A 72,089-nucleotide genomic window follows, 5' to 3' on the forward strand; every position below is an offset into this window, starting at 1 on the left:
CACAACCAAAGCAGTTATTGTAAATGAAATGATCACAGATAATAGTTTTGATGTACTCTGCTTGACTGAAACCTGGCTAAAACCAAATGATTATTTTGGTCTAAATGAGTCTACTCCACCAAACTACTGTTATAAGCATGAGCCCCATCAGACTGGTCATGGCGGAGGTGTTGCAACAATATATAGTGATATTCTCAATGTTACCCAGAAAACGGGATACAGGTTTAACTCATTCGAAATACTTCTGCTTAATGTTACACTGTCAGACATGCAAAAGAAATCTAATGTGTCTCTTGCTCTGGCTACTGTGTATAGACCACCAGGGCCGTATACAGAATTCCTAAAAGAATTTGCAGATTTCCTCTCAGACCTTCTGGTTACAGTTGATAAGGCGCTAATCATGGGAGATTTTAATATTCATGTTGATAATACAAATGATGCATGAGGACTTGCGTTTACTGACCTAATAAACTATTTTGGAGTCAAGCAAAAGTCACCAAAGACAGATTCGCAAATAACCTGCCTGATCTATCTCAACTGCTATTTGTACCCAAAAATACACATGAATTAGACGAAATGACTGACAACATGGGCACTATTTTCTATAATACATTAGAAGCTGTTGTCCACTATAGTGATTAGAGCTTTTTCACATTTGGCTCCCAAACTCTGGAATAGCCTTCCTGATAATGTTCGGGGTTCAGACACATTCTCTCTGTTTAAATCTAGATTAAAAACGCATCTCTTTCGCCAAGCATTTGAATAATGTATCTTAAATTGTGAGTATAGTTGTATCTGATCAAATGTGCATTCTTATTCTTTAGCTTGGTTACAAACTAGCTAATAGTTACTAAGCCTCTGGTGTGGACTTGCGTTCCAATTCAAGAAATAACTTATGAACATCTTGTGCAAACTGACCCTGAACAAAATGCTTCTTAAGTACATTTACAAATAGACTTTAACATGGTAAAGTGTAATCCAATCATGATCCAGTAACTGAAAATGCATTTTAATTCCAGGTGTTATACGTATAATGTCTTTCTGTCAAGTATTATCTGGCAAGATATGTCAAATAGTAAGGACATTTTATGCATGCATTTTGGGTGGAAATTGTCTGTGAACAACAATTAAGCAAATCAAATCCTTGAAAATATAATGATTATTTCCCAAAACATTAGGGATGAAAATATAAATCTATAAAAGTATTACAATGGATGACATGGCCTGCTTGTGTCATTCCATGATCCCACCCCAGACTTTACCAATGAAATGGCAGAAACCTAAAAATCAGATAAAATTTTGAGTGCTCATATGGTATGTATGATTTCCAGGATATGATCTCCTTCCCTGAATGCATCGCTGGGAAATAAGCAATTGCACGAAACATGAGTTTCACCGTTCCAGCAGAGGACAAATGCTTTCATTTCAGCTGTGGCAGGGAAAGACGATGATGTAAGTTTGCTGTTTCTGTCGGCGGACACATGTCAGAGTCAGCCAGCCATTCAAAAACAATACCTGCTGCTAATTATACAATTACCTGTTAACCATCTCCGCCTGTGCTTTTCCTGAGAGTCAAAGAGAATGAGTTCCAGGATCTGTGCCCTGCAGCCCCCAGTGTACTGAACCCAAAATCCCTCCAACAAACACCAACAAGCGCTGCGTTCCTGGGCCGCAGTGCCTTACCTGTTAGTAATTATTGGCAGCGCTCGCAGTGTTCTCCTCCATTTAGACAAGTTCATTTGGCTTGTCACTCCATTTTCTGAAGCCAACGGCAAACATTAGAACTCTTGTGTTTGCTGGGGAATGTTGGGTCTCTGAGCCAGGAACTTCATGAATAAATTTACTCCAGTTGCTGGTATTCGCGGCAAAAAGACGTTTGCACTTGCTAACAAAGCTTTGTGAATTAAACTCATAGCTGACATTCATTGGGCCTGGCAGCAAAAGTAAGCCACTACCTCTGACGAGGACACAATGCTCCAGTCAGATTCGCACCACCGTCCAAAGGCTTTGCTGATTGGGTCGTTAGTCGATTTGAACCAGTTGATCTGCATTTGCCTCCTTCAAACTAACACACACTTTACTGTGCATGTATACAGTGGTGATATCCCAAAGGAAGGTGCTATAGCTCAAAAGTTGCTCTTTCATAGCACGGGAGACTTCAAGTATGATGTAAGATCTTTAGGGGTGTAACGATTCACCCGTTTTCTCGATGCAACGATTACAAACCCTGACGATTCATATGCATCGATCTTGAAACATGATTTTTGTATCGTGAATCGCAGATCTTGTACAGTAATCGATTTAAAAAGCTAAGAATCAAATGAATCGCGATTTCTATAGCGATTCAATGCTTTAAAAATATATACACATTAAATTACTACAAGAATGAATTAATGGAGAGCTTGAACAGTGTTTGTGAATCATGTCTCTTATCTCTCATTCACACGCTCCTCTATTACCGCCCGAGACTGTCACAGAATTGCGCTCGTGCTCCGTTCGTCTCTGATGCAGCTGATGTGTGATCTATGGCTCTCTGCATCTTACCGACGGAGTTAACAGAGAAGTCGAAAGCTGCGTATTTATTGCATGGATGGAGCAGAAAGTGTCTAAATCATATGCACAGTTCGATTGAATGATAAATGTGTTTTAATTGACATCATTTATTACAGTAAGGAAACTATAAAGTATATTTTCTATCTTATTCAGTGCAGAAAATTTTTATAATAGCTAATTAAATGTAGTATATAAAACAATCATAAAATTGCCATTAGGAAAAAAAATATTGATTACAAATGATTGATTATTGTCCAGCAGTGTATTTGATTTCTTATAGCAAATGAAAAGTAATGAAAAGAAGAGAATTCCTTGTAAAAAAATAAAATTAAATAATAATAATAATAATAATAATAATGATAATGCATAGGCTACATACATAAAATTATTGTATTTGACATTTCTGTCACTTCTGAAATGATGGCTATGCCCCTGGTGTGAATGTTAGCTTATACATAATACTTTTAAAGCGCTTTTTTTAAATCTTGGCTTATATATATTTTTACGTATGCCATGTCATGACACAGCATCATCATCAACTAGCATCTAACAATGGACAAAATTTTTATTTTTTTTTCTTCCTTCTCTAACCTCTGGTTCTCTAACCATAAAGGCTGGTGTAATTTGCCCAATGACTAAGCATTTGAAAAATATAGGGGAAGCATTAAATAATCCTGTGAATGCAGTTAAAGAATGCAGAATCAAATCGTTATAATCGAATTCAATCTAATTTAATTATGAATCGATTGAATCGAATCGTTCTAAATTTGCAAAAATCGTTCTTGAATCGAATTGAAAACCTAGTGTGGCAAGATGCTAGAGGGCAAAGATATACAATTGACAGTTCGCACCAGGGAGGGAACTGCCTATACCAGCAGCTCATCCCCAGAGGACATTTTTTAAACTCTACCCCTCTAAAATAACCAACTATGCCACCCCAGAGGCAAATTTACTGGGGAATCGCCTTATAAGATTCTATTCAAGGCACACAGATTCGATTACAGCTGAGGTTGAGACCAGAGACAAAAGGTGGAATGTAAGTAAAAATAAAAATTTTATTTGTAATCCCTGATACACATAAATCTACAGATAAGAAAAATACATTCACGCACACACTCACTCTTCGGTCTCCACCCCAGGGCTGAGACTATTCACCCATTCTTTTGTAAATGACACAACAAACACTCGTGCACTGCATCCATACCTCAAACCACACACGTGGAACACAGCACTCAGAAGGGACCACCACCAGGCAGAGAGAGAGGCTCGCCACACAGACACGAGTCCTGGTCACCCCAACCGCTGGAGAGGAAGCAGAATTACAATTTTAGACAAATCATCATCTATATCCACACACACGCAGACACATCATTATAAAACTAGGCATTCAATAGAATGGCAGAGACATAGATCTGCTAGTCACAGTATACCAATCCACAGAAACAATGGATGGCACGACAACTACCACGTCACACCCCTGATCAAATGAAAAATATAACGGTCGGTCAACAAGTTCAAAGAAACAACGTTGACAAAAAAAAAACGATGATAATAATAAATTCAACACTGATCTGCAACAAAAGAAAAATACATTGTTTTTAAAGTAATAGGTTCACATCAACAAAGAAACCAAAAATAAACAAACAAATAAACTAGTTAAATGTACACAGGGATTCGATCAAAAAGAGAGACCAGATAACGATGGTGACTGCTGGATGGTCAAGACACTGGATGCATCGGAGAGAGAGCAGGGCACCGTAATAGACCAGGCAGCTAATGTTATAAGTGCCCAGTGTTGAAATAAAACCGCAGCGTAAAGCAAGCAACACCCCAGCAGTACGCCAATATAGTTCGCAGATATTACACCTCCGCTCTTGCGGTCAAGCCAGCGCCACCCCGCATAATGAAACCGTGTGCAGCACAACACTAATCCGAAGTTAGTAGTGAACGTCAGCATACGAGAATACGGCCACGAACATCACCGACGAGAAACCCACTGCAACGTCTCTCACTCTGTCCGTGAACTAGAAAAATAAAACTCTTAGAATGAATGATTGATCCCAACCCTTAGGGCAACAAACAATGAATTAAAACAACCTACCGGTTTAACTTTGCTTGCCGTACACAGGGAATTAAACTCCAGGATATAAACTGACAATCTGGTACGACACGCGTTGTACCGCAGGATTTATGTACCGCACGCCTTATGATGATGATTACCATTGGCTACACTATGAAATGTGAATCGAATCAAATCGCTACCTACCCAAAGATTCACAGCCCTAAAGATCTTAGGTGTCCTAAGATTTCTTTGGGAGAAATAAAAACAGACACAAATGGGACACTAGTTGTCATCCAGTAAGAGTTTAGAGCTGTACAATGAATTTGGAGAAGCATGGATAATTTTATGAAAAATATTGGGGATCTCTGACTTTTGATTGCAGATTTTGGTATCTTGACAGAACAGACTGCAGAATACCTGACAATGTTGAGAATCTTTTATACTCACAAAGTGAAACAAGCAACATGAAATGTTTTATATAGGCTTCCTTAAAGTGATCTATATATTCTTCAATGCATATTTTGGTCATGGCTTGACTTCATAAAAAGTGTCTCTATGTGACGGGTGACTGTCAGATTCACACCGACGTCCAAGCATGCTGTAGATTGGGCCTTTGGTTGCACTGAACCAGTTGATCTGCATTTGCCCCATTTAATAGAGCTATTAAATTAATGTAGATTGAGGTCTATGGCTCTTGATTCCAGACATTGGTATCATGGCAAATGTGAGCACCAAAAAATAACTGCAAAAAATGATGGTATTCAAACAGATTTCCCAAATACTTTCCACCATTTTCCATTGTTTGTCAAACAATAATCATGCCATAAACACCACTGGTTGAGTCAGTTTTGCTGCATCAGACATCTCAACGAACAGAGCAACATTGTGAAATCAGTGATACTCTTCTGTGAAATCATCCACCAAATGCCTTACAGCTGTTTCTGCAAATGAGGTTGAGAACAAACTTCAGATGCATGTTATTTTTTTGGCACATTATCAAATAAATATCCTTATATCTATAAATATGCAGTATTGACCATAACAGTCAGTGAAAGAGCTTTGGTGAGTGTTGCTCTCCAATGCTTTCACAGCACTTGAGAGGAGCGTACTCTGCTCCAGATCACCGGTGTCACGTTGAAGTGATCACATTCAACATTTTTCACAAGAACTGCACCGCAGCGAGAAAAGTAAAGTTATCCCTCATCACCAAAACAGCCTTGATGGATTCCTAACACGAAGCGAAGCATGGATTGATCTCCGAGCGCAAGAGCAGGCACCCCGCCACCTACATCGTCGCTAATAAAAACAACATTTAATCTCTTATTCTTGCTCACTCGCCTCAATCTCCTTCATCTCCTCGCAGTGATTTCACACACACGTCTTGCAGTAATTAATTCCTGACCCGTTCCCCTCACAGCTGTACTCGCTTGCGGTACAAGTGGCTAACAGGTTCTTATTTCAAAGCGCCATGCAAATTCCGCAGCTCTGCGGCACTTGACGGTTTCACCAGGGTCCATCATCAAAGACACTCAATAATGTGTCTTATACATTTACACATTGGGGAACGGTTTAGGTTTATTGAGTGACTAATAAAAGGTGTTTCATTGCAGATAACGACTTTATAATGAGATGTGATGCGCTAGTTCAACAGCCTTTCTATCAAGTGCGGACCTAATGAGAAACATGAAACTGTGAACTACAATCACCGCACTGCAGATGGAAACAATACTACAACTCCACAAAAACCACAACTGTGTTGCTGCAGATCTTAATCCAGTTAAGGTCAGGTCAGACAGGTTAACCGAGAGACCAGAAGGTTTGTTACCTTTTTGCATCTATGGAAGCCAAATTTGTCCATTCTGGTTTCATATCTGTCAACCACAGATCCTTAAAAAGACATGTGCGGTTTCCTTGTGCGAATTAAAAAGCTCTTTACTGGTAACCTGCGGACAAACCTCACCACAGAGGGACTGTTATTTCCAGGCCAGACCCACGATGATCATCATCCTGGCCTCTGAAAATCTTACGACCCTGACCGTGAAGGTGCAATAACATAAGATAAGTTTTACAACATATGGATGTTTTTAATCAGTCAGACAGATTCACCCCTTTTTTCACCTGTGAGACTTTGTCCACTAAAAACCATCAGAACAAAAAACATACAGTACAGTACAATAAAAACAACATAATAGCCATTTCAAAAACATAACACGAGGGAACCATTGTCCAGAAAGACGATGTGGATCTTAAAAAGTGAGATTAATCAGTCTAAATGTAATCAATATAATTGTGAAATAAAAGCTTTTTTCCATTCTTCACCATTTCCACAGTATAACAGTTTACTTTTCATTTCCTAAGTCACAAAAACAAAAATCAAACTTAAGAACTATTGTTTTGACCATTTCAATGATGGTTTAGTACCAGACCTCTTCCTTTTTGTTGCAATTCAAAACATTATTGGTTACTCACACATGCAATATAATGTATAAAATTTCCTAAAGTCATGTTATACAGCAAACGTATTCAAAATATACACATAATAATAATATACATATCTTAATATACAGACAAATATTTCATTTATCGCTCTGACAATGAGTAAAAATGGACTAGACAAAATGTCCAAATAAACAATCTTAGCTTGAGGGTCAAATACAGTGTTGACTTGCAACTTCCAAATGGAAAGCACAAACACAAATAGGCAACATAATGTTATGAGTCCTCTATCTGATCTGTAAGTAATCCTGCTGACCTGTCAGATTGATGCAACCTATGGTGGATATTTGGGGCGGGACTATTGTTTTGCTGACTAATGGCAGATGGAGGGAGTGTTCTGGAAATCAGATTGAAAACAACTATTATTTTTGCAATTCTCTGTGGTGACATTAGGCCTAAATTTCCAATATAAATCTGCAATATGCTTGACATGTTAATATTAGTGTGCATTTTGTATTGCAGTGACTCTGTGAGCAGGTAGAGAAGCCAAGAGCCCACATGTGCGCACACATACAGCTGGTCTCGAGTCTTTGTCTGACTCAGAATATATTGAGCTGAAGTGATTGATGTTAATTGTCGAAAAGAAAGGAGGCATTAAACACAGAGAAACTCACAGCCAAACACATCGCCAAGACAGACTCATTAACCCACAGCTCTTCCTCTCGTACCATCTCAGAGCAAGTCATATCAAACAGAGACAACACGACTGTGTGTGTGTGTGTGGTGTGTGTGTGTGTGTGTATGTGTGTAGAGCCTCAGCCAAAGAACAATAGCCCAAAGCTGCAAAAGCAAAGACATGGCCAATCAATACTGCCGCTACAAGCAGCGAGCGGGGACTGAAGGAAGGAGAGGGGGAAAGACAAGTGAACGAATTAAAGGAACAGGACAAAAAGAAAAACAATCTTTACAAATCAGCCTTAACATTCATAGTAACAAAGCCAAAAATAAAAATAAAATAAATAAATAATAATCCAAGAGTTATACACTTAACACAGGGTTTTCATACTTTTTGACCAGTGAATTTCTGTGGCTTTTCCATGACCTTTCCAGTCATTTGTGATTACCAGATGAGGATTCACTAATTAATCATTCAGAGTGATTTTAATCCGTTTCATTGAAAAGAAGCAACTCGAAAAGAACTATTTGCACACAAATCAGACAATCACTATGGTTCATGGGCAAGATTCACTTGATACAAGAACATCTACCCGATGAAATATTTTAGAGCATATTTAGTGCACACTGTGTGAAATTTCCATGACTTTCAAGATTAATTTCCATGGCCTGGAAAGCATGATTTTAAAATTCCATTATATTTCCATGATTGTAGGAACCCTGTTAATATATAATTATTATTTTGAAATAGCATGCAAAAAATATATAGCAATTATAATGCAGCTGATATTACATCTGGTTCACTTGATGTGAAGGCATATAAGATGCTCAGTTTTTCATACTGTGCCGAGCATGCATACCATGGACAATAATTTTATATAATGCAAAAATAATAATAGTATGCTATTGAGAACGCAACTTAGTTGTTGCACTTGAATACCTGGGCCCGTATTCATAAAGATTCTAAGAATCCTCTCAGAAAACTCTTAATTTAGCTTAAAAACTTTTACGTAGGAGTCTTAGCTTAAGAGCGATTCGGGACCGATCTGAGAGCAACTCTGAGTAAGGAAAAGACAAAAACTTTCATCTTAGTGAGGAGGCGAGGTTGACCCTGTTGCTATGTATGACACAATCTTTTGAAGACTGTGATTGGTTGGTTGTCCAATAAGGAAAAAAGAGTGATTTTAAGTATAGGGTCTATTCTAATTCTCACTTTGAATTTACATGCGTAATTTTTCCTATTTGACCGTTCTCTCTCTCTCTCTCTCACACACACACACACACACACACACACACACACACACACACACACACACACATTATATGTGTGTATATCAATCCTTTTTTTATTTACCATGTTTGTAATTTCCTATAAGGTATTTGATTGGCTTAGAATGATAAAAATTGTTCCACTCTTTCCAATTACAGTGACTGCTGTCCTATTTAAGTGGCAGTTTGAATGTTGGTTTTAATGTATCAAACATGGAATCAAAACCAAGAAGGGCGAGAAGCCAAACTGGACAGAGGAACAGTGTTTACTGTTAGCCCAGTTAGTGGATGAACACAAGGCCATTCTTAAAGGAAAATTCGGGCCGGGTGTCACAGCAAGGGACAAGAAGCAGACATGGGAGCGTGTACCACAAACTATTAATGGTTCATTCCCCCTGCTTGTGCGCACCTATAAGCCTGCTATATTCATAAATGCAGTTTTTGAGCCTGCAAGGTGGGAATGTCCAGTGGAAATTAAATGAACTGCGACACAATAAGATGTTCTGAAAGTGCTGTAATTGTTTGTGTGATCACTCTGCTTACAGAAGGTTGTGACGGACCCAAATCATCACTATTGCATTGTTGCATTTTCCCAGTTGCCAAATATCGTAATGTAGTGATTACTTTAATTTCTGGCGCTATGGCATTTCTGCGCTGTGTCGGAGATGTTAGCACGTCTCGAATAAGATCAGTCACAAACATGATCCCTGCATGATCTAATCTATAGCGTCTTATTTACTCACTGTCATCCATTGTCTGCAACACATTTCTTCTGCCTCTTCGTCTTTCTGCCATTTTCTCCTCTGCCAAAGAAACTCTTAACCCTCTTAAAAGTCCTCGTCTGTGCTCCTAACAAGTTTGACCTTAAGACATCTTTTAAGGGTCAAGATGCTTTCTGAATTACTTTTTTCTTTACTAGGATTTTTTCTGTAATTTTAAGAGTAAACGCCCACATTTCTAAGAATTTTCTTAGAATTTTGTCACTAGGAGCTACTTTTTGCATTAAGATTCTTTATGAATACGGGCCCTGATGTTGTCAGAGATCATAGATCAAGGGCAGAGATCCTACAGACGCCCTCTAGTGGAAGCACAGCATCTGGATGTTGGAGGTGACGGACGTTGGAAGACCGGAGGGAAACGGTCTCTAAATGTCATGTGGATTAATAATGGTTCTTATCTGCCTCTTCTTTCCTCCTCTCCGTCCCTCCTTTCCTCTCTTTTCCTCTGAAAAACAACTTTCCTTCCAATGGCACATACTTCACGAGGTGGGAGAGGTTGAACAAGAAGCAAACATGAATGCATATAGAGCAGAAAGTCGATATGTGTGTGTGTGTGTGTGTGTGTGTGTGTGTGTGTGTGTGTGTGTGTGTGTGTGTGTGTGTTACACCTCCAAGCTCTCACACACATGCACCAAAGTTGTGTTTGAGTGTGTGCGAGGGTTATACTTAGTCATACTTTGAGCTCAAATAAGTTAAGTAGACAAAATACATCCTGAATTAATCAAACGAGTCCCAAATATAGTTTTAATTGGGTAGCCTACCTGCTTATAAAAACAGTCTATGCATGATCAGGCGAATCCGTTTCCAGAGGTTTCCAGCCAGCCAGTCAGATGTCCATGGTATGTCATCATTTAGATAGCTAAGTAAAAAGTGTGTGTGTGTGTGTGTGCGTGTGTGCGTGTGTGTGTGTGTGAGAGAGAGAGAGAGAGAGAGAGAGAGAGAGAGAGAGAGAGAGAGAGAGAGAGAGAGAGAGAGAGATGTGGACGGGGTTCGGAGAGGGTGGGTGAGTGTTGGCTTGGCTGACCGTCTGCGGTTCTGTCGCGGTGCTGAGAAATGTTCCTTTTGGATCGGACCGTGAGCTTTCATACCTCCCTCTCGCTTTGAAACGAACCCTCTCTTCACTCTGCCCTCTTGAGTTTTACAGTTTTTACAGTCATGAATCGAAGACTCAAAATGCATCAAAAGCACTGAACTTCTGGAAGCACCGTAAAGCGCTCTGGCAGACGCTGTGGTTGTCCCGGTTTACGCGAGGTGGGGGTTTTGGGCTTGAACCAGTGGCAGATTTTCACCCTCTTAAAGTGTGGGACCAGGCCTGGGCTTGAGTCAGGAGCGCGATGCGTCCCGGTGGGACCGCTGGCCCGTGCGCGCGCGCTCCTTTGTTGCGAACGGTAACATTGGCGAGTCTTTTAGCTGTATTCGGGCGGCATCAGAGACTGAGTAATCTCGTTTGGATCCAGTAAGTGTGTGTGTGTGTGTGTGTGTGTGTGTGTGTGTAAGTAAGAGAGAGAGAGAGAGAGAGGGGGGGGGGGGGGGGGGGGAGCAAAGGGAGAGGGAGCGAGGGAGAGAGAAGGGGGGTTGGGGGAAGGAGGGTGGATTGATCTGAAATCTTGTTCTGCTTCAGAAGACAAACGAGCGGAGAGGAAACAAGCCGCGCAAACGCTTTCCAGCTTTGTTAGTTTTCTATCCAACGTTTCTATCCAACGTGAATTTGTGAATGAAAGCGGCTGAGGAAGAGGAGGAGGCGCAGGTTAAGTGGACGCTGGTTCCAGTGCACGGATCGCCTGCTTTAATGCGCAAAAAGAAGACGCGATTTCCCTCACAGATCGAAGCGCTTTCTTCGGGCAGCCTTTAGCGTTGTTGTGGGGGGAGCCGCAAACTTTCTTCATTTTAAAAAAATAAAGAAAAAGCTCAGATTCCATTCTTTCCCACTTTAAACATTTTGGAGGTGATGTCATCGGTCCGTGTTTTGGCTGCTGTTGCGCTGGAGCTCTAGAATTGAGTCCGAGAAATCAGGTGCAGGGAGCTGCGAGCGCTTTCCTTCTGCTTTCACTCCCCACAACAACCCCCCCCCCCCCCCCCCCATCCATCATCTGACCTGGACCTCGCCGCCGTCTCTCCGGCGCAGCAGCCATGACCGAGCACGCTCCACGGTACCCGGAGTCCAGCTCGCCGCCGCTGCGTCTTCATCGCTCCATCCCCGTCCAGGTGCTCTGCCTCCCGCGGCGCGTCATTTCGCCCGCAGCTGATCAGCATTGACACGAACTCTCATGCGTGCGGATGCACTCTACGGAGTTTTAATCGTTATCTGTGGAAGGACATTACCGGCAGGAAAAGTTACGCTCGGACTGCTTGGAAAACACTGGGCACAAACCGTTTGCTGGCTGTCGAAAAGTTTTTATGAGCGGAAACGACGAATAGGTGTGGGTCGCGTTTGAACTTCGTTTCACCTGTTCCTCAGACTCCGGAGGTTTACGCTTCGCCCCGCCTCCTGCCCGTTACCGACCGTGCACCACGACCATCCGTGTCGGCGTCGGCGGCGCGCTCACACCCCGTTGACCCCTTGCCGCCCATTGAAGGAAAAAAGATGCAGTCCACCCGCGCCAGCGGGAACATCCGCGGACCCTCCATTCATACGGATTAAACAAACCGGACGGACGTGAAGCTGTGACCCCGAGAGCCGTTTCGCAATCGCGCACGGAGCCACACGGACGCGAAGGAAGCGATGTGGGCCTTTCTCTCCACGGTGGCTGTCTTGTAAGTCATTTGTGAATGAACTCATACAGAATGACTATTAAATGAATCGTTACCTAAGTTGTAATACATAAATTTTTAATCAAAAGCAGTCTGTGTTCACACTCTTCACTGACGTGACAAACTCCAAGTCTTGCATATATAATGCCCTCATGACATCACCCCTCTGGGTTGCCATGGACACAGATGTCAATCACACCCAGCTCAGGTAAGGCCATGTCCAATGAAAACAGGTCACTCCAAAGGTGTGTCTGCCACTCTCCATATTTTCTTTTATTTTTTGTTGTGCACACATGGCAGTCATCTTGAGATGGTTATCATTCCTTTCCCAAATTGCGGATGGGACCAAAGGGCCTCTGATAATCCACTCTGGCCAGAATCCCGACGCTCCCCCGGGCAGACAGAGAGGCTGTCTGGTCCTGTCCCACCAAATTACTAATAATAACACCCAAGGCTGGTTGTTGTAGCAGGCATGGAGCTGGCACCTTATCTGCTGTCTGGATAGAGCGGAGCGCATGTGACCTTCTCAGACAGGAAACTGTAGTTTAGAGACAGAAAAACATCAAAAGGAGTTTTAAAATTCTCAGACAGTTGTGCAGAATTAGCCAGGAATTGTGCAAGTGAGACTAGATCATGTTTGCCGACTTGTTCTCAAGGCTGGTATCATTACAGGCAGATTCACTTCATCTGATAATAATCTAAATTAGTGGTTCAGGGTCTGGTGAAACAGAAGATGACAGTGGACGCAGATGTCTTGAAGTCTTATTTTCCTGTGTCAGGTACGCTAGAGGTTATTTATTTGTGATGAGGTGAAGATACATTGGTTGACATTTATCAGACATGTTTCATTCAAAAATTTTCTCAGAGGTGCACATGTGGTTTAGTCACTTGCTCAAGGCCAAAGTGAAAAGCAGTAGACATTAGTGCACTCATGCAATCAGGAAAGAGATTTCCAAACCATATGCTCTACAAGAAGAAAGATGAAATGCATTGAATTGACACCATATACAAATCAATCAACTTCTAATGGCTAAAATCAAGTTATGCCCTAAAATCTGAAGTTGTGAATAGTGATTATTACAATGTAATTAATGTGAAATTTACTAGCAATTACGACAGTCAATTATTATAGTTTTATATTATAGTTAGTTTATCTCACAATTATGACTTTTCTTGTCAGAATTGCAGGTTTTTCTGAGTTTGTCTCACAATGTTGAGTTTATATCTCACACTTCTAAGAAAAAAAGTCAGAATTGTGAGATTTTAAACAAACTTGTGAGGAAAAAGTCGGAATTGTGAGATAAAAACACAAACTGCTCAACCACCATGGTTTTTCTGATACATCTGGTGTCAAAGGAAGTCCTACTGGTTTTTACCGATAGGAGATGCATAGATGCAAAACAGGTTTGAAATTATTAATGTGAACTTTAACAGGAGTGAAAATCTAGGAAAAGATATTCCCATATCAAGACATACAGTCACCTTGAATGAGTGCAGTAGAAACGAGGCTTTTACTGTCACGTGTAACATGAGTGAAGCACACAGACGGGATTTTCTGTTCCTGTAGATCTTTCAGAGAACATTAATTTTGAGCGTCGACCCGACTCGCAGCACCTTCAGTCCTGACTGCATTTCTCTTCCCTTCCCTGCACTGCTATATTGTTGGCCAGCGGTGTAAATTGTGCTTGAAGGGTGTGCGGGGTGATTTGGGATATGACTCCACCTCGCTGCGCTCAACTCTACACATGAACGCCTTCAGGAATCGTTCGGTCTCAGGTTTGATGATGTCATCACCCTGCTTGTTTTGGCCGCTGACAATAGTGCTCAGTAGAGTAAAGCTTGCAGCTACTTTCTTTCTCTCTTTCTCTCTCTCTTTCCCCTTTCCCCCACCTTTCTCTCTCTCTCCGGCAGACCGCAGGCTCGTTGCGGTTTGGGAGGGATACGGAGAATCCGAGGTTGCAGCTGAAGTAGTTTTTTTGGGGGGATTTTCTTTCCCTTTTCCCCTCACTCGCTCTCTCTCTCTCTCTGTGAAACACTACTGTTTTAACAGCTGAGAGTTCTTACGGGACCCAGAGCCAGTCTCACCTGTGCAGCCAGGGTTTGGCAGCTACACCAACCATACATGCACAGATCCGCAGCCAACTTGTGCTGATCTGCGGCCAGCATGCACAGATTTGCAGTTTGCATGTGCAAATTTGCAGCCTGCATACAGTGTGTGCAGAGCCACTGTGCATGCATGACCTCAGAGAAACACATGCACACTAATGCACATCAGTCAAAATTACAACACGTGTCTATAGTACACACAAAGATGCCATCAAAGCTCATAAAGCACTAAATATACTCAACAACATTCATAAGGCCTTATTAATGGTCACATAAATTGCTTGACAAGCACTGAAACTGGAAGCATTTTTAATGACTATTAGCCATTGTATAGATAAATGTTTCAGTTTGGATACAATTCCATTCAAAAGTTTGGGTTCAGTAAGATTTGTTTTGTTTATTTTGATTAAAGAAATTAATACTTTTATTTCACAAGGATGCATTAAATTAATCAAAAGTGACAGTAAATTACATTTTAACACAGATTCACATAAAAACTGTTATTTTAAATAGCATTTCACATTATTACTGTTTTTCTGATCCAAAAAAAAAAAAAATACAGACTTGTTTCAAAAACATTGCAAAATATCTCCTGACCCCAAACTTTTGTACTGTATTGTATCTTCATTTGTATAAACAGCTTCATATATATTCACATCAGAAATGCAGACAGCGTAAATCAGAGCACAACGGGTATGCATGGATTAAAAAAACAAGACACACAGGTGTTTATGTGAGCACATGCACACACACATAAATACAGATGAGAATCTGGTCAGCACATGCACATCTGCTCAGTTATGGCACGAGGTGTGTGGCCGTTCGGGGACTCAGGTACAAAGGGTCAAAGCACAGGTGTGTGTCAGCCAGACGGGGGAAGTCTATGCCTTTTAGCAACAGGATACACAGCGTCTCTGTTCCATTTACACTGTAAACGTGATACCAAGAACACAGACAAACATGCATGCTTGTGAACATATTGGGCCAGTATGAGTGGGGAAAAAAGGACCTCGATCTGTTATGAAGAAAGATGCCCATTTTACATTTTCCTACATCTTGTTTCTCTTGATGTGGAGGAGTTTAGTAATGGAGGAAAATGTTTTGAGAGTGCGGTGACACCTGCATTTAATGACTTGTTTTATGTGCTGCATGAATGCCAGGAAATGATAGAACAGAATGGCAGATCATCTCCAAGAAACTGATTGATTGGAATAGTTTATAGATTATTCAGCATCAAGGGTTTTTTCTAGTTAATATGACTAACTAAACCATCTGGTTGTGAAACCCATCCAAAGTAGTAACTTTTTCCCCTAATCACTCTGGAACTGCAGGGATATGATATAAATAACTTGTATGGCATAAAAACAACAAATAAATATCATATAGGCCTACACTGTAAGGTCATATCCTATAAAATGAAATAACTTATTCATCACAGCTCAGGGTTTGGGATTATGGCTGTATCCAACATCAGACACTTTCCTATTATATAGTTGGCAAAACAAAGTAGTATGTTCGAATTCACAGTATTCATAAAACAGTAGGCAAAAGTCTTTTTTGCTGAAATTGTGAAGTGCACATCTAATGGACACATTACGGTCCCATGAGGCCATGGGAGAGGATTTGTGAACAGCAGTAAAGCAATGCAACTCACGCTGGCAGGTCACATGACAGTGACATGACGAATGTTGTAAGTCCAAATTACATTACTACACATATTTGCTCCAAATAGATTTTTTTAACAGTTGCAAAGTAATTGCTTATTCAGAAGAAGTACCCGTTTAGAGAGTATATGATTTCAGACGCAGCCCATATGCGCATCTTGTTGTCATCAATCAATCAGTGTTGTCATTTTGCAGTTCCACACTCATTAGTCACATGGCATGAATGGCTCAGCGGATTAGCTCACACAACCTGTATGCAAAATTAACCTGGATGCTTTATTCAATCTCTGAGTGGTCAAAGGTTAAAATGGTCATATCATGGAAAACATAACTTAATGGGAACATTCAAAAAAACATTCTTCTTACTACAGTAGAAATACAGCAGTACTCAGAGGTTAGTCCATCATGACAGATGTAATTTACACACAATCTCTAAAGACTGGCACATTTATCTTACAGTCTTCCTCCAAGGGGTTTATTCTTTTGTGGTAGTTTATCAGAATACAGACAAGTATCATCAGACAGACTATGACTGTAAATCACGTTTTTGTAGTTAAAGGGGTCATATGATGCGATTTCTAGTTGTCTTTTCTCTTTGGAGTGTTACAAGCTCTTGGTGCAGAAGATCTCTCGAGTTGCAAAGACTAAAAGACTCAAACCCAAAGAGATATTCTTTATCAAAGTTAAGTCAACCACGACCCCCTAAAATGGCTCCTTGTAACACGCTTCCACAAGTCTATGTCACGATATGGGAAGATTTGCATAGCGCTGCCCAAATGTTCACACAAAGAAATAAGGCGTAACGTTACTGCTGGTGCCATGTTGTGGAGAAATTGTGTTTTTCATTGTGAAAGCGAAAATTCTTTGTTTGGCCTTCCAAAAGAGGACACAACTAGAAATCAGTGGATAAGCTGTATTTACAACACCCTTCTGGAACAGTTCAATCCAAATATGTGTGCAACGCATTTTACGGAGAATGAGGACAGTTTCCTGTGAGAGTAGCTTGCAACATGGTGTTTTATTAACAAATTTCAGGCAGGACGACACGCAGATAATCAATGTGGCCAATTCACTCTCAATAACCACACCATCCATCCAACCACCTCAAGAGACAACCACGCACAGATAATCAATGCAGCCAATTCACCATCAGTAATCACATCACCTATCCAACCCAGCACGAGACAGAACCACTATAAATAATCATAGCAGCCTTACCTTCATTCTCTCTAGTCCTTCAGCATCTCTCCACCAGCGACTCCTCACCGTCGACCAATTCTGGATGGGAGCATTCAGTGTTCGGGCTGATGCAGAGCTCGGAGCCCTTACCCTGGGCAGCACACCAAATACACATATTATTGTTCTCGCTTTATTATCTGCAAGACAAACTCATGAATCCGGTGTCTGTTTCTATAATGTGAGCCATTTCCATATTTGCAAGGACAGTCTGTTACTTCTGACTCACAGTCTGTAAGCATGTATACATATGTAAAGGATCTGCCACTGATTTAGTTTTAAGCAGTGTAGAGCAGAGCTTGTTGTTTGTCATTTGTCTGATCACAAATGCACACATGGTATTATGTTTACACAGTGCGAGACTCAATCCAACGCCTAACAAGACTGTGTAAGTCATTATAATTAGTATTTATGTCATCACTGGATACTCGTTTAAAATGGGTTTTATTGTTTTTGTCTTGTTGTGCTGGGACACACGTCATCCACGAGTATGGTCACACGCTTGAGGCATTCGGCCAATCACAATGCACTGGATAGCTGGCCAATCAGAGCACACCTCGCTTTTCAGACAGATGAGCTTTGTAAAAAACGTGTTTCTGAAAGGTCGAGCATAGAGGAGAAGCAATAATGTGCATTATATGGAAAATAAGATTTTTTAAACCTTAAACCACATAAACACATTTCATTACACCAAATACACCAAATAATATTATTTTTAGCAACATCATATGACCCCTTTTAGTGTACAGCAGTGGTGAACATGGGAACATGGGAAATGTGTTTTTTGTACATTGTGCAGCTATTATAGGGTGTGTGTGTGTGTTCCTGTGGTTTGTTGTTTAATGTAGGGAGAGTTATATATATATATATATATATATATATATATATATATATATATATATATATATATATATATATATATATATATATTAAATGAGCTTTTTTGTATTTAACATTTTTTATTTTACAGTTGTATAAATGTTTTAATTTCAGTTTTATTTAGTACATTACCTTAAAGTATATAAAATGGAGATTTTTTAATATTAGTTTTTTAAATATTTCATTTCTGTAAACATTTGTTTTATTTCAAGTATAAAAAAAAATTGTTCATGGTTTTAGTTTTAGTTAACTAAAATAATCCTGTCCACTAGCTTGTATTGTACCTGGAGCATTCCTGTAATTGTGATGCAGTACGATTGAACGCGAAGCATTATGAGTGCATGTGTATGTTAAGTGTGTGTTGACAGACATGATGAAGAGTGTGTGTGTGTGTGTGTGTGTGTGTGTGTGTGTTTGGTTGCAGCTGTCAGCTGGTTAGATGCTTCCTTCTCTCTCTCTCTCTCTCTCTCTCTCTCTCTCTCTCTCTCTCTCTTCATAGCTGAGGCAGTGTGGGGGAGTCATTCATTCTCTATTTCCAGACAGGGAAACAAGAGAGAGGAAGGGAGAGAAAGAGCAAGGGATTAAAAATGACAAGATGAGAAACACTCTCAATTCCTTTCATATCTCCTCCATTCCTGTCTTTTTTCCCCTCTGGCATGTTTTCCTCTGTTTTCGGCGTCTCCACTGACCTCGACGGTGATTTCATTTGCGAGGTGAATTTTTGGGATGTAAACAAGTGATGGTCCGCAGCTGAATCATCCGGAATAAATCAAAAACTACCGTCTTATCGCGACTGGCGGAATATTAATGTCGAAAAGAGCCGCAATTCTCACCCATCCTAAATGTCAACCGGAGGAAACCTCATTGACTGGGAATCTCACAGAATGAGCTCAGTGATTCGCTGTTACATCAGGTGTCGGAGAACATTTCTGCAATAGATCATGTCAGAGTCACTGGAATCGTCTTCTGAAATCATAAGACATTCTTTCCGGGTGTCTCTGAATAATCATATACACACAAGACTAATGCGGTAAAAGATGAAGCGTTTCATTTCTGCATCACCAAACTGAATCACAAACTTATTAATAAAAAATAAAGGTTTCCAAACACTCCATTGGTCTTCCATTGATTGGACAAACTCAGGCCAATGGCTTACTAATAATTTACTTACATCAAAAATCATGTTTTTTATTTGCATCGATATTTCAATGAAGAACCCTAAACATCCATGGAATCTTTCCATTGCAGGTTCTTTTTAGTGTAAAAAAAAAAAGGTTATTGACATTATAGTATTATACTGTTTTTGTAAGAATCAAATTGGTTCTTTTAAGAACTGTTAACAAGGCACTTTTGGAACCAAAAATAGTTTTTCAATCACACTGCTATGCAAACTCCCTTAAGGAAACTTTAAGAATTTACAGCCAATTTATAATCATACTAGTAGTTTGCTTAAAAATCAACTATAATCGAGGACATTTCTGACAAGTGTCAAAAAGCATTTAGGCCTCACTAGTATAACAAACTTGTCCACACACCCACATGCTCATGATTTCAGACATTCGGTCATAGGGAGGTCGCGGGGTCACTGGCGAGACGATAAGGAGAAAGTGATGTGTTCCGCTGTTTTTACACCCACACTCTCGCCTTCTCAATGAGTGTCATCACACTGAACACACCCACACCACCCAGAAAGAGAGAAAGAGATTTCCCTGAAACATTTGCCAAGAGTGCGGAAAGGAAACAGGAAGGGAAAGATAAGTTGTAAGTTGGTTTAATTAAAAGTGTCTGCTACATGACTAAATGTAAATGTAAATGCAAATGTAATGACTGAGAGATTAACAAATAAATGTTCCTCAGCCTGATGATCATATTTCTTCAATCAGATGACAAAAGGCATGTAGTAGATGCCTTCTCAACTTTCCCTTCTCAGGTTCTCAACTCTGGCCCTCGAGATCCACTTTCCTACAGAGTTTAGCTCCAAACTTGATCAAACTCACCTGTCTGTAACTTTGCAGAAATCCTGAAGACCTTGGTGAGCTTGGTGTGTTTGATAGGGTTGGAGCTAAACTCTGCAGAAAAGTGGACCTTGCAGGCCAGGGTTGAGAACCCCTGTGTGCAACTGCAAAGTTTTGATCTCATTGATCATAAAGAGTGCTTAAAAATTTGAATATCAGCAGGTTTATAAGGGGTAATATCTCCCAGACAGCAGTGAAATTAATGAAAGAAACAGGACATCTTTGCTGGAGACTGCAATAGTCAAAGATCTCAATACAAACCCACTATGAATCAAATGTGTCCAAGATTAAATGATCTGAGATGATTTTATAGTTCCATACACGGACTGTATGAATCATTTCTGTCTAGTTTTATTTCTCATAAGGAGGAAATTTAAGAAACTGCATTGTGTACAAAAGACAATAGTGTCATTATTCAGCTCAATTTAGTTCAATGTTGATACAATTTATTTTAATGATGCACCAAACTCATGCCAAATGATTGATCAGACGTCGCTTTTTGGGGGAGCTCAGAGTGTCTCACAGTGTTGAATCAGCTGACAAATGTTTTACTTTTTGTTGTCTCTGCATATTAGCCTGGGATAGGAGGAAGTGTTTTTACATCAGAAAAATTGCACACCTCATCTTCAAGCGTCTCTGAGCAGAAATGAAATCTGTTCCTCTACTGGTTTCTAATGTTTAAATCTGCAGCAGGCGTTAGTCCCATAGGGGCCTGTGGTCTCCTCATTGGCTGTCATAACATCGGACTTTTCACACTGACTTATGTTGAGCAGACGCACTGATCCGTCCTGCAGGCCTGTTCGATTTCAAAGTCACAGTCCCCTGCCAGAGCAGGGCCTGTGGTGATGGAGAAGTTTACCGTGGGCCTTTCAGCTGCAGCGCTGCCCTCATCTACTTGCTCTTACACGCTTAAAATCTTACTCACACCCACGGCCTTCAAAGTTTCCATGAAAATGTGAGTTATGCTTCAAATGTCAGGTTTTTCCCTTTTCCAACAACATGTGGCAATTAAAACAAGGGGAAGTAGTTAAGAATCATCATTCAATTAAAATTTGTATAATCTATTTTCTAAATACATTACCAATTTATCTGTGCATGTTTCTTTCTTCTTTTTTTATGTTTTAACCTTGAAATGTTCGAGTTTGAGCCAGTTAACAAAAATATATTCTAAGTCAAGGCAAGTCACCTTTATTTATATAGCGCTTTAAACAAAAAAGATTGCGTCAAAGAAACTGTGTCAATAATGCAAAATGACAGTTAAAGGCAGTTCATCATTGAAATCAGTATGAGTCTAAGGACATTTTGTTAACGTTGTTATTAATGGGATAGCTCACGGAAAAATGAAAATTACCCCATGATTTACTCACCCTCAAGCCATCCTAGGTTTATAATACTTTCTTCTTTCAGATGAGTGCAATGAAATTATATATATATATATATATATATATATATATATATATATATATATATATATATATATATATATATAAAATGTTCTGGTTCTTCCAAGCTTTATCAAGGCAGTGAAGGGGGGTCAAGATTTTGAAGCCCAAAAAAGTGTATCCATTCATCATAAAAGTACTCCATATGGCTCCGAGGGGTTAAGAAAGGCCTTTTTTTTAAGTGCATCAATGCATTTTTGTAAGAAAAATATCCATATTAAAAATGTTATAAAACAATCTCTAGCTTATGCTATCTGTTGTACGCGCATTCAAGAGAGTGTTGTTCCTGCGGATGATGTTGGACATAGGTGTATAGTGTAAGCTCTGGTGAGAAGTGTTGAATGTGACTTGAGCTATGTTGAAGCATCCCAGATATACACACAAACGCACCATTTAAAGACTAATAAAATATATGGCTTAAACAATTCACTTCTTCACATAGTTTTCCTTTGCTGTAAACAAAACTTGGTCCTAGTGAGACTAGCATATTCTCACCGGAGCTTACACTACGCCTACATCCAACATCACGCTGGAACATCACTCTCTCGTGAACACACGTACGACAGCTAATGGACGCTATTATGGTTTACAGTTTTAAATATCTATATTCTTATTACAAAAACACATCGTTTCACTCCAGAAGGACTTTATTAACCCCCTGGAGCTGTGTGGAGCACTTTTTCATGATGGATGGATGCACTTTTTTGGGCATTAAAATCTCAAAAGCTTGGAAGATTCAAGATATTGCATTCTAATGTGAGGCAATTCATGTGAAAGAAGAAAATCATATATACCTAGGATGGCTTGAGGATATAGGAGTAAATCATGGGGGCATTTTCATTTTTGGGTGAACTATGCCTTTAAATTATTAAAACGCTATTTCCGAATGTTGTCTTAACATCCAGTTTTTTAAATGTTTTAGAACTGTTTGAATTTTTTGGTTATGAAAATGTTAGAGAAAACATTAAGGAGATGTTAAATTTATTTTTTTTCACTTAGCAATTATTATGCAAACATTACTTTTGAACTCTCTGAACATTTTGAAAAAGTAGTAAGTAGTAGCCTATGAAAAATATACAGATGAACAGTCAACTAAAATATAAAATATATATATATATATGTTCCACAAACAATTAATAAATAACTTTTTTTGTGATACTGTTGAGAATGTTATTAAAGACCAGGTAACTTTTAATGAACATTTTATCAACACTACTGGAAGAATGATTGTTCATAACTTGTCATAACTGGATCTTCCAGCAAAAATGACACATGGTGACTCATGCAGGACTCCAATCATTTAATCTGCTGAAACCCCGCCCTTATCTGAATGCCACACCCACATCTTAACGTTCAATCAACAAATGATGCTAAGAAGTTTTTGCTTTTTCCAAAATGGATGTTTTTCAGAAAGCGGACTGTTATGATGTGTTTCTAGTTATTAAAATTCTAGCTTTTTCATATTTTAATTTTTAAAAAAATGTATGTACATTAATTACACTATATTTTGTGTTATATAACATTAGTATTAAATCATATAAAACACTTGCCGCTGTCACTGTGCAAATGTTTTTAACACAGTAGCTGAGGGAGTGATGGCACACCACAATACGGAGAAAAAAAAAGAGCTGTTACTTCATCCGCTTCGTTGCGACTTATTTTAAAGGGCACCAATTATGCAAAAACCACTTTTATATGGTGTATAGACATAAATGTGTGTTGGCAGTGTGTGAATGCAACTTTCAATGATAAATGCTGTTTGTCTTCACTATAGAGCTTTTAAAGGGGTCATATGAAGCGATTTCAAGTTTTCCTTACTTCTCGGAGTGTTACAAGCTGTTTGCGCATAGATAAGATCTTAAAAGTCACAAAGACTAAAGTCTCAAACCCAAAGAGATATTCTTTATAAAAGGTTAAGACTCATTCAAGCCCTCCTAAAAACGGCTCATTTAAACACGCCCCCAAATGTCTATGTCACTGTTTGCGAAGATTTGCATAACACTGCCCAAATGTTCACTCAAAGAAAGAAGGCGTAACTTTGATTCTGGCTGTAGTATTTTTGCTATCGCCGCCATGTCGTGAAAACGCTATAGGTTTCGTTGCGAAAGCGAAACTACTTTGGCTTTCCTAAAGAGGACACAACTAGAAATCAGAGGTTAAGTTGTATTTACAACACTGCTCCAGAACAGTCCAACCCAAATATTATATGTGTGCAGTGCATTTTACGGAGGACTGCTTCCTGAACCAGTAGCCTACAATGTGTCTGTGCACAAAGGCTGTTTCTATAAAGTTGGGCAATTCCAAGTTTGCAAGGACTGTCTGGCGCTTCTGACTCAGCCTGTAAGTATGTTTACAAATGTAAAAAATTTGCCACTGCAACCCTCTACATTGCGAGTAAAACACTCGCATATGCGACCTAATCTTCCTTCTGGCTACTAAATGATGTCTAATATTAGCCAATGGCTAATAAATTCTCAGATTTTACACGCCAGTGTGTTAGTTGGAGGCTAAGTATAAGTTTACCACAGATATATTTTCCCTCGCGAACACTCAGCTCTCTGTCAGGCGATCTGTGCTTTTTTTCTCAATGGATGCGCAACACACCTGCATTTAAATGTACCGTAAATTTTATTTTCCTGTCAAAATAACGGCATTCCTATGGAAGTCTTCAGCTTTCAAGAACTACCGGGATTTACGGTGGTGGGTGGAATTAATGCGGGAGCAGCAGCTCATTTGCATTTAAAAATACAGATACGCAAAACAGTGTGTTTCTGCTTCAAATCAAAATAGGCTTTTTCAAAATTATATAATAAATGATCTCTGGGGTAGTTTGAGCTGAAACTTCACAGACACATTCTGGGGACACCTAGTCTTATTTTGTATCTTGTGAAAAGGGGCATAATCGGTGCTGTTTAAGTTACCTACACAGCAGCCAATTCTGATTGGTCGATGACATTTCTGTTGTTTTTTGTAATATCCCTGTTGACTTTTTTTCTTTTTCTTTTTTTATGGCACTATATTAGTTTAATATCTGTTAAATTCCTTTTGAACAATTTTTCTTCTCACATTGTAAAATAATTTAACTCAAATAATTATTTATATTCCTGTAATTTTACAGTTAAAAATTGTACATTTAAATTTATATTTTTTGGAAGTAAAAAAGAACAAGTCATTTTATAATTTATAGTGAAAACGTTGCAACGTGATCTCATGAGAATCCGTGTGTATTTTTACGTTAAATGTGGTTCTACCACACGTACATTTACTTATGTTTTCATGCACATAAAAACGTACAACTTAGACGTATTTATAGCAGTAAAACGTACAAATACTTACGTGTTAGCAGCTAAAAAAACGTAAATAATCTAACGTAAAGTGTGAATTTATATGAATTCCCATGTATTAATATAAAAATCGTGGCTTTAATGATTCAGCTAAATCAGTTGTATTTAATTGTCATATCAATAAATGTTTTTATTGAATTTATTGAAAGCAGTTTACTCATCTACTTAATAGGAAATAACATTTCTGTGCATGCTGCAAACCATAGATACACAAAAGCACAGCATAAAATTACATATCACATCCATTTTATTTGTTTGCTGTACTCCATATCTTTAGAATCCAGATGTTTGCAAGGAACATATCCATATCAATCGATCTTCATCTTCATTCTCAGCAACAGCGTCCGTCACAGTCAAAGCCCGCGCTCGTTATGATTCGAATTTGAAAATAGCGCCAGTGCGCCACAGGAACGTTACGACATGGTTTACGGCACTAATATCGAACTCTCATTGGTTCTCACATAATTCGTCACAGATTGCGACATGTCGTGTTTCAGTTGATAGACATTAGTGATGGGAAGTTCGATTCTTTTCCGCGAACCGGTTCTTTCGGACGGTTCGATTCAATAAACCGGTTGAAAAAAACGGTTCACCGGTTCTTTTACGCTCGACGTAATGACGTCATTAGCGATGACGTAATGGCATCACGTCTATCAAACATTCAAATATATAAAGTCAGTAATCATAACTTTAGTCATTTAAAAACCTCATAATCATGAAAAGTTTACAATTAAGTTTTGCAACAACACACCCAAATACAGTAACAGCAATAATGTGCATATGAGGATTTAAGTCTTGAAGATATAAAGTAAATAAATTAGGTGTCATCAGTGCAGAAACCACTACATAAACCATTGCGATGTATTTGTTATTAAATGAACTTACGTTTCCCCAGAATGCCCCTTCATTCAAGCCCTCGGTTTACCCGCGCTCATAACATTAGCACAGAATCAGTTTAGAATCAAATACCAAAAGAATCAGTTCGGTTCAGACGCGCTGTGAGTCAGTCGGCTTCACTCTGAATCACACATGCGCAGTATCATCAGCTCCTCTGTTCTCAAAACGGACACGTCCGAAAGAAACGGTCCCCTTACATAGGTCACTTCGATGCTGCGGTGACGTCACCATGTATGGGAACACCTTCGGTGTGACGAATGTCTGAAGCCCTATACCATCCCGCCAATCTTATTGGCCAAATAGCGCGTGGCACCGCCCAGCATGCGTAAGCATATATATACCTGTAAATGCCGCGCGCCATTTACCTCAGATTTCATTCCTTCAGTACGAAGCGAATCTTCTGTGCCCTATTATCTCGCGTTCTCAGCGATCATCTACGAGCAGTATACTCCTCTCCGCGGACGCGATGAGTCAACGAAAGGTAGGAGCCGTATGATGGGTTATGACGAGGAGGCACTTATGAGAGGTTCGTTGCAGCCTCTCTACAGGTTCTCTCCTTGATAGCCTATGGCTACAGTAAAATATGCATACACTTCCCCTGTGCACTAACGCCAATAGGAAGTATCCGCGCTTTGGAGTGTATTTCTTAAGTCGCCTCGCGTCTAACCCCCACCGTTTTGCTTCTGCGGTCGCCGAGGCCCCGCACGAGGTGTTGGTTAGGGGCGATATGTGCGGCTTGACTATGAATACAGTGATGCACTGGAGTTCCATGTGCTCGCTCTCCCCCACTCGAGTGCGTTAATCAACAGTTTTGCTCTTCAAATGGTGGATTACGGCTCACACAGCCGCCGCGTTTTCGCTAGCGGCTTGGCCCGATGTTATCTAGTTGGATTGAATCCTGCCGTGGATACGCTTTAGGATTATATACAACGAAACGCAGCGAGTTTGACGCACACGCTTTTCTTCATGTTAATATGCCAGGGACTATGCCCTTCACTGAGAGTGCTGTTAGACTGCTAATGCACATCTACCCTCTCACTGCAGTCCCCATACTCTAACTTTGACTGTCTCGCAGCAAGGGCACCTCGAGCGTCATTGAACTGAGCTATCATTCGCGCGCCCCCTCAGACACTCTGTACAATCCAGTCTTCAGAGTTTGAGGGACGGCGCGGAGGCTGGCAAAGATGGCCAGCGTATGACGGTTCACACAGCCGCCGCGTTCTCGCTAGCGGCGTGGCCCGATGTTTATCTTGTTGGATTAAATCCTGCCGTGGATACGCTTCAGGATTATACACAACGAAACGCAGCGAGTTTGATGCATGCGTTTTTCCTTCATGTTCTCTAACTTTGACTGTCTCGCAGCAAAGGCACCTCGAGCGTCATTGAACGGAGCTATCATTCGCGCGCCCCCTCAGACACTCTGCACAATCCAGCCTTCAGAGTTTGAGGGACGGCGCGGAGGCTGGCAAATATGGCCAGCGTATGGCGGTTCACACAGCCGTCGCGTTCTCGCTAGCGGCGTGGCCCGATGTTTATCTTGTTGGATTAAATCCTGCCGTGGATACGCTTCAGGATTATACACAACGAAACGCAGCGAGTTTGACGCATGCGTTTTCCTTAATGTTTGCCAGGGACTGTGCCCTCCACCAGAGAGTGCTGTTGGATTGCTATGCACATCTAACCCTCTCACTGCAGTCCCGACACTCTACATTGTCTGCCTCGCAGCAAACGGTGCTTCGAGCAGCATTGGATTGAGCTGTAATGCCAAACGTTCCCTCAGACACTCTGCGCAATCCAGCTTTCAGAATTCGAGGGGCGATTCAAGGGTCCTGCACAGACGACCCATTTATGACGGCTCGCACAGCCGCCGTTTTTCGCTAGCGGCAAAGCCCGATGGTCAATCTGTTGGCCTAATTCCTGCCGTGGACACGTTTCAGGATTATACACAACGAGACGCAACGGCTCTTATACATACACTTCCCCTGTGCACGAACGCCACGAGCTTTTCGTGCCCGGACATTTTAACATGTATGACAGCGTTGCAGGAAGCGGAAATTTTGAGACCGCTAGTATGGTCTCGGGCCGTGTGTGAACGCTTGCCCGACATTTCTCTATGGGTGTTACGCACGATTTGTCACGGATACACCATTCAGTTTCAATAAGGCCCGCCTCCTTTCCGCAGAATTCTTTCCACGGTGGCAAAGCCGATGGAAATAGCGGTGCTGCGACAGGAGATGTCAACTCTGCTGAGCAAAGGGGCTATAGAGGAAGTACACCCCTCTCAGATGGAGGCGGGGTTTTTTACAGCCGTCATTTTGTGGTAAAAAAAAAAAAAAAAAACACGGCGGATTACGACCCATTCTGGATTTACACCATCTGAATCTTGCACTCAGGCTGAGGAAATTCAAGATTTTAATGATCATCAGGAGACTCAGGAAGTTCCTCAGATTCGCTTTAGAGAGCAAAGCGTATCAGTACTTCTCAAAGTGCATGGATGGATCTCTGGCCCCGTTGCGGCCCCAGGGCGTTCGTGTTTGAACTATTTTAGGCGATTGGCTGGTGTTTAGCGCAATCGCAGACTCAAGCACACTCTCATGGGGATCTTGTGCTGAATCATTTAACAGCCTGGGCTTACGCATGGAATGTTTCACCCCGTTGTCTCCGCATCGGACGATTCCGGTGACACGGCGATGTGTGATGTCGCTAAAACTATGTATGTCAACCGAATTCTCCTGACCGGAGTCCGGCTGGGGATTTGCGCTTCCCGAGAGACTGTCACGACGGATGCGTCTTTGACCGACTGGGGAGCTGTTTGTCAAGGGAGTTGGCACATAAACAGGTTGGAATGACTGGCTGTTTTTCTGGCTCTCCAGTATTTCTCGAATCTGCTGATCGGCCGTCATGTGCTGCTCAGATCAGACAAAACAGCGGTTGTGTCATACCTGAATCATCAGAGAGGATTATGCTCTCGCCCCCTGTGCAGGCTGGCAAAACATGTTCTTTGTTTTCAGAACTAAATTCTATCGATCCGAGCTGTTCATGTCCCCGGACGTTGGACTTTGGAGCGAATTTGCTATCCAGGCAGACTCTGGAGCAAGCGGAGTGGGGATTGCACCCCCAAACGGTGAGTCTCCTATGGCAGATTTTCGGGGAAGCGAAGTGGAATTGTTTGCGTCAAACACGACTACGCATTACCCGATTTGGTTCTCCCTATGCCCTCCAGCACCCCTGGGCTTGGATGCATTAGCCCACAACTGGCCCAGGACCAGTTTGTATGCGTTTCCCCCCAATCTGTCTGATTTTGGCGGTATTATGCAGAATACGGGTGGACAGGGTGGAACAGCTGCTGCTGGTGGCTCTGCGGTGGCACACACACAGCCGTGGTTTGTGGATCTGATCAATCTGTTAGCGGGCTCTCCATGGGAGATTCCCCTCAGACAGGATTTATTATCACAAGCACAGGGACTGATTTGGCACCCGAGGCCAGATCTATGGAATCTGTGGGCGTGGCCTCTGAGCGGAGTGAGTTCATATGTCCCGGTCTTTCTGCTGAAACTACCGAGACTATACTGAATTCTAGAGCAGCTTCTACGAGACACTTATATGCTTTCAAGTGGAGACTGTTTACGGCCTGGTGTGAAACTCATAATATGGATCCAGTTTACTGCCCAGTGGCGTCAGTACTGGATTTCCTTCAGGAACGTTTTTCGGATGGAGTGACACCAGCTACCCTAAGGTTCACGTGGCAGCCATTCAGCTTACCACGAATATATAAATGGTGCCTCAGTGGGCCGTCATCCACTGTTTCTCATTCATACAGGGTGCACGACGGCTGAGGCCTTTCCGCCCCGTTCGGGTTCCTTCATGGATTTTCCATTGTGTTGCATGGTTTATCAGGGCATCTGTTTGAGCCCTTGGAATTTGTTCCGGATAAATCCTGACTTTTATAGCACAGACCCTATGGAAGTGTTGTTGTGCTCTGTGGAAGTGTTGTCCCTAGGTCGCATCTATCCCTTTCGCTTTCAGCAGGTGGTCCTGGAGGCTTTTTCTCCTGCTGCGGCGGAGTCTGGGGATCTAAGTCTTTGCCCTGTGAGAGCGTTAAAGACTTATGTGGATCGTACTGCCCCATGGCGTGAGTCTGACCAGCTGTTTGTCTGTTTTGGACATAAGAATAAGGCCATGCAGTTACGAAACAGCGCATGTCCCATTGACTGGTGGAGGCTATTTCCTTGGCCTATGAGGCGCGCGGGCTCGCTTCGCCCTTAGGAGTAAAAGGTCATTCCACGAGAGCAGTGGCTTCTTCTCAAGCCTTTCTCAGTGGATCTTCTATGGATGATATCTGTGCTGCGGCAGGCTGGTCCTCACCGAGCACTTTTATCAGGTCTTACAGTCTGGATGTGAGGATGGCTCCTGGCTCCCGGGTTCTCTCCGCTTGAGCAGATGCTTCCTTGGATCCAAGCTATCAGGTACGTCAGGCGTGATGGTATAGCGTTCCCATACGTGGTGACATCACCGCAGCATCGAAGTGACCTATGAAAGGGAACATCTCGGTTACGTATGTAACCTTGGTTCCCTGAATAGGGAACGAGATGCTGCGGTTCTGGCCGTGCCATACCTTGATAGCTTTCTTCTTCTTCTTCGTCATGAAATCTGAGGTAAATGGCGCGGCACCAGGTATATATATGCTTACGCATGCTGGGCGGTGCCACGCGCTATTTGGCCAATAAGATTGGCGGGATGGTATAGGGCTTCAGACATTCGTCACACCGAAGGTGTTCCCATACGTGGTGACGTCACCGCAGCATCTCGTTCCCTATTCAGGGAACCAAGGTTACATACGTAACCGAGATGTTTTGGTTCAGTGTACTGATGATCCGAAAACCGATGCAACCGGTTCTTGACTCTAGAACGAGAATCACTCTAACCGGCACGTGCTGCAGTTCAGTATAATCAGCTGCTCTACTCGTGTTCATGTTCTGTTTACTACAAACTCAATTTGTGAATGTGTCATCATTAACTATAAATACAGTACACATATTTCATAAATTATCCCTTATTCCTATTAAACATAGAGTCTTTAGAGTTCTTAATTATTGTCCAACTTCCCTGAAACCCCCTCTGGCCTATACATAATCTACAATATACAGATTAGAAACATTCATCTTAAAAAAAAATAATAATAATAAAAATGTATATAGATCTTTTATCACACTTTCCGAAATACTTTACATGCATGCGCAGTAGCATCAGTTCATCGGTTCTCAAATCGGACCCGTCCGAAAGAAACGGTTTTCGTTCAGTGTACTGGTGATCCGAAAACCGATGCAACCGGTTCTTGACTCGAGAACGAGAATCAGCTCATCGGTTCTAGAATCGGACGTTTCCGACAGAAACGATTCTCAGTTCAGTGTACTGGTGATCCGAAAACCGATGCAACCGGTTCTTGACTCGAGAAGGAGAACTGCTCCAGCAGTGGGCGTGTTCGTTCGTTATCTGGCTCGGCTCGGTGTTCATCTTCAGTTCGGTCTTCACAGCAGTTCAGTCAGTGTACTGTTTGAGTAAATGAATTACTCTGGGATATTTGTTTATTCTGACTCAGAGGGAGTGTCAGTCACGTTAAAAAGTTAACATCTTAAGTAATTTGTGGATTAATGCTTATTGGAGACGTGAACCGTTTCAAACGATTCAGTTCGATTTGGTGAACTGGTTCAACCGGTTCACTAAGAAGAGCCGGTTAAATTGAACGATTCGTTCACGAATCGGACATCACTAATAGACATTTGAAATCAGTACTGCTACTGCGCCAGTGCGCCTTTACGGAGAGAAGACAGATTTATAATTTCACGGATTAATAAATTAAATTCTGCTCTGTACCCTATAAAAACTATTACCTCCAGAGAGGACTGCGACTGGAACTCATTATCATTTGAACTACTTTTGGTTCCACTTTTGATATTTTTTCGCAAAAAAATAAATGATTAACGTTATGTTTGTTTGTCTGTTATTTGTTTATTTATAACAGTAACGTTATGTAGTTTTAAGAAATGGTTATGGGTAGGTTTAGGGGTAGGTGTAAGATTAACGTAAGTGGCTCAAAATAACGTTTTAATGTTATATTTTTACTAAAATTGTGTTTTATTATGTTTTATTCTTTTAACATTCTGTATAAAATGGGTAGGTTTAGGTTCGGGTGAGGTATAGGGATCTTACATTTATCAAAAAAAAATTATAAAAAGGGAAAATATACATAAATATTAAAAAAATTAATCCGATACGCATTGAAAAGCAGCTTCATGAGCAAATTTCTATGGATAACTGACTGGTCAGAGAACACGTACTATCTGTACGTATTTGAGGTTGTTTTTACGTAAATTTCGATACGTATCGAACCTGTAATTACGTGTAGATAAAACGTAAATGACACTGTAAATACGTAAAGGCACATACGTATTGGACAGTTTTAATTTACGTCTAAATATGTACGTTTTGATTGTGAGATCAGGCTGTGAAAACATAAAATTGACATTCCCAGAATTCCATGTGACACTTCGCATTTGATGGTTTTTCATTAAAACAACTATTTATTTTCTCTGTAAATTTCACATTTCACAGTCTATCTGCATTTCAGGTAGGATGAATAAACCGTTTCGGCCTGATATAAGACTCCTGTTGAGAATTTTATTTTATTTTTATAATGAGCATCTAACTGTACATAATCCTTTACATAAACTATAATACTTATACTGGAGGATAAGTCAAGCTCTTAAGATGTCCATTTTAACTTCACATTCCCCGTAGACCTGATCAATCAGCAGGGCTTTGGGATGCTGGGTGGATTTGTTTTTGTTATCATGGTAACACACACCTGACCGTGATTGCTCTTTCTCTGGCTCCTCAGGTATATCCAGATGATGCTGGTCATGTGCAATCCTCTACAGGTGAGTAACCTGAAATCAAAATAACCCATTCACTGGACATTACTGGTCTTACTGTGCATGATTCAGTCTGTTCATGTTATTTCAAATATGTTATCTTCATAATCCTACATGAAAATAGTCTGACATAATTAATGAGGTAACAGTTTACAAGGTTCCATTAGATAGCAATAGTTCATGCATTAGCTAGCATGAGCTATGAGAAATGCATGAGAAATACATTTTTACAGCATTCATTAATCTGTTAATGTTAAAAACAGTTCAGTTGCTGTCTTAAATATTTAAGTATAATCAACTAGGTTTAACAAGTCATTTTAATTTAACAATCGTGAAATTTCATATAACTTCATATAACAAAAACTTGAAGATTTCGAACTGATTACATTGAAAAACATAAGTTGCAAATTTTAACAATTTTGTTGTTTGTCCATGTCAGTTCTCAGTGCTTTAACTTATTTTAATATAAAATTTTTGATTTTATAAAAATAAAAAAGAATAATAAAAACAAAATATTTTTTAAATAAAAAAATATATAGATAATATCAAATGTGAATACATTAAAAAAAAAAAAAAAAAAAAAAGGTTACTGTTAGTATATGTGTAAAAGCTCTGGAGGCTAAACATGACCAGCAGTAGATCATCCAAAATCCATTGCAAACTCACTTTCTGATCTGAAGTATCTGCTTTAACAATAAACACCATAAATTCAATCTAGGCTAACCACATTGATTTTTTTGGTAGTGATGAGTTCAGAAATGGTTTTCACAGTGAGTTCACTTCAGAAACATTTCAGAATACAAGGGGAAATAAAGACTGGATGTGTGTGGTCTGTTGCCTGCAGGTGTTTGGAGTGGACGGGGTGAATTTCAGCGTGCACGTGGAGAATCAGACTCATGCACGAGACGCCATGAGCCGGCGACATCATCGCGTGTACCAGCTTTACAGCCGCACCAGTGGGAAACACGTCCAGGTGTTCGGACGCAAAATCAGCGCCCAAGGAGAGGACGGAGACAAATATGGTAACAACAACACACACAAACACTCGAGAAAGACCACCCACAAACACACAGGAAACAGAAAAAGTAGAAGAAAAAGACTCTGCTACTGCTAATACAGTGATTCAGACAGAGAGGAAAAGATGTCAGTGAATTCTGTTGAAACTCCAAGAGAACAAGTTTATTGTGATATACATCATTGCAGTAATACTAAACTACTAATATCATAGGTTTTAGCCATATCATCATAATTACCAGTTCCAATATCTACCAAACAATTGCACATTTTCTGTTTTCAAAATAATGAATTTTGAGTATTAATGAATGAAAATGTCTCCATCAGCCACCCTGAGCTTTAGATAAAAGTATTCTGTATCTTCGTTTACTCCTTTCTCCCCCCTTCTGTTTATCCATCCATCCCCTCTCCTCCTCTTAATGGCCTTGGATGGGTTTCAGAAGCATCCAATCATTGGACGTGAGAGTTGAAAGTGGATATCTGCACTCACACCTAATAATGGGCCTGTTTTATTGAGGGGGTGAATCTCACAAAAACATCCAAAATGCAAAAAAAGGGCAAAAAATTGCGCCCCCCCCCCCCCAAAAAAACAACAACAACAACATATGTTTATTTATATTTTATTACTATAGTAGGGTTATTATAGTTTATTACAACTAAATTGAAAACAATAAAAATATTCATAGTTTGGAATAAAATATTTAATAAAATAAAAATTAAATGTAAAAAACTTAAAATGATTTATACAGCTAATTTCCAAAGTAACATTTATCATTTCCATTTTATAAAATAGCTAAGCTATAAATAAAAATGAACATATAATATTGACATAAAACAACAACAACAGTAATAATAATTAAAAAAATAAAAAAAAATTACTAAAAGTTTAACTAAAATTAAAATGACAATGGGAAGTACAAAACTAATATGTCAGAATGCAACTGAATGAGAATATCTCCCGAAATGGGATTAATTCTCATACATATAACATTAGAATTCTGAAGATCTTAATGGTCCTAAAACTGGCTTCGTTTTATTTGTATAAGATACAATTTCTTACACATTTCCCACAAGAACCTATGACCTGGACATGAACTTGACAGGTTTTCTGAGATTCACCCTCATAATTCTTTCATTCTTTATTGTGAAAATATTATTCTGAAAGCTTCCAGAGAGCTTGAGGTTTTGTGGTAGACTCTCCTCATCAGAATATAAAGGGAAGAGAAAGACGGGGAGATGGGAAGGGGGTGAGGATGAATGTATTTACACAGCCAGTGAGGGATGTCTGATGAGGAGAGATTGGAGGACGACAAAGAGGTTATTGATCTCTGGTGACCCCTGCGCTCATAAAGGTCACGCTAGAGCCATTTTAGAGCTTCAACTGCCATATCCTGAAACACACACACACACACACACACACACAGGCTGAATGACCTCACTGAAGGCTGACAATAAACTGTATCTGGAGGCTTTTAAAATGCACTGACAGAGAGGTGGTTCAGAATGGCATATTAAAACTCGTATCATTTCTGCAGCATATATGATGCATATTATAAATCCGATTCACCCACCATTGCCAAAATGTATCCCACAATGCAATGCACTCCTTTCCACCTTCCATTCTCAAGATGAAGAATGAACCGGAAATAAGGCACATTGTTTCTCTCATTGTCTGATTGGGAAACATTAATACATTTGGATATAAATTTGGATATAATAAAATAAGTCATATTTACTTGCTATTTGGATGCCAAATAAAAAAAATAAAAAAATGTAATGAAGTCATGTGACAAATATATAGCACATATACATTTTATATATTTTATAATAATATGATTACAAGTTAGGTAAAACAACTACAAATCATATTTCTGTTTGTTTCCCCAACAACTTAATTTTTTTTTTAAGAGCCAGAATTTCTACAGTATTGAATATATGAGGGAATTTACAAATTGTGATTATAGACCTGGAAAAGTCATGAGGATTAATAAAACATTAAAAAATATCTATACATTTTTATAGTTCCATCATCCGTTAAAAAGATGATCAGGTAGAAACTGCAATTCTGAGCTAATAACTATAATAATGATAAACATGAACTACTGAAAAATTCTTGAAACGTGCAATTATGAACTGAAATTATTTTAATATATTACCAGAAGTCGTTACAGCAGAAGTACTAGACATACTCTAAATAAAGGAAATCTGTATAAAAACAGAAAAGATACTGGTATATGTTGATTTCATAGGCACTTAGGCAGTACACAGTACATACAACAATACAGTAAGCAGTACACTAGTGAATAATTCATAGCCACATGAGCAAACATGAGTGTGATGGCTATCTAGCTTTGTCAACTGCTGATGTTATTTATATAGAGCTTAATTTGGCTTTAAACCATCATTTACGTCAATACAAAACCAGAGCTCATGGAGATATTTTAGTAACGTCTGTCCGTCTCTCTCCTGTCTCTTCATAAGCCCAGCTCGTAGTGGAGGCAGACACCTTCGGCAGCCAGGTGCGAATCCGAGGGAAGGAAACCAATTATTACCTGTGTATGAACCGCAGAGGGAAACTCGTAGGCAAGGTGAACTTCACTGCTGACTTCTTTCACTTTCTTTCTTTCCCGTATCACCTATTAAAACAAAGTTGAAGCAGGACATAAATACAGAACTCGCCACATCTTAGAAGTAACAATTTCTGTCTTCTGTGGAACATATTTAGATGTTTTGAAGAATGGTGGTACCAACCAGTGCTATCATGTTCCACTGAGTTCCAGAATATGGACAAAAATGCTGTGTTCCACAGAAGTCAGTCAGTCAGTCATACAGGTTTAGAAATAACACGAGGGGGGATACAAGATGCAGATTTCTCATTGTTAGGTGGTCTATCCCATTAAAATAATACAAAATAAGTTTCTTGGCAACAATATTTTATCAAATGCTTTAAAATGAAGTAAAACAGTTCAACTAATTCCTATTTATTCAACATATGTGTGAATTTTAAAAGTGTGATTTGTAGAGTCATGGACATTTTTATAATGCTTATTAATTTTCTAGTCATGACAAGTGCTAAAATAATTTGCGGGAAAATTGCTGTCTGAAACCTGTGAAATTAAGGAATTAGATTATTATTATTTTAATTATTTAAATATATTAGCACTCAGTTTTTGTACACTAAAAGTTTGATAACCAGCAACTTTGTCAATACAACAGATGTAACAAAAAATGCACTGTAAGAAAAAATACTTATGTATAATAACAGTTTAAAGACATTTTGAAACACAATGTAATGTGTAATTCAAAACATTAGTAAATCACCTGTGAAAAAGCAATATGTATTTTTTCTTGATGTTAACACAGTACTTTGTGTCCCATTTTAAAGACTTTATCTTGTATCTCAGCCTACACATTTGTGACTATTAGTCCATGCTTGAGGTCTTTAATAAATGCATCAACCATGTAATGTTTGTGGTCAAACTAACACATTTGTCTCTGTGTGTGCACATGGACATTTATGTCTCCCCAGAAGGCCAGCAATCGTAGTGCAGACTGCGTCTTCATCGAGATGGTTCTGGAAAACAACTACACAGCACTAATGTCAGCACGCCATAATGGGTGGTATGTGGGCTTTACCAAAAGAGGGCGCCCTCGACGTGGTCCCCAAACACTTCCCAACCAGCAGGATGTCCACTTCATGAAGCGCTTCCCACCCGGAGAGCAGCCGGATTTAACGCCGTTCCGCTTCACTACGGTCAGCAAGAGGAGCAAGAAAGTCCGTGCGGCGCGACCACGCTAAAGCTGACACTGGTGTCCCACTGCTAACGTTTACATGAGGACGAGGAATAAACAAAAAGACAGTCCCAGTGAAAATGACACTGCTAATGCGAAGCCCGACTGTCTTGTCTTATTTGAACAGACCATCACTTTATATTCAAGTGGGTTGGACCTCTACAACCCTAATAATAATAATAGCTAATTTACACCAGAGCTGTGGTTAAGACAGCTTACTTCAGACATGGAGATGACTAACCAAAGCAAACACAAGCAAACGTCTGGCCCAGCGGACGGAGGAGGGAGCGTTAGGCTGCACATCTAACAAGCAGCCCACAATGAAGACACAAAACAAAACACAAGCGAATTGGCCTGTAGACGGCGACTGTGTGGCAATTTTCCTAAGACAAGACTCGGACGGGATCCCGCCTAAGGGAGAGGAGCAGAAATCTCTGAACCTGCAGAAGATAGATGCACAGAAATGGACTCTGGTTAGAAACTCAGAAGTCATAAAGGTTACCGTTATATGAGAGCTCCTTGGGTAAGACCTGCCTTAAAGGATACGCTCAGACAAAAATGAAAAATCGGGCATTGTTTGCTCACCTCATGTTGCTCCCAACACACGTGTGGTTATTTTTCACACTACAGTTCATAGTTAACATCCGTCAAGCTCTCGAATGGTTTAAAAAAATAAAATAAATAAATTGTTCATACGACACATGCATTATATTCCAGGTCATACAAATCATGCAACAGCTTTAAGTTATTATTAATTATTATAGCTTAATATAATATAATTTATAGTTATTACTATATAAATTACTATATTTAATCTTTTATGTCTTTTGCATCAGTGACATATACATACATATATGTACATACATATATATATATATATATATACATATATATATATATATATATATATATATATATATATATATATATATATATAGACTTCAGAAGACTTGTAGTGCACTAGTCATATGGACTGCAGTTGAAGTGTATTTTATTGTTTGTTTGTTTTTTAACGCTTGACAGACTCACTGTGAACTGTAAATGTGAGATGAGTAAATAATGACCGAGTATTAATTTTTGGCTGAACTATTCATTTGAAGCTAATGAATGTAATGCTGTATAAGTGTGTGTGCATGTGAGTGCAATGGCATATTTCAGGTTGCATTAAAGACCGTGAGGGATATAATCATACATGACTTATTGATGGATGGACAAGATTTACCGGAACTGGAATGTAAAATATAATAATAAATAAACTCTCTTAAAGCTGCACCAAATATAAACTAAACGACCAAAGACAAGTGGCAACCAATGACAGAGACAACCTGAACAGCTCTGATCCCACGAGAGCACGGGACGGGTCACCACGAAATGACACGAGGAGCAACTTTCCTGTTTGGATTTTAATGTGGAATGCTGCTACTGGGAAATTTTAATGGAGAACCAAAGTCTTATACCAGCTTATTAAAGGAAAAACATTACAAAACGTTTCCTAAATATAAATATATATATAAAGATTAAAGCCGACTAAGTGATATTACTTTGACGGTTACTATCATTGTTGTTACTATAAAAGGATTCCACTTATTTATTTTATCTGTGTACGGCAAAAACCTTTCCAAAGCCAGTAAACTCTACAGAAACGTGTCTGTGTTTCAAAACATATGCTGTGTGAGTCGTCATTATCATCAAACTGCATACAAACAAACACATGGTCAGGAATTCATGTTTAATGTAACACAAGCCATATCTACAGGCCAAAATATACTTTATTACAATGTTCTAAATGCAATGCCCCGGCAACCTTTCGGCAACTTCAAAACACACACACAATATATATATATATGCGCACATTTGACTATATTTAAATATTTCATTGTATTATAGTATGATACTACAATATAAACTTGAAAGGAATGAACTTAATATTTCTGGATATAATGCATGTGGACCTGTTGCTTATATCTGGAGCAGTGAACGCACACACACACACACACACACACACACACATTACTGTCACCAACAACCTGTGATCCCAGCAGTCTCTGCCCAGCTGAGTCAGCGGGAAAAGCAAAGGATTCCTAAAGAGAAACAGACTGTTCTGGAGGCGAAGTGGTGGAAAGATTTGTCAGCCAAACCCAGAGGAAGGTGTATGGTAATGCTGGAGGAGGAAAGAATGCAAAATATGTGCGTGAGAACACAGGGGTGACCTGAGACCTGCTGGAATTATGGGGAAAAAAAACACCGACCCACAGGAAACACTCACACCCTCTGTCTCTCTCTCTCTCTCACACACACACACACACGGTCCGTTACAGCCAGACATGCAGGGGTCATGCTCACACATATTCACACACACCCTCAGTATGACACACACTGAACACGTCTGACACACAACACACCCTCAACCAGATGGACATGCAGACCCACTCGCATAACGTGCCAGCTTCACACACGGATACAGTAATCTTTTATATGCTGCAAATTACTGGCCAAAAACCAGACAAGCGGGTGAATCACACAAATACCGGCAAACATTTCACCCAAAAAACAGACAGTAAAAAATTATTCTGCATAAACAAAAATTAAGGCTGTTTTTAGGATCATTAAAATTTTTGCAGAGTGACATGATGAGAATTAAACACATTATACCCTCAAAATTCTAATGACTAATTATTTTAACTGGTTCTAGAAATTACTTATTACCAAAACACAAAAATAAAATAATAAAATGTGCTATTTTTTATTTATACTGATAAAAAAGTAATAATAATGGTGAACATAAAAATCTAATAGTAATTTTTTTTTACTTAAATATGAATAAAAATATAAAGTATATAAAATATAAAGAAAACGATGACAGTTGCAAATAATAATAATAATAAATTAAGACACAATGTACTGTATTACAATAATGACAAGTAGAATTTTTTTTTTCACATTACGGTCCTACTTTTAAACAAATATAAAGAATTTCTGACATGAGAAGAATGTAAAATAATGCACAATAATAATAATAATAATAATAATATATATATTACACATATACACACACACACACACACATATACACACACTCACTCAGTGCCCTCCATAAGTATTGGAACAGTAAAGACAAAATTGTTCCGTTTGCTGTGGAGTCAAAAAATCTGTAAATATGATTAAAAGATGAATATGAGGCAAAACTACAGATTGTCACATTTTATTATTGGGTGATTCAACACAAAGATGTGTTACCAGCTAAGAAGATCAGCACTTTTAGAGTTTCATCTCCCTATCTGATGTGAGTGTTGGAACAGTTGTCTCACAGGTCTTTCTAAGTATTCAGCTGTGTCCTGTTGCATTAATTCTTCAGATATTAAAAGTAGCGAATGTGTCTTCAGTCTTCCATTCGATGATGACACACACAAACCAGGATGAAGACGAGGAAGTCGACTCTGAAAGAAAAGCGAACAATTTGGATGCTAAAAGAAAAGAGGAAGTCAATTAGAACTATAGGAAAAACAAAGGATATGGAGAAATCAAGAGTTTGGAAACTACTGGCGACATCAGCAACCAGCGACGACCTGATCGGCTGAGAAAAACAACAGTAGTTGATGACAAACAAATCATAAAAGCTGTGAAAATGAGCATGATGCATGTCTGTAAAATCACCAACAACCTCCAGAAAGCTGGGGTGATGCTCTGTCAATCTAAAGCAAAAGTGTGAAGAAAAAAAGGAACTGCAAATGATCCTAAGCATACAAGCTCATCTGTAAAGCTTGGTGGAGGTGGTGTCATGGCATGGGCATGCATGGCTGTCTCTAGAACAGGACCTCTTCATTTTAATGAGGACAATGTATGATGGCAGTAGCAGAATGAGTTTGGAAGGGTACAAAATCATCTGGGCTAACAAGAAAATGCCACCAAACTCATTAGAAAGCACTTCATATTGGATCAGGACAATGACCCAAAACACCCTGCCAGTTCAGTCAAGGACTTTATCAGGGAAAAGAAATGTGAAGTCTTAGATTGTCCAAATCAATCTCCAGTTCAGAATCCGACTGAACATTAATTTCACCAGCTGAAGAGGATACTGAAGACAGAAACTCCCCAAATCAAGCAACAGTTGGAATTGACCAAGAGTCTGGTGAAGATATATATATATTTTTACATTACGGCTCTAATAATTTTTGAAAATATAGTGAAAAAAGTAAATAATTAAGTAAATAATTATATAAAAGTAAATGATTGTGTAAGTTAAATAATACATACAATTTATAAGTATTATAATACTTGATTTACATAAAACTAAATATACTTTATTTTTTACCTTTGATGTTGGAGTGAAATATGACCTGGACATTTTTCTCATGAGACTCAAATCGAACATTTTTGTAACATGGGTAACATCTAGCCCCAAATATTCACTACTAGAAGACCACTAATACCGCAGCGTAGAGACTGAATCCAGGTCATATTGCTGAGCAGTGAATAACCACAGCTCCATCACACACACACACTCACACACACTTTTCAGCACAGCAAACCACAATGACACTGACACGCCGCAGCCAGACCCACAATGTAAAACAACGAGCATTAAGTGCTCCTTCTCTCTCGCCGACACCACAAACAAATTACTTCTGACACACATTCCCTCTTTCCAATCCGTGAAGACACACAGGCCTGCGACGATAAAACTCTCCAAAGACAAATGCCCTTTTTGAAGATGTGTTTGGCTGAAATGGGCTGAATCACCTCAAGATTCCCAGACAAACATTCTCATGTCGGCCGTTGGCTGTAAAGCCAGAGGAATTGTTTGAAATGGGGGAGAGTCTCGAGGTGCGCCAGGAACCGCTAACAGGTGCAGCATTTGGGACTGTTTGTGTTTGTTTGGGAATGCTGGGGAAAAGACGGCTTGTGGCCTCTTCTGAACCTGCCTGTGCTAGTTAGCACTATTCTCAGTGGTTTGTTGTGAACTTTTCCAATCTATTCTGGACGAGTGACATTTATGCATTTCAATGATTTAGTTTGCCAAGGAAAACCCATTGAGGACATATTAACATTTCCAAGCACAAGTCCACCCAGGGGTGAAGGTGTTTGGCAGGGGCCAAGTGTAACATGTTTTATCCAAATGGAACAACACTTCTATCAGCCAATCATATTTCGGGAACCTGTGCAGAGGTTGCACTCAAGCCAGCCAATCAGACCAATGTTCAGATGAAGAAAGGCATTTCTAATTACGTTTATCCGAAGGGAACCAGTATGCAGTCTCAGTTTTATTTTCCCCTCCTTTTTTCCAAATGTAGATCAGTTCAACGTCAAATGTATTAGAACTGACTTCATTTACTTTCTTAATACATGTCCCTGGTCTTATCTAGATGGATTTATCTATGCATGTTTTTTTTGTTTTTTTCTTCTATAATTGATAATTAATTAGGATTTTCCTGAATCTTAACACTAAGCCATTGGTTTTCAAACTGGAATCCAGAATAGAGAAAAAGTGTGCTAAACAAAAAAAATAATAAAGAAGGATTTAACATAAATAAATAACATCAGAAGAAAAAAAACACATCTAACAGTATAATGTTGAGTAAAAATGAATAAATGCATATTGTTTTAAAGACACTAAATATTTTTAAAATAACATTTTAGACATTTATAATATTATTTAGACCTTCATTATATATAATTCTCAAATTATACATTTTAGGATGGTCTCAGATACAACTAACCCCTCTGAAGTGCAAACCTACAAGTTACTAACAAGTAACATAATCCGCTAAAAGAAAATCAGACTATTGGCTTCACTTTAACGGACTGCCAATGTCAGAGTGTTTATCACACAAACCAAGATAAGACAGGATTTCTGGAAGATTTCTCTCTCTTGGCACGAGTCTGGAATAATCCCCAGCCCACGGCGCTCTGTCATCCGATTATTACTGAATCAATCAAGCGCTTTAACCAACAGGAACGTTCAGGCTTGTTCAGTCTGGATGAACTTGGGTCAGTCTGGAGAGGGACAGAATGTAGCTGATCAGTGACACCTAGTGGTCGCTCTGACAACAGCAGGACATGCTGCCTCGCTGCATCTCATTATTTATGAAGTGAAGAAGAAGAAGTGAAGTGACATTCGGCCAAGTATGGTGACCCATACTCAGAATTTGTGCTCTGCATTTAACCCATCCGAAGTGCACACATACAGAGCAGTGAACACACACACACACACACACACACACTGTGAACACACACCGAGAGCAGTGGGCAGCCCGGGGAGCAGTTGGGATTCGGTGCCTTGCTCAAGGGCACCTAAGTCGTGGTATTGAAGGTGGAGAGAGAACTGTACATGCACTCCCCCCACCATAGGGAGTCCGATTCTCTAACCACCAGGCCACGACTTCCCCACGGGGAAGGGGAACTTCTGGGGTCAAACTTCATTTTAATTTTCACTGTTAATCAGTCAGGATTTTCTGAAGCTTAACTTTTAAAATGAAAGGCCTGAATTCAGAAACATACTCAGACTAAGTGGTTTTCAAACAATAAATGTAAAAGAAATTAATATATATATATATATATATATATAAATATATATATACATATATATAATTACAAAATGAAATGATATAAAGTATAAAATAGGTAAAACAAAAAATATTAAAATAACATAATAACTAATACAATTTAACAAAAAATATAAATTAAAATAAATGTTAAATTATTTAAATAAATTTAATATGCTAAATGTCCTCCATATAATGTTTTAGACATATTTATGATATTATTATTAATGCACAGTGTAAAGTAGGTCTTTTTACGAGAAACTACAAAGATGCCTTGGGGTCCTTAGCACAAAGATTATCAATGATCAAAATCTGGTGGTCCATTGCATCTAAAAGATAGAAAAAAAACCCTGCTCTACGCATCAGGACTATTAGTGAGAACTAAAACCATAAAAAAATATTTTGATTCCTTGAAATAATAATAATATTATATATATATGTATATATATATATATATATATATATATATATATATAAATATAAACTTATTTTTATTTCAGCAATTTGCCAAGGTAACAGTTCTCAAATGCTCTGGAAAAGCTTGGCCAACCTGTTAAACAAATTTAACCAGATTTTTGCATAAGTTGCATTACTGTGAAAGTAACAAACTCCAGTATTCAAGGAGCCGATAGTTTCCTTCACAAGTCTGTGACTTAAAAAAAAAAAAAAAAAGATGTATTATTTACATCTTGTAGCTGCTATTTTCTTTAACTAACCTGCTCAGGGAGATTTTCTTCAAACATTTGCTCCGCCATGACAGCAGTTTATCTGAAAGAGAAAAACTGAGCAAAGAAAATGCATGCATATGAACCACAAGAGGTTTTTTTCACTTGCGTAAAGTATGTTTTAGGTTTAGAATGATACATTAATCATGGTCAAGTACTTTATTCACAATATTTTTTCTTAAAAAACTCTTTTTTTAATATACAACACAATCTGACAAGACAATTTTGTTTACAACTAGATTCAGCCCTCGATGAGCAAGCAGGCAGAGAGAAATCAAACCAGACATTGAGTGACAAAGACATACAATGCCTAGCAGAACCATACAGGAGAGATGAAGAGGCCAATTAAATAGAAAAACAAAATCATAAAAACTAAAGACGAATGGGAAAGAGGCATCAGAGCAGACAGTCACCAAACTGATCCTCGCATGCATGCAGACGGACTTCTGCTTCTCGCCGTCATCCTGAAAAACACCTGTGTCCCTGGTCCTGAAGAGAGATGAGGCTTGAAAACGTCCTGAACCTTCACCGCTCACTTTTCTTTCATTTCCGCGAGAGTCTGACTACTGTCCAGGTCTCTTTCTCTCACACAGCAGTTCGCAAAGTCTCAATTACCTGTCCGTCATCCGTACGTCACTCCCAGAATCCCAGCGTCAGTGATCCCCGTGTGGATATGAGCTATTAGTAGTGCAGATCTCTGGGTTATTGAGCAGCAGTGATAGTACAGATACGGTTTGAAGCGGTTTGAAGATACGTCTGTTTGTGCGCACCTGTGTAATTGTGCTTTTCTTTTCCCCACTAGATAAAGCAGAACAGTGCTGAAACCCAATAGTGTGTGTTTGAATCTTTAGTGTGCGTGTGTATGTGTGTTTGGCAAAGCATGAATCTATGTAGGTTTTTTTGTGTAAGTTTATAGTCAGACAGAGAGGAGGAGGTGGATCCCTAGGCACCATTCTGTGACGGACACGGCCAACAACCAATCAGCTCTCAGCTCTCCCAGGACACGCTGGCACATAGAAGAGGCACCTGAACAGACGAGACAGACATATGAATGAGAGATACTGTACAATCAATCAGTCTTTAAAGAATGAAAAAAAAAAAAAAAAAAAAAAAAAATTATATATATATATATATATATATATATATATATATATATATATATATATATATATATATATATATATATATATATTGCAACTATAAAAAAACACAACAATATGAACAAGTGAAAAATACTTTCATATTTAATATTTTGTTTTAAAATAATAATATAATGACTATAATATGAATGCAAACTAAATACAATAATAAACACTTTAAACAAATAGACTTTCAAAACAACAAAAAAATTATTTCAACACAAACACAACACACACACACAAACACACACATATATATATATATATATAGAGAGAGAGAGAGAGAGAGAGAGAGAGAGAGAGAGAGAGAGAAGTATTTAATGAACAAATAAATGAAAATAAACTACCAATGAAAATTATTTTTATTTAATATTTTAGGGTTTTGACAAATACTACAAAATAACAGGAATAAAATAAAGACAATAAACTATAATAAACACTATAATATGAATACAAATTAATTATCAATGAAAATTATCCTCATATTAAATTTGTTGTGGTTTTAACATAAATAATATAAATATATAAAATAATGCAATATTAAATAACAAGATAACTATAAACACTAGAAAACCAAAAAGCATTTTAGACAAAAACTATTTTAATAAATGCATTTTCAAAACTAAGAAAAATTAATTGTAAATATAATAACCATTACAACATGAATGAAAATGACACTGAACTATAGAAAAGTATTTAATAAACAAATTAATTAAAATAATAAATCAATCTCCCAGTGAAAAACATTTACTTATTTAATATTTTATGGTTTTAACATAGATAATATAAATATAAAATAATATAACACAAAATAAAAACACTTGTATCAAAGAAAACAGAATGAAACACTATTGTATTAATCAGAATCGAAGACTTTCTGACAAACATGTAAAATCACCAAACATATTTAAAGCTAAACTAAACCAAGACTCATTATATATGTAATGAAGTTCAACTCTGATGAAAACTCTGCTGTGTGTGTACCTGCTATCTGGAGACGTATGTATATGTCCTCGAGGGCGATCGCCTCTCTGGCTGGCCGTTGGTGGAGACGTTCAGGAAGTCCCATATGAGGATGGTGTCGTCATGGGAACTGCTAATAATCTGGAACTCATCAAACTGCAGTCGGAACACACGCCCAGAATGCTCCTGCGAGAGGTTACCATGACAACACACATGAACAAAAGAACATACAGTAACGCACACGCAAACACACTGCAGAGCTCGCTCAGAAACGATGAGTATGGTGTTGAGGAGTAAACGCAGCAATGCTACTGACGTACCTACATGATTCTGCAGCATTTTACTGCTCAGCTGTTGAAATAATCATTCAGTAAACCTTTATGGAAATGAATACAAAACAAAATTCATAATTCTCAAATCAACAGTCTCCTTGTGCTGGGGAAACCACTTAGCAGCTAGTCTGTCAAACTGCAGGCTACTAGAACTAAAAGCAGAGGTAGATTCTCTTTGTATTTATTTATTTATTTAATTTTAAACAAACTGATTGGCTAAAAAAAGAATCTGATAACTGTAGTGAGGAATCTGATTCTTTTATTGAATCCGTTTGTTTAATAATATAGCTAGAAGTTCGAAATCTTTCAGTGAAACAGTAGGTTTCAAAGTTTGTTTAAAAGTATAGCAAGGAATCAGATTCTTATAGAAGATAGTTTCCTCCACAAAAAATACAAAAATAAAAATACAACAAAAAATGGCAATAGCAAGTTGCAAATTGCGTGTTATAAAGTCAGAATTGCAAGAGAAAAAAAAATCTGAATTGTAAGATAAAAAGTCACAATGACCTTGTTTTATTTTTTTATCTGTGATGGAAACGGGCTTCCATAGATTCTTTAAGTGAATCGACAGTTCAACAGTTTAACAGTACAGACCAATTTGGAGTAGACATCACAGTTTGTCACATGCAGCTGCGCACACATTGTAATGTAAGAACTCTGGTAACAATGGATTGTTGTGCCTTTAGATTATGGAAGCATATGGGTAGCAATATTCAATTTGGAATGTAATATGCAAAATGACAATGCAATATGTAAAATGGCAATGCATTTCTGTATTTACATTTACATTTTCCAATACATTTGTGCAACGTTTGGTGCAAAATGAAAATGAAAATTAAATTACATAATTTTCATTTGCCATTTCACACACTAGTTTTAATATGTAAAATGAATAATAATTTGAACGCTTTATAAGTTGCAAAATTAAAATGAAAATGTATTACAGAAATTATTAGATATGTATAACATGTTCAAGCAAAAACTGTTGCAAAATTATCATTCAAATGCTATTTTTCTTAATTGCATTCACACTCACAGTCAAGACACTTACGATTGCATTTTCATTCAGTGTCACGCAATGAATGTAGCAAAATTCAATGTGCACATTGAAAATGCATTCCGAGCCGATCACGTCTTCGCCCCCTCGCTCCACGTCAATCACTGCGTGAACAAGGCGGGGCTTGCAGAAGGTCAGAGACTCAAATCTTAAGAAGAGGATTCAAGTGAGAGAACATGGACAAGATAGTTGTTCAGTGTACTTTTTGATCATTTCGGTTTATGGCTTCAATATTTCATTCGCACTTGTGGGCGGAGCTGAACCGCTGCTTTCATCTGATTGGTCGAATCGCTCCGCCTTTAGCTCAGTCTTTTCATTCTTTCAGACAGAATAAAAGTCAGTGCGAGTGAAGCACTGTAATGTCTGAAACCACCGCTCACTGACTTTGCTGTTAATTAGCATAATATTTGAATCAGATATAGCAGGGCACATAATTCGTGCTGCTGTGTGTGAAATGGCAAATGAAAATTATGTAATTTAATTTTCATTTTCATTTTGCACCATACGTTGCACAAATGTATTGGAAAATGTAAATGTAAATACAGAAATGCATTGCCATTTTATATATTGCATTGTCATTTTACATATTACATTCCAAATTGAATATCGCTACCCATATGCTTCCATATTAGATTTCAGAATCAGAATGAAAAACATTTTTATATAGTACTGTCATCAAAGACGCCAGACTATGGATTAAACCTGCTATGATTACCCTAATTTTAAAGCCTAATTTAAACAATACATAATATTCACATATGCAGTTCATAGAGGTACATTACTGTATTAGACCTACAGTTACAGCATGAAATCCTATTTAAACCTATAACATTTAACATAACATTGACCTGTTTTATATTGACTTTTACGCAGATTTTCACCTGAATTTAGTCTCCTAGTTCAGACTTTATAACTAGATTAAACTCAACAATAGTGAGGAAAAAAAAAAGCCAGAAGTGTGGGATAGAAACTCATGATTCTGAGTCGAAGAAGAAAAAAAAATAAAATAAAGACAGAGATTGACGAGTTGATTTTTGTTATCAGATTTGTGAGATATAATCTCGGAATTGTGAGAAAACAAGTCAGAATTTAGAAATATAAACTCAAAATGACCTTTTAATTTTTTTATTCCTTGGCTTCAATAGACAGCTACTTTACAACTGTCATCTTCTGCCGCCAGATACCCCCCCCCCCCCTCAACTCAAAATGACCATTTAATTTTTTTATTCCTTGGCTTCAATAGACAGCTACTTTACAACTGTCATCTTCTGCCGCCAGATACCCCCCCCCCCCCCCTCAACTCAAAATGACCATTTAATTTTTTTATTCCTTGGCTTCAATAGACAGCTACTTTACAACTGTCATCTTCTGCCGCCAGATACCCCCCCCCCCCCTCAACTCAAAATGACCATTTAATTTTTTTATTCCTTGGCTTCAATAGACAGCTACTTTACAACTGTCATCTTCTGCCGCCAGATACCCCCCCCCCCCCCCCCCAAAAAAAAAAAACACAACTTGCAAACTCCTCAACTGGTCTATAGCTAGGAATTTAATTATTTTAGTGAATCAGTATGGAAATCTGATTATTTTAGTGAATCAATTTGTTTCAAAATTTGTTTAACAGTATAGCTAGGAATATGATTCTTTTAGTGAACAGGATTGGGAATCCAGTTTTTCTAGTGAATCAAATTGTTTCAAAGTTAATTTAATAGTATTGCTTGGAATCCGATTCTTTTAGTGATTAATTTTTTTTTTTCAAATTTTGTTTAATAGTACAGCTATGAATACAATTATTTTAGAGAATCAGTGTGGGAATCTGATTCTTTTAGTGAATGAATTTGTTTAAAAAAGTTTGTGTAACAGTATAGCGAGGAATCTGATTCTTTTAGTGAACAGGATTGGGAATCCAGTTCTTCTAGTGAATCATTTTGTTTCAAAGTTTATTTTAATAGTATTGCTTGGAATCCGATTCTTTTAGTGAATCAGTTTATTTTATTTTTTATTTTTCAAAGTTCGTTTAATAGTACAGCTAAGAATACAATTATTTTAGTGAATTATTATGGGAATCTGATTCTTTTACTGAGTTGGTTTGTAATTTAAGTTCTTCTAGTGAATAAATTTGTTTCAAAGTTTATTTAATGGTATAGCTTGGAATTCTTGAGATTATTTTAGTGAATAGTTTTTTTTTCTTCAAAGTTTGTTTAATAGTACAGCTAGGAATTCAATTATTTTAGTGAAGCAGCTGTTTCAATGAACAAATCACAAAAATTACTGATCAACTAATTCACTTCATTTATCATCATCACTACATTCCCATATGACCCTATGTTTTTAATACTAGCATTTCTAGTAGCCTGCAGCTTGGCGATCTGTCTTTTAAGTAGCACTGTGAGACTGCTTATTTGAGAGATATAAATTATATTGAACAGATTTTCATATAAAGTTAACTAAATGATTTAACGGTTTAACGGTTTTTGCAGTGACCTCTTGTAGCCGTTCAGTTTTATAATATGTGAATGTGACAATAAAAAATGTATATATATATTAATTAGGCATTCAACAAACCAAAAAAAAAAAAAAGATTATTTTTTTCACAAAACATAGATATGACGATGTGATTATTTTATTCACACGCACCACAAGTGTACGCAGACATAATGTGCTGGCAGGGGCCCGGGGATCCAGAGCTGCCTGTAAATCCCAAACTTTAATTTTCCTGCAGAAGAACAGAGAGAATGTGAGGGCGAGTTATGGCTGCTCGTTATTAACCAGGTTCACAGATGAACGGCCTGTCAGAAACAGATGGTGCTGTGACTGTGTGTGTGTGTGTTTTCACCCATCATATGCGCCGCTCACGATCCTCTTGTTGTCGAATCTTATGCAGCGCACAAGCTCCTCGTGACCCTCCAGCACACGCAGACAAGCGCCACACTCAATGTCCCACAGTCTGAACACACACAAACATATGTTTAAGATTTGAGAGCTTTTAGAGAGCATTTACAGAGTTAGTTCATCAAGAAATTTGAATGGTCAACATTTACTCATTCCAAACCTTCATGACTTTCTTTCTTCAGTGGAAAACTAAAAATAACGACTCAAATGATGAGTCAAGGACAAAAAAACAAACAACAAAAAAAAACATCATAAAAAAATAAACCCTATATTTTAAGCCTTCTAAATGCTTACTATAGTTTTGTGTGAGGAAAACACATAAATTAAAGCAATATTTACTGAAAAACAGGGGAAGGGGAAGATTTTCAGTGTTTAATGACTTCTAAGACAGCTTTTGTATGACCTCCGAAACATGTTTTATAATGTAAGTCATACAGACTATCATAAACACTTTAATGGTATTTTATTTGTCATTTTTAGAGCATAAACTTCCTCAGATCCCATAAAAGGTACTTATTAAATATCTCCTTGCACATAAACTCTTATTAATACTGTACTGTTCAAAATTTTGGGTCACTAAGATTTTAATTACAATTGTATTCAGGAAAGATGCATTAAATTGAGAAAAGTGACAGTAAGAGATTTCTATTTCAAATAAATGCTGTTCTTTTGAACTTTCTATTCATCAAAGAATTGTGAAAAAAAATGTATGAAGCTCTTTTCAACATTGCAGCAAATCAGCATATTAAAATGATTTCTGAAGGCTCACGTGACACTGAAGACTTAAGTAATGATGCTGAAAATTCAGCTTGCATCTTGCAAATAAATTAAATATTACATTGTTTACACAGAAAAAAGGTTATTTAGAATTGTAATAATATTTCACAATATTACTGTTTATACTGTGTTTTAGCATTGGTAGAGCAGTATAATGTTTTTTTGAAAATGTAAAACAAAAAAAAAACAAACAAAAATTTGGTCTGTACTGTATATATATATATATATATATATATATATATATATATTATATATATATGTATGTATGTATGTATGTATGTGTATATATGTATGTATGTATGTATGTATATATATATATATATATATATATATATATATATATATATATATATATATATATATATATATATATGTTTATATATATATATATATATGTATATGTATATATATACTAGGGCTGGGCGATATGGCTTAAAAAAAAAATCTCAGATTTTTTCACACCAAACCCGATTTTCGATTTTAATCGATTTTTTTTTCTATTTAAAAACAAACTACAACCGACAAAGAAATTGCTCAAAACAAATGTACTCTTTATTTTGTTCTGATTTTCGCTTATGCAGTTTAATCTAAATTTCCCCTTTGTGCATAAGTGTAACAGGAAACAAGCCTCAAAACATGCTTGTAAACGAGATGGCAGGCACTGCCATTGTAAAAAGTGAAAATGTAGCTTATCAGTTTTCTAATAACTTCAAACTTACAGTGACACAATGCACCTTCAAAATAAATTAAAATATAAATAAAAAATAAAATTGTGTGTCCCTCTTTGATAAAACACTTGGTTAAATAAATGTTCTCTTCGTTGAGAGGCACACACCTCCCACTCGGCTGCATGCCTCTGTTTAAGATGGTGGAATAAATTTGTTGTGCTGCTACCTTTTAGTGATGGGCATTTCAGCTCTTTTTCGTGAGCCGGCTCGTTTGACTCAGCTCACTGAAAAGAGCCAGCTCTTTTGGCTCACAAACGGCTCTTTAAAAAACAATAATGTTTTGACTATGATAGGTGTGAAAACAATTCTAATTAAATTATTAAATGAAATCATACTCACAATTTCTTTAAAAATGCATTGATTTGTTATGAAAAAAGAATACTATTAAACATTTGCATTTAAATTACAACTTTTGAATGTATAGAAACAACAACCTTACAAAACAAATACAATCTGAATCTGAACAACGTAATAGAAAAAAAAAAATAACTGAAAGGATTAAACTGGTCCCTCTTTTTTGGCATGTTATATAGTCAGCATGAACTATCTCACTAGTTATGTTTTGTATAACTAGCATGAACACACACACACACACACAATGCTGATCATATTTTTATTTTTTGAGAGATTTGCATTCAGAAATGCAAGCTGCCTTACTTTCGATCGAGGGGCTGATGATCATTAAAATGATTCCAAGTGCTGCTGTGCTTCTGACTCATTTTCCTGCTTTTGTTTTGTTTTCAAAAGCTGTTGTGTTTTTTCCTCTCCTCTCCTCCGAGTTTGACACTATGTGTGTGTGTGTGTGTGTGTGTGTGTGTGTGATGGCTCGGCCCCTCCTTCATGTCATATAATTGGTTGACACCTCGTGTATGATTGACAGGAACAGAATGTGAGGCTGATCAGACGGTCGAAATATAATATTTTTTTTGTTCTTTGAATTAGTCAATTATTTTAAATAAAAAATCCATTATTTCATTATTACATAATGATTTCATTTCTATAGGCTATATTTTTTTTAAATAGAGTCGGCTCTTCAGATATGCGAGCCAGCTCCCATCGTTCACCTAAAAGAGCCGGCTATTAGAGTCGGCTCATTCGCGAACGACCCATCACTACTACCTTTGGTAGCAACGGCTTATAAACACACTTTGCAATGTGGCGTTATTTGTTCCGTGTCTGACACTAAAAAAGCAAACCAATTCCAAACAATGGATGAAACGGTGCCTTTCTTTGGAACGAGCTCTGCGCTGTTAACTGCCATGTTGTCTGTGTGCGGCTGTAAGGAAAGCTGGGGGAGGGTGAGCCCACTCTGAACTACGGAAGGGGAGAGCCGGTGGTGGAAGTTAAAGAGAAAACCAATTTTCATTAAAAACAAATCGCCCTTAACGTCAAATTCGAGTTAATCGATAAAATCGATTTATCGCCCAGCCCTAATATATACATATACATGTAAATGAATATGTATAAATGAATACATAAACTAAAAATCACAATTAAATAAATGAAAACAATTAAATGTAATAAACCTGATGGTGTTGTCCGAGGACCCGCTGACCACGAGTCTGTCTCTGTACTGAAGGCAGGCGATGCCGCGCTTGTGACCGTTAAGCGTCCGCACAAACTCACATGTGCTGGTGCTCCAAACCTACAAACATATACAAGATTCTTCATCTACATCATCATCACACTACAGCTGCCAATCACTCAATACTAAAGCCCCGCCCACCCACTGACCACTTCCACCCGCTCACTTTTATGGTTCTGTCTCCAGACGCAGACACGATGTATTTGTCATCAAAGTCCACCACGTTGACGGCGGCGCGGTGACCCACGAGCACACGGCGCAGGCTGATGTCGGTCGCAGACGCCATGTCCCACACGGCGATGGAGCGATCTTTTGAACAGGTCACCATGAGACCGTTACAGAAGCGCAGGTGCAGAACCGCCTCGTTGTGATGGATCAGAGTGTTGAGAACCTCACCAGAAACAACATCCCACACCCTGAGAGAAACAGAGAAAAAGATGAGCTTGTGCACAACTAATATAAGAGAGGCTAAAACTAATACTAAAACCATAAAAAAAAAAAACTTTTTGTGGTATAGCATTTAAATAAATTAAGATTAATAAAAAAAAAATATCTAGTTTAACTTGATGTACTAAAATAACTAAAACTGAAATATAAATTAATAAACAATATATAGACACTTAAATAAAAAAAATAAAACGTATAAATAACAAAAACACAAGATTACAGATTATTACATATTTTTAATAAAATTAAAAAAACAAAAAATAATAAAAACTAATTAAAATCTTACAGTATCTAGTAAGTATTAGGTCCCTTTGCACTTCCTCATTTAGACAGAACCGTTAAGAAAACGCAATTTCTAGCTAAAGGAATATTTTAGATCTGAACATAGCAGCAACATTTGTACTGATTAAAGAAATTTCTAATGCTCATAAGAAAGTATTTAACATTACATTTGGAAACATTCTCACTGACACTGCTCTACAAAATAAAATGGGTTCAGTGAGAATTCTATTCTATTCTATTCATGCTCAGTATTCCAGTAAACCAGTAAAAACAAATATTGTTAAATATATAAAAAATTCAAACAGCTGTTTCTGTGAATATATTGTAAAATGTAATTTATTCTAGTGATGATAAAGCTGAATTTTCAGCATCATTACTCCAGTCTTCAGTGTCACATGATCCTTCAGATATCATTCTGATATGTTTTGGTGCTCAAGATACATTTCTGATCATTATCAATGATGAGAACTTTTGTGCTGCTTCATATCTTTGTAAAAACGTATACATTTTATTATTCGGGATTCTCTGAGAAAACAAAGAAATTTGAATAGAAAAGAGCAGCATTTACTTGATATAGAAACCTTTTGTAGCATCATAAATGTGTTTTGTCACTTTTGATCAATTTAATGCCTCTTTTTGACTTTTTGGTGGCAAAGAATTTTCTTAAACCAAAAGAAAAGATTCCCACACTATTTTTACAACAATTCAGGTACTAAATATCTCCTGTAATAACTGCTCTTTTGGCATAGCTGTTGTTAAAACAAACTAAGTTAGAGGCAAATCTCTAGTGGCATAAATTAATAAGCGCAGCAAGTGTAAAACACAGATGGACCATAAATGACAAGTGAACGACCTCACCAGCAGCTCAAACATCCTGCTCGAGCTGAACGCAGCCAACTGATGTGTTAATGCTTTTTAAACACGATCACATTACAAAGCTGCTTCCCTTTTCAGGTGTTAAACATCCACTCAGAGTGATGTAAACCTGATTTATGCAGCTGTACAGCTCATTCCCTCAAACTCACACAGGTGAGAGAAACACACACACACACACACACACACACACACACACTCGCACTGGAAAAGATGACAGAGCTCTGTCCACAGCTTTAAAGGCTTCTAGGGAAGTGAGGTCATCGTTTCCATGAAGATTGTTTAGCTGGAGGCAGTATGTGTGTAAGACATGTAAAACTAATTACCTTATATAGATTTGCAGCACATCATATTTTTATTTTCCTGCTTAAAGATTTCCATACTTTTAGACAAATTACTTTTATAGCTGTACAGGGATACAGGTTAGAAATCATCTGAGAGATGAATGTGAAAAAGAGAAAAATGTGTATTGATTAAAAAAAATGATCTATGCTGTTTTACTGTGTAGTTTATAATAAAATAAATTATAATTACATTTCTTAGCCTTAGTTATTTTAAAACAAGTTAAATGAGATAAAAAAATATACGTTTAATTTATTTTAGTACATCAGGTTCAACAAAATAAAAATAGGATTACACACACACACACACACACACACACACACACACACACACACACACACATATATATATATACATATATATATATATATATATACATATATATATATACATATATATATATATATATATATATATATATATATATATATATATATATTTATTTATTTTTTCATGGTTTTATTTTGACTATTTTAACCCTGTCTTACAGTAGAACCAGCAATCGTTCGAAAAATCATTCTAATATGCTGATTTGCTGCTCAGGAAACATTTCTGATTATGTTAATATTTTTGTAAGAATGCTGTGCTACCTATTTTTTTTTTCAGGATTCTTTGATGCATAGAAAATCCAAAATAACAGCTTGTATTCAAATTGGAAATCTTGTTTTTAATTATTATACAAAATTATAATAATAAATGGACCATGAATAATAACTGAACACTAGCTCCATCTTATGGAATGATATTGCGGACTTTATTCAAAAGGCATTGCAAATTGTATTTGCAATTGCGTTTTCAATTTGTGGACGCATAAAATGTGACATAACCCAAACGCAAATGCAAATCGCGCATTACCGTTTTCATTTTCGATTAAGTGAACGCACAGTGTCTGCCAAATTAAAAATGGAAATGCAAAGTCCGTTTGCAATTGTGTTTCCCATATCTTAGGAGCTATGAGCCTGTCATATTTAAATAGCAATATTAATTACCACATTTGCCTTTTCACTCTCTCTGCACTGTGCATGTAAACTGCCAAAACTCAAATGGAATCGCAATACCTTTTGCATTTGAATTTCCAACGTCTACACGGAAACCTGTCAATCAAGTGACAGGGGTGGGGCCGTTTTATTGGACGTGTTTGCATTGGGAAGTGACGATCGTACTAAAATGTAATATGTTTTTACTAGGGTAAATATGAGTTAACGATAGTGTTTATAATTAAGCCACAGTAGCCACAAATGTACAGTTGTCTTAGACGAATTCTCCTTGATTCAGCAGTTGCACGATGTACAGCCGAGAGTCCTGTCTTGAATCTAGAGATCTGGTGCTACTTCAGTGTAGCTTGGTAGCTCAGTGGTTAGTGACTGTCATCTCTCACGGCATACCGTCTTTTAGCGCGTGTTCGAAACCCGGGCAGACATAGACGTTCTTTATTTTTTGAGTTTTGGCAGTTTACATGCACAGTGCAGAGAGAGTGAAAAGGCAAATGTGGTAATTAATATTGCTATTTAAATATGACAGGCTCATAGCTCCTAAGATATGGAAAACACAATTGCAAACGTACTTTGCATTTCCATTTTAAATTTGGCAGACACTGTGCATTCACTTAATCGAAAATGAAAACGGTAATGCGCGATTTGCATTTGCGTTTGGATTATGTCACATTTTATGCGTCCACAAATTGAAAATGCAATTGCAAATACAATTTGCAATGCCTTTTGAATAAAGTCCGCAATATCATTCCATACCATCTATTCAATATCTTTTCTATTTATGTCTTATTCGGTTGTATATATTATAAAAAAAATACAAACTTGCGACGTGTATTGCGTTACACTAACAGAGACTTGTCATAGCAGTTATATATTGCTGCTCTTTTGGTTGGTTTGATTGCTTCTATTCTCCTTATTTGTAAGACATTTTTGATAAAAGTGTCTGCTAAATGATTAAATGTAAATGTCTTCACAGTAGGGCTGTCAACGAATATTCTAAATTCGAATATATATTCGAGTAGTTTAAAAAAAAGAATTTCGAAGGTGAAAATTAATATTCGAATTTAAAAAAAAAATTTGGAAAAAAATGTTCGAAAAATATTTTTTTAAATTGCCATTTTTTAGCAATTTTGACATCCCTACTTCACAGTCAAAAATGTATTTACTGTCAGTTTTGATCAATTTAATGCATTCTTTATGAATAAAAGTATTAATTAGAGACCTGATCCCAAACTTTCGAACAGTAGTGTAAAATCTGTCAGCAATTATGCCGCTGTAATATCTCTACGTACCTGACAGTAGAATCAGAGGAGCCTGTCACTATGACTCTTTCATCGTACTGCAGACACAGAACTGAACCAGTGTGACCCGTCAGGACCTTCAGACACTCCAGAGACTGTTTGTCCCAGATCTGAAAGACAGAGAGAGAGCGTGACGATCCCCACAACACACAGAACAACAGACAGACACGATGACAGACAGATAGGTACTTTGATGGAGTTGTCTCGCAGGCCGCTGATGATCTTGTCGTCGTCATACTGAAGGCAGTAAACACCTTTACTGTTCTCTGACCGGCACTGAATCCGCTGGAGATTGTGACGTCCACAACGCCAGTTCGCTTCAATAGTCTAAACGAACAGAACAAGCAAACAGGAGACTGAATGAATGACTGGGTGGATGGATGGATGGATGGATGGATGGATGGATGGAAGAAAAGGCAATCGAATGGATGAGGTTGTAATTGGATGGACAGATTTATGAATGGATGGATGCTCACCTCAATGTCCTGTATAATTTTGGGATAGAGTGAATGGTAGTATGAATTGGGCGGAACCTCGTTTGTTCGGTTCTTAAATAAATATTTCTCCCTGGGGACGAAAAAAACAAAAAAAACAAAAACACCAATCAGAATCAAGCAACGGATAAACAACCCAAATGATTCTGAACGGGTTATGATGATTAATCAAGAGCGTTTGGATGGCATAATTTTATTTTAGTAATTGTTTAACGGTTTCACATGTAATATAAAAAAATAATAATATTTTTTTTTATATTGAAATAATTTCACATTGAATCTTTAAATTTATGTAGCAACATCATAAAGACTTTCTTTTTTTAATGGCATCTTTCCATGACTGAAGACAAGCATCACTGATAGCAATACTACTGAAGTGTCTAGATATCTTTTTTTTTCAACATTACAGTATAATTGAGAGCTATCAATTTTAGCATTTATTAGACTATAAAATTATAATTATAATTTAAGTGAACTTAAAAAAAAAAAAAAGTACATAAACCCATTATAATAAAAGTCATATTTAGCTAGCGGTGCCCTTCAGCAAGTACGAAATCTACAGAAATTTAATAAAGTTATACTAAAGTAAACACTAAATTCAAAATTAAATGGATGAATCCTTAAAGCTACAAAAGTTATAGATTTCATCATTTTTTATTTTGTTCTTTGATTAACAGACATCAAAGCAGCTGGTTATTAGGTTATTTTGGCTGCTATTACTTTAAGAGCTGCTGCTGAACGTGACACAGATCTGACACGCGCTGTACACAGGAGACCAATCACAACAGACTGGGTCATTATGGCAGCTTTAATCACCTTTTGGTAACTTCACGACTTAACTGATCATATAACTACAACTTTGCAGTCTCATGGTTTCATTTTCTCTATAATATAAAATAAATATATACAGCACACATCCCTGTATTTGCATGTGCAATTGAAGAGCATGCACAACGAGTACAATATAACAGCTGAAAGGAAAGGAAAGTGTGTTTTCTGACATATGGCCAGACAACATCTCATCTGACTGAGGTTTACTGTTGTTCTACTGAAGATCTCTCGTCAACTGAAATAAACTAAATGCCTTGGCAACTAGCTGAAATAAAATAACGGAAATACATTTCAATTTTAGTTTATTTCAAACTGTGTTTATTTAGTTTGCAGTTATTAATTATTATTATTTTTTAGTTAATGATAATAATGTTGTGTGATGGTATAGGTAGATAAAAAATTATTAGTAATTCAACTTTTGAAAAAGAATGCACAGCCACCACCTTCATTACATACATGATTAATTGATATTCACAACAAGTATTTTACATACAAACACACACTTAAAATACTGTCAGATAATATCGATTACCGTATTTTTCGGACTATAAGTCACACCAGAGTATAAGTCGCATCAGTCCAAAAATTCGTCATGATGAGTAAAAAACATATATGAGTCACACTGGACTATAAGTCGCATTTATTTAGAACCAAGAGAAAACATTACCGTCTCCAGCCACGAGAGGGCGCTATATGTGTTCAGTGTAGACTACAGGAGCACTGAACAGCATAGAGCGCCCTCTCGCGGCTGTAGACGGTAATGTTTTCTCTTGGTTCATTTCTCTTGGTTCATTTCTATCGGTTCATGTCAAATTAATTTTGATAAGTCGCACCTGACTATAAGTCGCAGGACCAGCCAAACTATGGAAAAAAGTGCGACTTATAGTCCGGAAAATACGGATCAACTTTAATATCACAATCATCACATGCATCTCTGGGTTTGTTAGCACTAATTATGATTCACACCAAAGCACATGGTCCTATTATTTCAGACATGCAATTAAATTTGCAGTCAACAGTTTTTAAAGGCAAAATAAGAAACACTGTTCTGACTTGACAGATGACAGATTACACGTCATATATACTGTAAGGAATAACTGACAACAAATGGTTGAATTATTGATGCACACCTGAGGTGCAACGGTGGCTGTGCATTCATTTTCAATAACTGAATTTTTATTTCATATTAATATCATCCTACCTATACAATGGTTACCAAGCAGTATTATTATTGTTAACTAAAATGAAAACCATAAAAAAAAAATTATAAACATTACTTGAAATAAAATAAAATATAAAAAAGTCAACATTTCTCATTTTTGCTTAGCTTAAACTAAAGTACTAAGTGATTAAAGATGAATAATAATACAAATATATATATATATATATATATATATATATATATATATATATTTAGTTTAAATAAAACTGCAATTCAAATCGATTAAAAAACTATATAGGCACTGTATGCATTTTCTGTATTTTGATATATACATGTATATTTTAAATATATATCTCTGTTTAATATACTGTTCTTGTGGAGTACATGACTAATAATTTTGTGCTTGTCTTGTAAAACAACAATCAAGGGCTTGAAAAAGACTTCACAGGTTTACACACGTTTGATCAGTGTAAAAAAGCAAATGAGCGTCTGTGTGTGTTTTTACCACTGATGACGCTCTGACAGGCCTTTCCACAGCGGATCTGTGCGCACCATCCTCTCGATGAGCTTCTTCCAGAGCATCCCGTCTGAAATGACCCGCTGCCATTCTCGACAGACCAGCTCAGCAGAGCACAGAGAACGAGCGTCGAGAAATAAGAGGATGTTCTCCGCTATGTGATCCAGACCCTGAGCTACAAACAGAGAGATTCAGTGAAGTTTTGTGCAATCACTGACATTCACAGAGCACCTCATGCATCTTGCAAATAAAAATAGCAAGAGCTTCCTCAAAACTGATTATTTGAGGCACTTAAAAAAGAAAAATGGAACAAGATTTTATATTTCATGACATGATAAAGTAAAAGTCCCAAGTTTAAATACACCTTTCAGAATCTGTTTGTAATGTTTTAATAGAAAAGTGGAATGATGAAAATTGATGTATTGAAAAAAAATTTATTGCTGCCCTAAATAAGGTATTTTACAGTTGTCCCTTGTTTGTCCTAAGCAGTTAAATTGTCTATATATAAACAAACAAAATGTGAAATAATTAATGCTGTTAATTCTTTTTGTGCTGAAATATATATACACACACAAGTATTTTTTTTTTCATTTCCCCATTTTAAAAAATATTCAATAAAAATAAAAACAAAGGCAGACACTTAGACCAAAGTGAGCGAAGATTAAAAATCACTCTTATTATTTTATCTTTGTTTAAAAAAATGTATTAAACATTAAAACACACATAATAATGAAACTAACAGTGCTTTCTTTTTCAGGGACAGTTGATGTATTTACATTAAAGAAATAAAATTAACAAAAAAATAAATCACTATATACACTTCAATAATACATTGATTCTTATTAAAACAACTATATTAAAGTTCTCCAGTCAAGAGCAGTGAGTGATTTTTCTCTTTGTTTGGTTGTTTTATGAACATTAAAGGGATCGTTCACCCACAAATTAAAATTCTGTTAGCATTTACTCACTCTTAAGCTCTTAAGAGTTTCTTTCTTCTGACGAACATAAAGGTTATTTTGAAGAATGTAACCAAACTGTTGCTGGTCCCCACTGACTTCCATAGAATTTTTTTTCCATCTACTATTTCCTTCCAAAGTCAATGGGTACCAGCAACTGTTTGGTTACACACATTCTCAATAAAAAAAAAAAAGTAAAAAAAAAAAAAGGTTTGAGGCAACATGAGAGTAAGTAAATAACAACAGAATTTTCAGTATTTTTAAAGTATCACTTTATTGACAAGCAGCAGCACGTTTAGTACTATTAATCTGCTCTCTATTTAAGAACGGCACACGTCTAATATACAGGTACGCATTCGTTTTTCGCTCAACTGTTTACTTTCACTGTAGGCGTAACCAACTGTGTTTATATGTAAACCTTGTGTGTTTTGACAGTATCTGTGCAATCAGATGCAAAAGATAACTTAGTACAGTAATCAGGAGCTGTTTGACAGGCTTTTTTTAAGGTGTGCGTGTTTCATGAGCATGCGCTCAGAAAAAGAACAGCAGGCGAATTAAAAGTGTGACCAGCCATGCTTTAAAGCACATGCAAATAATGTACTTTTGTGATTGCGAATAAGTACATTGTTCCATGAGTGCAACTCTTACCGCTGAGTCAACATCTGAAAGAAATTAAGGTTTTTGATTAAAAACATTCCAGGATTTTTCTCCATATAATGGATTTCAATGGGACCAATGGGCTGAAGGTTCAAAATGCAGTTTCACTGAAGCTTCAAAGGGCTCTACACGATCTCAGCTGATGAATCTCAGTCTTAATTTTTTATTTTATTTTTGTAAAGGACGTTTGACTTTCTTTACTAGCTTGCTTTGTAAACACTGGGTTACATCACTCCAACATAATGTGCGAGCACAATGCGTGAAGTTGAGCTAGTGCAGGATGAGTACTTGTGGTTAAAAAGTGCATAAATGTTTTTTTTCCAGTAGTTCAACAAACTGCTGTACATGTTGTCAGATGCGTGTTTTAGTGATGTAAGTGGGCGGCTCTGGCCATGTGCCGACACTCACATTTTTGACTCTGCTAATGCATTTGTTGGAGTAGGAGGATTTGTTGTAGCCAAGGCTTAAGGTACATGTGCTTATGTGTGAGTTAGTTACCTGGCAACGTGGTGATGAAGTCTCTCTGTAACATGGGTTTAAGGTATGAGTTTATATGGCCGTGCTGGTAGTGACACATGCGAGAAATCAGATGCTCCACAAACTCCACCTGATCCGATTCTGACCACTGATCAAACAGCTGGATGCACAGATCTTTCTCTTTCTCGAAATTCCCCTGTGACGACCTCTTTCTCGAACCTGCCACTGAACCGTTCCCGAACTGGACAGACAGACAATAAGACAGTGGCTGAGTAAAAATGAGAATATATATATATATATATATATATATATATATATATATATAATATATATAATTACTTGAAATAATTGAATAAAGTAAAAAAATAAAATATAGAAACAACTTATTTTATTTCAGCTAGTTGCCAAGGCAACATTTTGAATTTTCATTTAGCAGGATTTGTGATATATTATTTAATGATAGAAAAATTGATATGCTATGGTTTTACTGTCTTGCACTTTTTAAATGATCAATGGCATTTTAACATGGGGTGCGCGATGTGTCAAAAATATCATATCGCGGTTTCTTTCAGGAAAATCAAAATTCACGATTTTATCAAGATTCTTTGTCATTATGTACATTCAAACTAATTTCCCTATTTCCGGCATTCAACATAATAAAATATAAAATACAAAACAACGCAGACATTTTGGCCAAAGTGAACGAATATTAAACATCACTGTCATTATTTTACCTCATTATATTTTCTGTTATTAAAAAATAGGAACAAATACATAAACACTTCAATTATACATTGATTCTTATTAAAGCAATTGTATCAAAGTTCTTCAGTCACGAGCACTGAGTAATGTTTTCTTTGTATTTTGTTGTTTTATTAACATTAAATTAATTTCTGTAGAATTTTCATATTTGTGTGAACTTTCCAAATATATTTAATAAAAATACTAAATAATTTAAATGAAAACTAAAACAGAAAATATAAAAGATAACACTAAATTCAAAATATTAACAAAAACTATTGATAGAAGCACTTGGTCAACTAGTAAACCTAGCCTAAAAATAAAGTATCTAAACGTAAATAAGAAATAATAATTTACTTAAATGTATTGCATACCTGTTGGTGCCACTAAAATACATTTTGCTGTCTCTCTAAGTCTATTTTTTAAAATGCACACACATTACAGAGAAGCACAACAGTTACCGTATTTTGCTTTTGAATTGATCTCTTTTTATAAACTCGGAGGGCAATTAAATTACCACATGACCTTGGTGTTTGTCAACAGCAGGTAATTCAGCTGGGAATTTTTATGTAGTGGGAGAAAAATTATTTCTGGATATTCTGGATTCGGAAGGAAATAAAATCACTGACCAGCTCCTGTAAATGTAAATATATATATTTTTCACACACACACACAGACCTTAAACACTGTTGTCTTCTTTGGTGAGATGTCATCTGTGTTATTCTGTGATTCCATCACAGTCATGCTCTACAGAGAGACACACAAGAGAGAGCGATAGGTGGTAATCGTGTCTGACTGAAAAACAGGAAAAGAATCGGTCCGAATAGTGCATTCTGGGTAAAACATTTCAAACACAAGCAATTTAACATGCACACAGAGACGGCAAACATAAACAAACAGATTCAACTCTCAATAACCCCTAATCTGATGTCTGTGAGAACTTTGAATCTTCTGTCAGTTCCACTGCAACCATCACAAAAAGAACATAAATGCGGGAGGGGAGGAGTTTAAGGATGAGTAGGCGGAGCTTCATAGATGGCTCAACTGTTGCATTAATTGAACTGGTCAGCATGGTGTGTTTAAGCAGTCTTAATCACATAAAGGGTTAAAAAAAACAAGTACATGCATGTGCACCTTTGACATAGCAAACAGTGAAACACAAAGATAAAGACAGACCAATGAGACCTGGTGTAAATACACACTGCTTACTAAAATCCCTCCTTAAACACATGTGGCCTGAGTCAATGTTCAAATGCAGCAGGATCTTTTCTCTTCACTAATGTTCACTTTATTTTGAATTTAAATTAGCCGGTATTTTGGTGGATTTAATGAATGTATGAAGTCAGTTCTGTCAGTTCAAGTGTAGAAAACCACATCAACTAACAACATCATCCAATATCCAAGCACAGACAAATAATACAGATTGTCTGTTTCAACAACACTATGAGCTGCCAGTTGAATGTGAGATAAGCAATAGAGTGTTGCAAAGAAAATGGCATGATATGTGAATGTTTACTCATACTATATTTCAGTTAGGGCTGCCCCCTTATAGTTGACTAAACATTAGTCGACGAGAAGTAGGAAGTAGTGAGGTCATGCAGTCTGTGATGGGCAGATCGTTAACGGCTGGATTTTGTGGTAATACAGTACATCCAAACACCTCAACTATGGCTTATCATCTGAAATATGTAAGTAGTAGCAACTTTACATGGCTGCTCAATCTAATGTTAATCTAGAAAAATGTGCGCTATTCAAGAGTCTATGCGGAGTGTAAAAACTGAACAGTTGCGCGTTAAACATATCTTTACAGAGTGAAATGGCTACTTTCAAATTAAACAATTCAAATCTGAAGAAAAGTATATATATTAGGGATGGGCGTTTTCCTCAAATATCACATTCGAATATTTGAGCTCACAAAAAACAAATATTCGAATATTCGTTTATTTAAATTAAGTTTAATGAGACCGACGTTATTTTCAGGAACATTTATTGTTTCCGTAATTTTTGAACAAGCTTACAATAAGCTTGAACATTAAACACCGTGTTTTGTAGCTGAAAACCTTTAACAATGCGTGCAAACAAACAACTACAGATTAAAAAAAAAAAAAAAAGTGAACAAAGAAAAAACGTAAATAAAGCAGCCTGCAGCAATTAGGCTATTGTACAGAACTTAGCTTACACTTAACTTTGAAACTTTTAAAATGTCAGCAAATCTTTTTTTCTTTTTTATTCTATTGTTTTACATGTTCTTGTTAAGAAACACAGGGATGTAAACATGATCGGGGGAAAGTCGGCTCCTAGTCTGTTATCAATAAGGCCAGCCACAGAGAAAACGCGCTCTGATGGCACAGACGTTGTCGGGACTCACAATTCGGTGTGCTAAGCGAATAAGTTTTGTGAAGCGCTTCGTGTTTTCGTTTTACCACTGAATTGGATCCTCATCTGGTGGAATACATGGCTCCAGCAAGAACTGTTCCCACTCGTCTCGGCTAGACTCTCTGTAATCATCGCTGAAGAACTGGCTCAGCCTTTTCCGACGAGTGGGCATTAGGGTGACCAGACGGAAAAATTCAGGACAGTCCCGGAATCTAAACTGTTGTCCCGAATCCCGAATCTGGCCCTAATTGTCCCAAAAATTATACTAAAGCAAAATCTTTAGTAGTTATTTTCTGATAAACATTAAAAAAACTGTCTGCGGAGGTTGAGTCGTCCTGCAACCAGCCCCCGCCAGCTGCTCATTGGCTGCAGCATCTTTTTTCTAAAAGTGAAAGTGACATTCAGCCAAGTATGGTGACCCATACTCAGAATTTGTGCTCTGCATTTAACCCATCCAAAGTGCACACACACAGAGCAGTGAACACACGCACACACACTGTGAACACACACCCGGAGCAGTGGGCAGCCATTTATGCTGCGGCGCCCGGGGAGCAGTTGGGGGTTCAATGCCTTGTTCAAGGGCACCTAAGTCGTGGTATTAAAGGTGGAGAGAGAACTGTACATGCACTCCCCCCACCCACAATTCCTGCCGGCCCAGGACTCGAACTCACAACCTTTCGATTGGGAGTCCGACTCTCTAACCATTAGGCCACGACTTCCCGAAAACTTTTTTCGTTTTCTAAAAAAGTTCTAAAAAAAATACCATAAGCGGCTAGGCACGAATTTAGATATTCATTTATCTAATTAATCTATATGCACAAAGACAATACGACATTTTTGTCACCTTTTTGTTTTAAAGCTTGATGAAGAGAGCGCAAGTTGCTGCAGCTGCGAGGAGGACAGCGATGCACGCATACAGGAATGATTGATAGTTCGTGGCACGTTGTACAAAAAAATACTCCGCTACACAATTATTTTGTTATTTTCGTTTAAGCTTATTGGCGTTAGCGTTACAGAAAGGTCCGATTTACACACTGTGACAACAGTCATTGTTTTTTTTTGTTTTTGTTTTTTTACAAATGACATTTGAGTTCATGATTTTATTGTTTTTTTGTGGCAGACTAACGAAGTCTAATATCATAAGTCCCCCATCCCGTCACCCAAGACCGCAGACACCCCCCGCAGTTCTTATTCATTCATTAATGATTTTTTGCTTGCATACATCTTCAAATATGCCGTGGAGAATCACAGAAAGTTACCCAATTGATTTTATTGTGGATTTTTTTTTTTTTTTATGGCGAGCAAAAATATAGCGAAATTCGAATATCATTTTAATTTATCGAATAATTAGAGCAGAACAAATATTCGAATGTTCGACTATCCGTGCACACCCCTAATATATATTGTCAGATTATGTAATCCATATGAAACTTGGAAGCAGGCGCATCTATACTGTGGAGATCATGAGTCGTTGAATTCATTTCGTAAGACGAAATCACAGAAAACACTAGTTGATCAATAGATTATTAAAATGTTAATGCAGTTTAACCTTACTGTTTTTTCTTGACATTCATCATCATTTCTTCTGCTGATGTGCTTAGGCAAGCTTTATGTATGTGCTTGATCACTTATTAGGCCATGTAGCCAATGAAAGTGAAAGTGACGAGACATACAGCCAAGTGTGGTGACCCATACTCAGAATTTGTGCTTTGCATTTAACCCATCCAAAGTGCACACACACAGCAGTGAACACACACAAACTGTGAACACACACCCAGAGCAGTATGCAGCCAATAATGCTGCGGCGCCCGGGGAGCAGTTTGGGGTTTGGTGCCTTGCTCAAGGGCACCTCAGTCGGAGACTCGAACCCACAACCCTAGGGTTAGGAGTCAAACTGTCTAACCACTAGGCCACGACTTCCCCATTAGCATGATTTAAATGGTTTATTAATAAATGTGCGATTAGTTGTCTAAAGCTTAAAATGAACGACTACTAGTCGACCAGAAAAATCTTTCATTTTAGTTATACTGAACTATTTTATCTACACCTTTTTGGTAAAAATGTTATTATAAGACTTCTCTACTTTATCTATTTCAGCGCAATGCATTATGGGTTTCATTGTGGAATCATTACCAAAAGTTTGAAATTATTAATACTGTAAAATAGGGGTGCACCGATCAAGATCGGCCGATCGGTATGCGCATCTCGTCAGTAAAGCCGGTTCTGTAATCAGTGGTAAATTCCATCAGGTGCGTGATTTCACATAGAGCAGCTGTTACTACACAGAGCCATTGTTAAACGAGAAGCTGCGCAAATCCACGTTCCTCATCAGCGTTTATTTGCGCAACTAGACAGTTAACAACGGCTCTGTGTAGTAACAGCTGCTCTATGTGAAATCACGCACCTGATGGAATTTACCGCTGATTAGATAACCGGCTTTACTGGCGAGATGCGCATTAACGTTCGGCCGATCTCGATTGGTGCACCCCTACTGTAAAAACAGTAGCTTTGTGAAATATTATTACAATGTAAAATAAGGGTTATGTGATTATATTGTAAAATGTGATTTATTCCTGTGATCAGAGTTTAATTTTCAGCATCATTACTCCAGTCTTCAGTGTCACATGATCCTTCAGAAATCATTCCGATATACTGATTTTCTGCTCAAGAAACATTTCTGATTATCAATATTGAAAGAAGTTGTGCTGCTTCATATTTTAGTGGAAACAATGATACATTTTATTTTTCTGGATTCTTTTCAAAGAACAACATTTATTTGAAATAGAAAACTTTTGTAAGATGTGGCGTCTTTACTGTAGCATTTGATCAATTTGATGCATACTTAAAATAAAATGGTCCTGACCATAAATACTATCAGGGGCACTTTAGGATTGATTATAATTGGATTGTTCGGTTTAATATACTTTTAATGCATGTGTGTGTTTCTCAATGGACAAAGATCAGATATGAGATGGTAAGACTAAAGCAGACACAGACAATCAGGCAAGCAGAGACAATAATAGAGAGAGAGCCAAAAGAAAGACAGGCACTCTACTCTTCAGCAGTTCCTTTTCTGTTTTCAAAAAAAAATTAAAAAATAAAAAAGGCCAATTATACTGACTGAATTACAGCCCAGTAAACTTCTATGAATCTATGAATTTAAAGATCAGCCATTTATATCAGCCAATCACATCCAGAGACAAGAAGCCAAACACACATACACACATCCAGTGCATGGGACGGACAGAAAGACGGGAGGAGTGGAGACAAGTGGAGAGAAGAGAAGAGTAGAGCAGAACCTGGTTGTGGGCCCGGGAGGACGGGAGGCTCTGCAGGCATCTGAGAGCACACAGACTCTCTGCCACCGACGAACAACCCAGCCAGACAGAACGAGGCAAAGAACACTGTGAGAGAGAGAGAGAGAGAGAGAGAGAGAGAGAGAGAGAAGAGTGGGAATATGCAATAAAAAAAGAAAGAACGGGAGGCAAAACAGAGAGAAAAGAAGTATAGAACAAACAAAAGACCAGACCAGCAAAAGAAAGTCAGAACGAAAGAAACAGTAAACCAGGAAAACAATGAAAGACAGAAAGAAAAGAACAAAGGACAAGTCCAAAAGGATGAACATATTGATGAACAAAGGAATAAGCAAACAAACATAGAAAAAAAAAATCAACAAAACAAAAAGAAAGAAAGAAAGAAAGAAAGAAAGAAAGAAAGAAAGAAAGAAAGAAAGAAAGAAAGAAAGAAAGAGAAAGCAGCATGCAAATACAAAAACAGTAGTGATGTGAAGGTCGCACAAGTGAAACAGTGTGAAAAAGAGAAAAGAGTAGAGTCAGTGAGGAAAGTGAGAGGAAAAAACAGCATTAGAGCAACAGTGAGCAACACACACACACACACACACACACACACACACATTCCTGCAGACAGTGTTTTACATGGACCAACAAACACAATTATGAGTAAGCGGGAGGGAAAGAGGGAGTGGTCTAATAGGCTCCTCCCCTTCTGCACTAGTACAGAGAACTAGTTAAGAGTATGGATATGTGAAGACACAAACTTTAAACACTAGAGACATTCATGCTCTAGTGCTGAGCTGTGTGTTTGTGCATGACACTCAATGAAGTCTGAAGTCAAATTTAAAGATGGTAAACTGCTTATTTATCATTAATTATTATTTTTTATTTAAATGTATCTATTAGGGATGCACGATATATCGGCCACCATATCGATATCGGCCGATAAATGTACATTTTTCTGTTATCGTTATCGAACCAGTAAGAAAATTTGGCCGACATTTTAGAGCTGATAAATAATGCATTATTTCCTGCAGAGACACTTCAGATGCGCTCTGTTCATTATGATGTTTTTTATTGCTTGAATTATCACTGGAAACACTTCGAAAAGGAACATACAGGGAACTGCAACATGTGCAAGGCAAGTCTGTCATATTATAATGAGATTATTAGCTACTGTAAAATAATGTAACGGAATCTTTTTTTGCCCGTGTTTTAGCACATTGTTAAAAGATCCACAACGGATCCACACGACTAGCACAGTTAAGTTCGCTTGTGCATTTACAGTCTCTTGTGCAACTGTACTTTGTAATATTGTGTTTATTTTATGCATATAATTCAGATTATTCTCATATAGAAAGCATTTGGTTAAGCTATGAGGGTTAATAGAGTGCTTCAGTTTGCTGGTGATCATATTTAGCTCAGCACACACAGCTCAAACAGCAGCTTACAACATTAACTATGACTGAGATTGTTATATATATATATATATATATATATATATATATATATATATATATATATATATATATAAAACATTATAATGAGAACACTATTATAATAAAAAGTTATGAATTCTTTTGGTTTGGTTTCCGTGTTTCAGCGCATTGTTGTGGGAAGGGCCAAGAGCACATCCACAACAGAAGTTACACATTCTGATTAGCACCTCACTTAGTTCGAGTTCACGTGTGCATTTGGTCTTTTTGTACGTATATAAGTTGTAATATTATATTTATGTTGTATAAATATCTGAATATATGAT

At 37.6% G+C, this 72,089-nt stretch overlaps 2 protein-coding genes across 5 annotated transcripts in view; one reads left to right on the forward strand and one right to left on the reverse strand.

The window, feature by feature from the left end:
• Positions 1 to 11,863: 11,863 nt before the first annotated feature.
• LOC132113967 (fibroblast growth factor 18-like) lies at positions 11,864 to 38,691 on the forward strand. Its single transcript, XM_059522061.1, has 5 exons — positions 11,864 to 12,528; positions 33,007 to 33,046; positions 33,885 to 34,062; positions 36,536 to 36,642; positions 37,584 to 38,691. Exons 1-5 carry the CDS (start codon positions 12,497 to 12,499, stop codon positions 37,851 to 37,853), a joined length of 627 nt encoding a protein of 208 aa, XP_059378044.1. The 5' UTR covers positions 11,864 to 12,496; the 3' UTR covers positions 37,854 to 38,691.
• Positions 38,692 to 45,257: 6,566 nt separating this feature from the next.
• The window catches only part of fbxw11a (F-box and WD repeat domain containing 11a), a 33,390-nt gene continuing 6,558 nt past the window's right edge, over positions 45,258 to 72,089 (reverse strand). Inside the window, exons 2-14 of one of the 4 annotated variants that reach the window (XM_059522062.1) lie at positions 70,334 to 70,438; positions 65,337 to 65,405; positions 63,939 to 64,158; positions 61,816 to 62,002; positions 59,300 to 59,390; positions 59,013 to 59,150; positions 58,815 to 58,933; positions 54,753 to 55,002; positions 54,528 to 54,646; positions 51,441 to 51,551; positions 51,242 to 51,320; positions 47,237 to 47,401; positions 45,258 to 46,139 (exon numbers count right to left, since the gene is read on the reverse strand). In XM_059522062.1, coding sequence (XP_059378045.1) covers positions 47,240 to 47,401; positions 51,242 to 51,320; positions 51,441 to 51,551; positions 54,528 to 54,646; positions 54,753 to 55,002; positions 58,815 to 58,933; positions 59,013 to 59,150; positions 59,300 to 59,390; positions 61,816 to 62,002; positions 63,939 to 64,158; positions 65,337 to 65,405; positions 70,334 to 70,438 — 1,650 coding nt within the window. In that variant the 3' untranslated portion in view covers positions 45,258 to 46,139; positions 47,237 to 47,239. Of the gene's footprint in view, positions 46,140 to 47,236; positions 47,402 to 51,241; positions 51,321 to 51,440; positions 51,552 to 54,527; positions 54,647 to 54,752; positions 55,003 to 58,814; positions 58,934 to 59,012; positions 59,151 to 59,299; positions 59,391 to 61,815; positions 62,003 to 63,938; positions 64,159 to 65,336; positions 65,454 to 70,333; positions 70,439 to 72,089 lie in introns of those variants that run through there. The other 3 variants (XM_059522065.1, XM_059522063.1, XM_059522064.1) reach the window with 3 other exon arrangements.

The sequence above is a fragment of the Carassius carassius genome, chromosome 33 (assembly GCF_963082965.1).
Source record: "Carassius carassius chromosome 33, fCarCar2.1, whole genome shotgun sequence".
Taxonomy (NCBI): domain Eukaryota; kingdom Metazoa; phylum Chordata; class Actinopteri; order Cypriniformes; family Cyprinidae; genus Carassius; species Carassius carassius.

Excerpts from the sequence above, each read along its gene's own strand:
- LOC132113967 (XM_059522061.1), top strand. The coding sequence starts at position 12,497 with ATGTGGGCCTTTCTCTCCACGGTGGCTGTCTT. Across the intron at positions 12,529-33,006 it reads CTCTCCACGGTGGCTGTCTT|GTATATCCAGATGATGCTGG; the intron begins GTAAGTCATTTG and ends CTGGCTCCTCAG. Across the intron at positions 36,643-37,583 it reads GAGGGAAACTCGTAGGCAAG|AAGGCCAGCAATCGTAGTGC; the intron begins GTGAACTTCACT and ends ATGTCTCCCCAG.